Genomic DNA, 72,089 nt, shown 5'->3' on the forward strand with positions numbered 1-72,089 from the left:
TTCTTGTTAATCTAACGGCACTGTCCAATGTACAGTAGCTATTACAGTGAAGGAATACCATGCTATTGTTTGAGGAGAGTGCACAGTTATGAACTTGAAAGTTATTAATAAACCGATTTGGCACATTTGGGCAGTCTTTGAACAAAAATTCATTGAATCAGTCTAAGACTTTGCACATACACTGCTGCCATCTAGTGGTCAAAATCTCAATGGCGCTTGGGCTGGAATAATACATTAGGGCCTCTCTCTTGCATTTCAAAGATGATGGTACAAAAAAAATACAAAAAAACGGATGATTTTTTTCTTTGTATTTTCTTTAACCAGATCTAATGTGTTATATTATCCTACATTCATTTCACATTTCCACAGCCTTCAAAGAATATGCATATCGTTGCTTCAATGCCTGAGCTACAGGCAGTTAGATTTGGGTATGTCATTTTAGGCGAAAATTGAGAAAAAGGATCCTTAGCGTGGGCTGGCTGGTCATGTTTCGGAGGACGCATGACTCAACCTTCGCCTCCCGAGCCCGTTGGGGAGTTGCAGCGATGAGACAAGATCGAAATTGGGGAGAAAAAGAGGGTAAAAAATTATTATGGTAAGAAAATAAGTTTCAATATTTTTCTGATTGATTTACAATATTATATAACAAGCATTTCGCCACACCAGCAACAACATCTGCTAAACATATGTATGTGACCAATACAATTTTATTTGATTTAAAATATATAAATACCAAATGATCAAATAAGTGTCTACAGAATTTGTCCAAATGTAACTTGTCTTTAATATACTTTTACTGTGTCTCTCTGGTTTAGTTTATTATTTACTTTTCTGTTACGTGTGATATTTGTATATAGTTTTGTACCATGTTCCTGTAATGCAATAAAACATAATAATACAAACAAATATTTGAAATCCAAAAGTTGTAATGGAAGGGTGGGGCTTGGGGCTGTGTCGTATGGGTCTTTGACTGAGAAAGACACAGTGGAGAGCCAACCAGTAATAGCACAGCCTCCTTCATTATCGACGCATTGTGCCGACAACATCAAAGAACCATTCCAGACTCTGAAGTCAGGAGGACTTCGAGAGTTAGGTGTTAACCGTACTCATATGCCAGTGTCTTTCTTTAAAATGTATATAAATTGGTTCGTGATTAAACAGATACATTAAGTTATTCTTATCACACCAACAGCATGTTATGGGCGGGGTCATGTCCCGCTGGGCGGTGCCCTCGCGCTGGACTTGTGCATGTTGACCACGCCCCTTCTGCATTTCGGAGAAGATGGCGTCGCAAGTACAGAGAGGAGTGCCTCTAAGTGCGGTAAGCATATTATGATATTTTACAGTATCTGTAATCTGTTGGAATTTGTATCTAGACGTAAATTGCTGTGCAGTAAACTTAGAAGTATGGTGATAGTCTTGTTGGTTCAATCGCATAATGTAATGTGTGTTTTGGAGCTAGCTAACGTTAGCTAGCTAGCCAATATCCTTTGGGAATGTTGATTGCCGTTAGCGCGTGCGATATTGATAACCCCCAGTCCCCATGCAAAATGGAACATCTTTTGACCAGCGGAGCTGGATATTTATATCTTGTCGTTTGCTAGATAAATACAGAACTATTTCTGAACTTGGAGAAAATAGATACTTTGTAGAGGCGTTTCTCCTCATCTAATGTCATGCGGTGTTGTTGTGGTGACGTGCAATATTTTTCAGTGTCACACACGGAGTAGCCCAATGGCGCTCATCCACTATTGTCAAAAACGAGTTGCGTCGAGAGATTCGGAAATCCGGGAGATTGAATTGTGTTCAAATCAAAGCGCCAGATTGCCTAACGGGCGTGTTTTCACGGCGTTGTAAAGCAGATGGCAACCACCACGAAACAGCGTATGCGAACGTGAGTAGATTACGTTGAAAACAACGGTCGGCCATCTTGGACGCTGTCTCCAGTTCATAGCTATAATATATACCCCAGTGATTCCACTCCTCGGTCACAGTATGGTTGCTGTTGCTGCATCCAATTATCCTATGCCATTCAAATGGGGAAATAGTGTATATTTTCATCCTTGCACAGGTCAGAAGTGCGAGATGTATAGCTTAACTTCACCACCATATAGCCAAGAATGACCACATTGACCCGGACATGCATCTTATCTAATTTAAGACGATCCTTTAAGACTATCCTCTCCATGTGCCCTGGGCTGTGCTTGGGGGAGCTTCTGAATCTACAGGCGTGTGTGTTTGACAGGAGGAGGAGGAGGGGGGGGGGGGGTATTAAGATGGAGAGAGGTTTGTGTGTGAAGAAGATGGAGAGAGGTTTGTGTGTGAAGAAGATGGAGAGAGGTTTGTGTGTGAAGAAGATGGAGAGAGGTTTGTGTGAGATGAGTAAAGGCAGTGAGTATTGGGTGTGCTTTTCACACTTTAAACTCACATGATGTGGGGATGGACACATGTATGTTAGTCAGTCAGGACATCAAGGGTTGTCAGTCATTTGAGAATGGAGTAGCCCTAACATAATGCTTCCTGAAGGAGGTGGTAATATACAACATTTTATCCATTTAATGTCATCAACATAGGCTAACTCTACTCCTCCCTTAACAGCTCTGTCCCAAGTTCCTCCACACAAACTCCACCAGCCACACCTGGCCCTTCAGCGCGATCGCTGAATTAATAGGTGAGTCATCATTAGTCCTACTGTCCAGTCGCCAAGTTACCTGTGTCACCTGTCATAATTGTCCAATCGTTGTGTCCAACTGTGAGTCGTTAAATCATTACTATCCAATCACTGAGCATCATGGTGTTAAAATGGCTACTCTGTGGCAATGTTCTGCGCTCATTTTGTGACCTATTTTATCCTGCTGAGTGTCTCATTTTTGGATGGGATTCTTTTCCCATAACCACAGTGTTAATGGACGAGTCTTCTTTTTCCCCTTGGGGTAGACCTATAAATCAAATTGTATTGGTCACATACACATTTAGCAGATGTTATTGCGGGTGTAGCGAATTGCTTGTGTTTCTAGCTACAACAGTTCAGTAACTAACAAGTAATATCTAACAATTTCACAACAATATACACAAATCTAAAGTAAAGGAATGAAGAAAATATACAAATATTTGGACGAGCATTGTCAGAGCAGCATGGACTAAGAGACAGTAGAATAGAATTCAATAGAATACAGTATATACATATGAGATGAGTAATGCAAAATATGTAAACATTATTAAAGTGGCCAGTGAATCCAAGTCTACGTATATAGGGCAGCAGCCTCTAAGGTGCTTGTGGTGGCTATTTAACAGTCCGATGGCCTTGAGATAGAAGCTGTTTTTCAGTCTCTGTCCCAGCTTTGGTGCACCTGTACTGACCTCTCCTTCTGGATAATAGTGGGTTGAACAGGCAGTGGCTCGGGTGGTTGTTGTCCTTGATTATCTTTTTGGCCTTCCTGTGACATCGGGTGCTGTAGGTGCCCTGGGGGGCAGGTAGTTTGCCCCCGGTGATGCATTGGGCAGACTTCACCACCCTCTGGAGAGCCCTGCGGTTGTGCGCGGTGCAGTTGCTGTACCAGGCGGTGATACAGCTGGATAGGATGCTCTCAATTGTGCATCTGTAGAAGTTGGTGCCAAGCCAGATTTCTTCAGCCTCCTGCGTTTGAAGATGCGCTGTTGCACCTTTTTTACCACACTGTCTGTGTGGGTGGATCATTTCAGTTTGTCTGTGATGTGTACACCGAAGAACTTGAAGCTTTCCACCTTCTCCATTGCAGTCCTGTTGATGTGGATAGGGTGGTGCTCCCTCCTGCTGTTTCCTGAAGTCCACGATCAGCTTATTTTGTTGACGTTGAGTGAGAGGGTATTTTCCTGGCACCACACTCCCAGGGCCCTCACCCTCCTCCCCGTAGGCAGTCTCATCATTGTTGGTAATTAAGGCCTACTACTGTTGTCAACTGCAAACTTGATGATTGAGTTGGAGGTGTGCGTGGCCACGCAGTCATGGGTGAACAGGGAGTACATGAGGGGGCTGAGCACGCACCCTTGTGGGGACCCAGTTGCACAGGGCAGGGTTCAGACCCAGGGCCCGAGCTTAATGATGAGCTTGGCGGGTACTATGGTGTTGAATGCTGAGCTATAGCATTCTTACATCCTCTTGTCCAGATGGGATAGGGCAGTGTGCAGTGCGATGGCGATTGCATCATCTGTGGATCTATTGGGGCGGTAAGCAAATTGAAGTGGGTCTAGGGTAGAGGTCGACAGATTATGATTTTTCAACGCCGATACCGATTATTGGAGGACCAAAAAAGCCGATACCGATTTAATCGGCCGATTTCAAATAAATGTATTTGTAATAATGACAATTACTACAACTGAATGAACACTTATTCTAACTTAATATAATACATCAATAAAATCAATTTAGCCTCAAATAAATAATGAAACATGTTCAATTTGGTTTAAATAATGCAAAAACAAAGTGTTGGAGAAGAAAGTAAAAGTGCAATATGTGCCATGTAAGAAAGCTAACGTTTAGTTCCTTGCTCAGAACATGAGAACATATGAAAGCTGGTGGTTCCTTTTAACATGTATTCAATATTCCCAGTTAAGAAGTTTTAGGTTGTAGTTATTATAGGAATTATAGGACTATTTCCCTCTATACCATTTGTAATTCATTAACCTTTGACTATTGGATGTTCTTATAGGCACTTTAGTATTGCCAGTGTAACAGTATAGCTTCCGTCCCTCTCCTCGCTCCTCCCTGGGCTCGAACCAGGAAAACAACGACAACAGCCACCCTCAAAGCAGCGTTACCCATGCAGAGCAAGGGGAACAACCACTCCAAGTCTCAGAGAGAGTGACGTTTGAAACGCTATTAGCGTGCACTCTGCTAGCCATTTCGCTTTGGTTACACCAGCCTCATCTCGGGAGTTGATAGGCTTGAAGTCATAAACAGCGCAATGCTTGACGCACAACGAAGAGCTGCTGGCAAAACGCACAAAAGTGCTGTTTGAATGGATGCTTATGAGCCTGCTGCTGCCTACCACCACTCAGTCAGATGCTTGTATGCTCAGTCAGATTATATGCAATGCAGGACACGCTAGATAAACTAGTAATATCATCAACCATGTGTAGTTAACTAGTGTTTATGATTGATTGATTGTTTTTTTACAAGATAAGTTTAATGCTAGCTAGCAATTTACCCTGACTTACTGCATTTGCGTAACAGGCAGTCAGTCTCCTTGTGGAGTGCAACGAGAGGCAGGTGATTCTAGCGTTGGACTAGTTAACTGTAATGTTGCAAGATTGGATCCCCCGAGCTGACATGGTGAAAATCGGTCGATTTCCGATTGTTATGAAAACTTGAAATCTGCCCTAATTAATCTGTCATTCCAATTAATCGTTTGACCTCTAGTCTAGGGTGTAAGGTTAACGTGTAAGGTTCAGTTACCATTGTTCCTGTACCCAAAAAAGCGATGGTGGATATCTTAAAGCATGTGGGGACAGCAGATTGGGATAGGGAGAGATTGAATATGTCTGATAACACTCTGGCCAGCTTGTCTGCGCATGCACTGAGGACGCGGCTAGAGATACTGTCTGGTGCCGGCTGGGTGCAAGACGTCGGTGTCCGCGACATGGCTAGTTTTCCCTTTGTAGTCCGATGATTGTCTGTAGACCCTGCCACATACGTCTCGTGTCTGAGCTGTTGAATTGCGACTCCACTTGTCTCTGTACTGACATTTTACATGTTTGTTTGCATTACAGAGGGAATAACTACACTGTTTGTATTCGGCCATATTCCCAGTCGCCTTGCCATTTTTAAATGCGGTGGTTTGCTCTTTCATTTTTGCGCAAATGCTGCCATCTATCCACGGTTTTGGGTAGGTTTTAATAGTTACTATGGGCACAACATTTCCTATTCATTTCCTGTTAAACTCCGTCACCGTATCCATGTATTCGTTAATATTATTCTCACAGGTTACCCAGAAATAGATTTAAAGTGATAGTCCTATAGACGGACCCACAGCGGTCCTGTCCCTGGGGATGTCTGTTTTCCAGAGTAGGGTTGCAACGGGAGGGAATATTCTCAGTAACTTTTAAAATGTACCGGTAATTACCCGTGACTTTGGAAACATTATGGAATTTTCATAACATGGAATGTAGCTTTTTGATGTATGCTACATGAAACCTATGCTGTATGACTACACACTGAAGAGCTAAAGATCTCTGAACCAGTGAGTGGGAATATAATATAATTGATGTTCAGTGAGTATCACTCTCAATTCAAATCACACTACGGAATATGCCGTTTTCTTTCCCCTGCCATGTCCTCCCCTCCTATACTCACTCTGCCTCTACCTTTCTACTACCGTTCTCCAGACTACTATAAAAAGTTATTGCTCTTGGCTGCTATGGCACAAAAACTACTCAAGATGGACAGAGAATGCTAAAGCTCTCTGAACCCTACAATGAGTGGGAATATAACCTAATGGAAGCTCAGACTATCATTCTAAATCCGTGTAATCCCCTGTCTCGCCCCTCCTCTCTACCTTTCTCCCTTCTCCACTTTTCAAGTTGGCAGCCATAGATGTTGCATATAAGAACATTTTACCCATGCTGAGAAATAAGCCCTCTGCTAGGCTGCTCTGTCACACAAACTACCCGAGAGAGAGCGTCAGAAAAAGAGGGAATGCCAACACTCCGTAATGCCTCTGATACCCTAGACTGTTTGGGAATATAACTTAATGGGTGTTCAAGGTCCCCTTCCCTCCTCGGCTCGCCTTCCTCACTTCTCTTTGCATCTCATTGATTTGCTTTCGAATGACGTCATTGTGATTAGACCTTTTATATTTTCTGAACCATATTACCATAGTTTCTGACAATTAGCCTACAGTAGTGTGTCTGGATAAGGCTTTTTATCCTTCGGGCTAGGCCTGTAGCCTATCCCACAGCAGTCCTGTCCCTGGGGTGGTCTTTTTCCACACGCACTTTCAGCCTCCGTGATGATTAATCCCTTTGCCTTATCACTGGGCTCCAGGGTAACGTTTTAACCTGGTGGTACTGGTGCCACAAACTTTTACAGTTGATAGTACCAGCCCATGATTTGGTCGCACCATCCAAATAAATTCATCACGCAATATAAATAATAGGAGTGATCATCTTGTGAAGGGATTGTAAGTTCAATCATATTGCTTTATTTAGAAGTGTGTGGTAGACTACTGGGATCGTTTTCAATAAACACGTTACATCTAACATGTCTAAGCAGGAATGCCTGATACAAGATATTTTGACATGCAATCTAATCCAGTGATTATCATGCATTTTTTTTACTGTCAAAATGGGGCTACAGAATTTTCTGTTTTTTGGGTTCAATAGAGATGATTTTTCCGTTATCTTTATGCACTAATATTACATAAAGATATGGGCGTAATTCAATTGGTGCTCATTCACCACCTGAGGAAGTGGAAACTGTAAACACATTAGCTAGATTGCTAACTCTAAATGTAACACCTACTGCTAGTAGCCATGTTAATCAAACAGTACATTTTAATGTGCTAAAAACACTTTTGTAATAGGTCTACTACCTACTCATCTCCAATGAGGCCTAGTGCACTCGCCATGGCATATGCACATTTCACATGCTCCACATTCAGAATATCTTGATTGTATAACTGTGTGCTTTGAGCTCAACATTGAGAGCTGAGAAATACAAATAATACCTACAGAAAGATGAGAAAACAAATTGTACCTATACCCGTGTCCCTCTCTTTAACATGGACAACAGTAGTTGCTTCCAAGGTTGTTTTTTCTCTGCAGTTACATTTTGAAATGTTATACAATCAGAATGCATTTCTCAGGGCACACGGGGCGAGGCTTGCTCATTACAGCAGGTGGCCCCAGCGAAAAAGGCACAGCAGGAGGGCAGACCATTTCGTTAAAGGAGTCATGAGTATAATTGCAGTTTACTGTTTAACCAAGTCAATGTTTTATCTGGCCCAAAAATAGGACATGTTGATTGAGGTGACCAGGTAGAATGTGTAACCAATTAAAAATGTAACTCGCACAGATAGTTATAGGGTCAACTAAATGGTTGCCTTCTGGAGCCCTGCTTATCAGGCAGTGAGCCGTTTCTCAGGCAGGTCTCTGTTGCTGCAGTGCAGTCTGCCAGCCTGCAGTTTGTCTGCCAACCCAGTTTAGTATTCAGCCTGTCACCAGATACTGTCTCAGATGTCCATCACAGTTCTGTGCATGTCTCTGATACAGTTTCCTCCTATCACCATCAATCTCTCCTTCTCTTATCTCCATCTTTCTCTGTTGCAGTATCTCACATTCTTGATTTCCTTCAATACCCCTCACTTTTGCTAACCAATCCCACTCTTTCTCTCTCTTTGTACCTGGAGCAACAAAGGCGTAGGATATAGCAATATCTCTCATCAGCCTAGTGTTTCCCATCTACACACACTGCCAACCCCACCCCGCCAGTATGGCTTTGGAGAGGCCTTTGGATTCAAGCTTACTCTAGACAATAATGGAGAGCAGAGGAGCTAGACAATAGAAGATAGTAGTACAAAGATGGCGGTAGGGATGAACATTTTGAAAAGGAGATGGATAGAGGGAGGGAGTGATTTTGAAGGTAGTTGATGGGAGAGGGAGACCAGACCACATGTTTGTGTTAGTCTAATGTTCCAGTAGTGTTTTGAGGATGTTGCATCTACGGCAGAGGCTGGGGTTGCATCCTCTGTGACAGCTGTCAAAGCCAGCCTGTTCTAATGGTCCACGTTGCACAAGCAACAAAGGAAGACATATTATATCTATCACACTTTACATTACACAGCTTTAATGTTATATTGGGTGTCTAAAACCCTGATGATGTGTGGTAGTTTTCCACAGCATTAGCAACACAGATGGCAATGTGATTTGGCTTGTACTCCTATGCTGGTTTGGCGTGGATGTGTTGGCATTGGACAAATGGCTTGGGTGGTCTACTATAGTGGCAAACACTATGCAAGAGATTCGTTATTTGTAAAGTAACAGTGGAAAAATCAATATTTGTGGGAAAATGTAATTTCTGATTTATTCTGTTCATATTTCTCTATGCTTACAAATCCTTTATTTCCATGTCTTTTCCCCAGATAATGCCTATGATCCAGATGTCAATGCCAAGCAGTTCTGGATTGATAAGACCCAGTTCAAAGGCCAAGACTGCCTCATCTTCATGGACAATGGAAATGGGCTGGACTATGAAAAGATGCACAAGATGCTCAGGTACGGACAGTTCTCTGAACCATTACCACTACTTTAGCAGGGTGAATCAGGTTAGATAAAAGCCGGGACAAAAGTCCTGCAGAGAACACCCCCTTCGGGACCATCACGTGACATCCTGATGACACTGGTGAATGTCCTGAAAACGTCCTGACTCGGTCCTCCGTGACTTCCAGGGAATTTACAGAAGTCCTCCCAGAGAACATTCCCATGGGACCATCATGTAATGTCTTGACAACTGGAAAAACAAATGTTCAGAAAACGTCCTAAGGGACGTCCCCGGAACAAACCAGGGACAAGTAAAAAACAAATGAATGTCTGCTGTGCTATAAGAATGCAAGTTTCTGATTGATGTACATAGAAAACCACCATGTTTCTCTATCCTTCTCCCTCCTCAGCTTCGGTTACAGTGACAAGACCGTTATAAACGGCCAGCACCCGATTGGTCTCTACGGTAACGGTTTCAAGTCGGGGTCCATGCGTCTGGGACGAGACGCCATCGTGTTCTCCAAGTCTCTAGATGGAGACACCATGCATGTAGGCATGCTCTCACAGAGCTACCTGGCACAGATTAAAGCAGAGCAGATCATCGTACCCATTGTCTCCTTCCAACGCGTTGCACACAACCAGTATATCCTTCTATAGAGAGACTACACATACGCACTGCACATACACACACGTCATAGTGCTTAAACTGTCATCACCTTCAAACAGTTTGGACAGGTGGGACGGTGATCTATAGATGTACTTGTACACTGTGTCATTTTATAGTCTGTCGGTTGTATTGTCCCTGTGTGTGTTGTCCTTGACTTCTGCACTCCGTGTGAATGAGAAGCACAAGGCCAGTCTGCAGGACATCCTGTATTACTCTCTTTTTAAGACGGAGAACGAGCTGCTCACAGAGCTCAAAGCCATCAACTCCACCTGCTCCATGGGCTCTTCAGGAACACGCATCATCATCTGGAGCCTGCGCAGGTCAGACACACACACACCTGGGTATTCCTCTCTTACACAGTCCGTATAAGGACATTTTCCCCTCTTTCTTTCTCCCTCAACTATTGAGTTTCACTACGTGGAATTTACGTTCAAATGTTACTTCTCCTTTGGAACTGCCACTCTCTCGGCCATCAGATTTCTCCCTTGGTGGAATTGTAGGTTTCACTTTAGTTTTCTCCTTGAACATAATCAAAACCTAAAATTCCACCATTAGGGGTCGGCACAGAGGCCCTTTTTGAAGTATGGAGCATGTAAAACGGTTGAGTAGGAGTCTATACAGTAAGTGTTTATTTTTGTCCACAGGACATTAACAGGACAGACAGAATTTGATTTCACAACATCCAGTTACGACATCAGAATCCCGTTGGATGTGTTGGAGAGCACCAGTGAGCAATACAGGCGGTCGGAGCTGCTCACAAAACCAGAGAGTTACTACTCGCTACGTGTGAGTATTAGTATATTGACATTCCATACAGCATTTCTCACGACAGAGCGTAGCTTTAGCTAGATGTTTCCAAACTTGGTTTTGCCTAGCACTACACAGCTGATTTTAAAATAATCGAAGCTTGATGATCAGTTGATTATTTGAATCAGCTGTGTAAAGCTTGGGCAAAAACCAACATTTTTTTGTAAACACTGGACATGTGCATTATCATTTGTATGTGTGAAATTTTATTTTTCTAGTGTATTTTGATTGTTTATTGTATTCTCTCAATGTGCTGTTTGTGTGCTCAGGCATACTGCAGTATTCTGTACCTGAAGCCGCGTATGCAGATCGTCATTCGAGGGCAGAAAGTGAAGACTGAGCTCATCTCCAAGAGCCTGGCGTACATCGCTAAGGACTATTACAAGCCCAACTTTGTGGTATCCTACCCCACGCAGGAGCCTCCATGGATGGCTTTACTGTGTGTGTCCGTGTTTGTGTTTTCCTGTGCGTTCGTGTTGTCACATCCTCGAGACACTCATTTTGTTTTCTTTTGGGGGCAAAATAGAAATAGGAAAATATGGGTACTCTACATACAAGAAATACCATCAGCCACTGCCATAGACACAATACTTTTATAAGCTTGCGATAATAATCACTTACCTATGTTTAACTAATATTAGTTGAATACATTCCATAGCTAGATGTTCATGTTCAACACAGTGATGCAATATGGTCTTTTTCACAAAGGGAAGAGGATATGTCATCTTCTCTCCTTCCTGTTTGAGGCCTTAAGTCCTGTACCAGAACAGACGTATTCCCATCACGTTTGGGTACAACACCAAGAGCAAAGACCAATACGGCATCATGATGTACCACAAGAACCGCCTTATAAAACCTTATGAGCGAGTGGGCGTTCAACTCAAGGTAAAATGGTGTTTTTGTATGTTTGGGTGTGTGGATTGTGCATAAGAAAAATTGCCATCCATTGTGGTAATCGGATGCCTCGTCCTCCATCACTGACTCATAACCACCTCTACCCCCTTCAGGCCAACATCCAAGGTCTCGGGGTCATTGGGGTTATCGAGTGTAACTTTCTGGAGCCCACCCACAACAAGCAAGATTTTGACAATACCGACAAATACAGGTAAGGACTCTTACCGCATATAGTTGAAGAAGAGAGTTCTCCCTTCAAGAACACTTCCACATACTTTAAAGATGGTGTACTTTTAATAATTTAGCTGGATAAAGTGGCACTACGTGAACTGTCATAGTTTATTTCTTATTTTCTTTGTGCAGGAAAACCATCAACAACTTAGGGGTTAAGCTGGAGGACTACTGGAAAGAGATCCGCTTTAAAAGAGACAAAGAAGATCCTAACAGCACCGTACCAGTGGAAGACACCATGTAAGTAAAACACTCCTCCATCTTCCTTTCTCCTTTCCTCTGTGTCTCCATCCCTCCTCTAACTTGTTCCTCTGCGTACCTCTACCCCCATAGGAAGCGCCCGGACCAGAACTGGGTGCAATGTGACACCTGCCTGCGCTGGAGGAAGCTGCCAGATGGGATTGATTGCAGACTGCTTCCAGAGAAGTGGTTCTGCCACATGAATCCCGACCCCCAATTCAGGTGTGTCCCGAACCCACCTAGATTAAATGAACATGTTTATAAAGTGTTGTAACATGTTGTGTGACCTGCCCCCCCCCTGCCTTTGGGCCCCCTCGGTCTTTGTTTGTGCGCATGTCTACTTGCCTACCGGAGTGTATGTATTTGTGTGTGTACCTGTGTGTGTTGACGTTGCCGCGGCAGTATATGGGCATTTATTATCGCCTGCCTTTCCAGGAGCTGCATGGTAGAGGAAGAGCCTGAAGACTCCGATGATGACCAACCTTCATACCAGAAAACCTACAAGCAACAGTGAGAACCCAACCATCTACCATATACTTAAGCAATAAGGCACGAGGGGGAGTGGTATATGGCCAATATACCACGGCTAAGGGCTGTTCTTATGTATGATGCAATGCGGCGTGCTTGGATGCAGCCCATAGCTGCTAAGGGTGCCTTATTGCTATTTTAAACTGGTTACCGTGGTAATTAGAGCAGTTTAAAAAGAAATAAAACGTTTTGTCTTACCCGTGGTATACGTTCTGATATACCACGGCTGTCAGCCAATCAGCATTCAGGGCTCGAACCAACCAGTTTATAATGAACAATTAATGCTGCATCTAAAGATATTTTCAATGCATAACTGTATATCTAGGCTATTTGCAGATAATTGACCTTAAGGCTGAAACATGCATCATTATTTTGTCTATGCATGGAGTGAGAAACCAACATTAGGCCTTCCGCAAAATGCGGTTAGATTGACAACAGTGCTTTGTGTGAGTTGTTGATGAAAGCAAAATAATGGCAACATATTTCCCATGCTGGTTCGTGGCACAAGTTGCTTGTGTTTTCATTATGCTGCGAGTTTTCCCACCACAGTAACGTTTGGTAGTTGCCAGGCCATTTATTCTAGTTCAAAACATTTTAATTCTACCAAATGTTTTGCTGGACGCAGGTGATATCAAGTCTGTAGGTAGGCAGCCGCCTCTCTGTGCTAGTGGTGGCTGTTTAACAATCTGATGGCCTTGAGATAGAAGCTGTTTTTCAGTCTCTGTCCCAGCTTTGATGCACCTGTGCTGACCTCGCCTTCGGGATGGTAGCGGGGGGAACAGGCAGTGGCTCCGGTGGTTATTGTTCTTGATGATCTTTTTGGCCTTTCTGTTACATTGGGTGTTGTAGGTGTCTTGGAGGGCAGGTAGTTTGCACCCGGTTATGCGTTGTGCAGACCGCACCACCTTCTGGAGAGCCCTGCGGTTGTGGGCGGTGCAGTTGCTGTACCAGACGATGATACAGCCCGACAGGATGCTCTCAATTGTGCACCTGTAAAAGTTAGTGCGTTTTTTTTTGGTGACAAGCCACATTTTTTCGGCCTCCTGAGGTTGAAGAGGCGCTGCTGCGCCTTCTTCACCACAATGTTTGTGTGGGTGGACCATTTCAGTTTGTCTGTGAAATGTACACAGAGGAACTTAAAACTTTCCACCTTCTCCACTACTGTCCCGTCTGTGGATACGGGGGTGCTCCCTCTGCTGTTTACTGAAGTCCACGATAATCTCTTGTTTTGCTGACATTTAGTGACAAGTTATTTTCCTGACACCCCCCTCCGACCGCCCTTACCTCAATGTAGGCTGTCTCGTCGTTATTGGTAATCAAGCCTACCATTGTAGTGTCGTCTACAAACTGTATGATTGAGTTGGATCTGTGCCTGGCCACGCAGTCATGGGTGAACAGGGAGTACAGGTGGGAGCTGAGAACGCACCCTTGTGAGGCTCCAGTGTTGAGGATCAGCAGAGTGGAGTTGTTGGGCCGTCCCCCGTCAGGAGGTCAAGGACCCAATTGCACAGGGCGGGGTACTATGGTGTTGAATACTGAGCTATAGTCAATGAACATAGGTATTCCTCTTGTCCGGATGGGATAGGGCAGTGTGATGGTGATTGCATCGTCTGTGGACCTATTGGGGCAGTAAGCAAATTGGAGTGGATCTCGGGTAACAGTTCGGAGGGAGGTGATATGATCCTTGACTAGTCTCTCAAAGTACTTCATGATGACAGAAGTGAGTGCTACAGGGTGATAGTCATTTAGTTCAGTTACAGTGCCTTGCGAAAGTATTCGGCCCCCTTGAACTTTGAGACCTTTTGCCACATTTCAGGTTTCAAACATAAACATATAAAACTGTATTTTTTTGTGAAGAATCAACAACAAGTGGGACACAATCATGAAGTGGAACGACATTTATTGGATATTTCAAACTTTTTTAACAAATCAAAAACTGAAAAATTGGGCGTGCAAAATTATTCAGCCCCTTTACTTTCAGTGCAGCAAACTCTCTCCAGAATTTCAGTGAGGATCTCTGAATCATCCAATGTTGACCTAAATGACTAATGATGATAAATACAATCCATCTGTGTGTAATCAAGTCTCCGTATAAATGCGCCTGCACTGTGATAGTCTCAGAGGTCCGTTAAAAGCGCAGAGAGCATCATGAAGAACAAGGAACACACCAGGCAGGTCCGAGATACTGTTGTGAAGAAGTTTAAAGCCGGATTTGGATACAAAAATATTTCCCAAGCTTTAAACATCCCAAGGAGCACTGTGCAAGCGATAATATTGAAATGGAAGGAGTATCAGACCACTGCAAATCTACCAAGACCTGGCCGTCCCTCTAAACCTTCAGCTCATACAAGGAGAAGACTGATCAGAGATGCAGCCAATCACTCTGGATGAACTGCAGATATCTACAGCTGAGGTGGGAGACTCTGTCCATAGGACAACAATCAGTCGTATATTGCACAAATCTGGCCTTTATGGAAGAGTGGCAAGAAGAAAGCCATTTCTTAAAGATATCCATAAAAAGTGTGGGAGACACACCAAACATGTGGAAGAAGGTGCTCTGGTCAGATGAAACCAAAATTGAACTTTATGGCAACAATGCAAAACGTTATGTTTAGCGTAAAAGCAACACAGCTGAACACACCATCCCCACTGTCAAACATGGTGGTGGCAGCATCATGGTTTGGGCCTGCTTTTCTTCAGCAGGGACAGGGAAGATGGTTCAAATTGATGGGAAGATAGATGGAGCCAAATACAGGACCATTCTGGAAGAAAACCTGATGGAGTCTGCAAAAGACCTGAGACTGGGACGGAGATTTGTCTTCCAACAAGACAATGATCCAAAACATAAAGCAAAATCTACAATGGAATGGTTCAAAAATAAACATATCCAGGTGTTAGAATGGCCAAGTCAAAGTCCAGACCTGAATCCAATCGAGAATCTGTGGAAAGAACTGAAAACTGCTGTTCACAAATGCTCTCCATCCAACCTCACTGAGCTCGAGCTGTTTTGCAAGGAGGAATGGGAAAAAATTTCAGTCTCTCGATGTACAAAACTGATAGCGACATACCCCAAGCGACTTACAGCTGTAATCGCAGCAAAAGGTGGCGCTACAAAGTATTAACTTAAGGGGGCTGAATAATTTTGCACGCGCAATTTTTCGGTTTTTGATTTGTTAAAAAAGTTTGAAATATCCAATAAATGTCGTTCCACTTCATCATTGTGTCCCACTTGTTGTTGATTCTTCACAAACAAATACAGTTTTATATCTTTATGTTTGAAGCCTGAAATGTGGCAAAAGGTCGCAAAGTTCAAGGGGGCCGAATACTTTACATTAGCTTTCTTGGGAACAGGGATTGAATATGTCCATAAATACGCCAGTCACCTGGTCTGCGCATGCTCTGAGGACGCGGCTAGGGATGCCGTCTGGGCTGGCAGCCTTGCGAGGGTTAACACTTTTAAATGTTTTACTCACGTCTGCCACGGAGAAGGAGAGCCCCCAGTCTTTGGTAGCGGGCTGCGTCGGTGGCACTGTGTTGTTCTCAAAGCGCACTAAATAAGTTGTTTAATTTGTTTGGAAGCGAGACGTCGATGTCCAGGACGGGGCTGGTTTTCTTTTTGTAGTCCGTGATTGTCTGTAGACCCTGCCACATACGTCTCGTGTTTGAGCCGTTGAATTGCGACTCCACTTTGTCTCTATACAGACGCTTTGCTTGTTTGATTGCCTTACAGAGGGAATAACTACACTGTTTTTATTCAGCCATGTTTCCAATCGCCTTGCCATGATTAAATGCGGTGGTATGTGCTTTCAGTTTTGCGCGAATCAAATCAAATGTATTTATATAGCCCTTCGTACATCAGCTGATATCTCAAAGTGCTGTACAGAAACCCAGCCTAAAACCCCAAACAGCAAGCAATGCAGGTGTAGAAGCACGGTGGCTAGGAAAAACTCCCTACAAAGGCCAAAACGTAGGAAGAAACCTAGAGAGGAACCAGGCTATGTGGGGTGGCCAGTCCTCTTCTGGCTGTGCCGGGTGGAGATTATAACAGAACATGGCCAAGATGTTCAAATGTTCATAAATGACCAGCATGGTCGAATAATAATAAGGCAGAACAGTTGAAACTGGAGCAGCAGCACGGCCAGGTGGACTGGGGACAGCAAGGAGTCATCATGTCAGGTAGTCCTGGGGCATGGTCCTAGGGCTCAGGTCCTCCGAGAGAGAGAAAGAAAGAGAGAAGGAGAGAATTAGAGAACGCACACTTAGATTCACACAGGACACCGATTAGGACAGAAGAACTCCAGATATAACAAACTGACCCTAGCCCCCCGACACATAAACTACTGCAGCATAAATACTGGAGGCTGAGACAGGAGGGGTCAGGAGACTGCCGCCATCCATCCACGGTTTTAGGTTTTAATAGTCACAGTGGGTAGAACATCTCCAATACACTTCCTTATAAACTCACTCACCGAGTCAGCGTATACATCAATGTTATTGTCTGAGGCTACCCGGAACATATCCCAGTCCACGAGATCGAAGCATTCTTGAAGCGTGGAATCCGATTGGTCAGACCAGCGTTGGATAGACCTAAGCACGGGCGCTTCCTGTTTTAGTTTCTGTCTATAGGAGGGGAGCAACAAGATGGAGTCATGGTCGGATTTTCCGAAAGGAGGGCGGGAGAGGGCCTTGTATGCATCGCGGAAGTTAGGGTAGCAATGGTCGAGCGTGTTATTCACTCGTGTACTGCAATTGATATGTTGATTTGAATTTAGGTAGCCTTGTTCTCAAATTAGCTTTGTTAAAATCCCCAGCTACAATAGATGCAGCCTCGGGAGATATGGTTTCCAGTTTGCATAAAGTCCAGTGAAGTTCCTTGATGGTCGTCTTAGTATCCGCTTGAGGGGGGATATACACGGCTGTGACGATATCCTAGGAGAGTTCTCTTGGGAGATAATACGGTTGGCATTTGCTTGTGATAATTTTTAGGTCAGGTGAACAAAAGGACTTGAGTTCCTGTGTGTTACAATTACACCATGAGACATTAGTCATGAAACATACACCTCCGCCCTTCTTCTTACCGGAGAGATGTTTATTCCTGTCGGTGCGATGCACTGAAAATCCCGTTGGCTGTGTAGACTCCGACAGCATGTCCCCAGCTAGCCATGTTTCCGTGAAACAGAGTATGTTACAATCCCAGATATCTTTTTGGAAAGCAACTCTTGCCTTGATTTGGTCTACTAGGGACTGGACGTTAGCGAGTAATATACTCTGGGTGGTGTAGCCTCACTAGAAACCTGCTCTGGCACCCTCTCCTCCAGCGGCGTTGTTTTGGGTCGGCCTCTGGAATTGGCGTATACCGGTGACATTATTTGGTAACTGGTTAGATGCCGTTATGTATTTCAAAACTTAGCTGTAACTAGGGGTTGAAAGCAACTGGCTGACGCACACAGTGCTAATTAGCAGGCTGGTAGGGCTAACAACCATACAAGCTGATTTGTAACAAGAAATTACATTTAAACCAGTAGTCATGAGTGCAAACGATTTGGTTTAATTTCCGACATTAATTTGACATTCTAAGGAATTCTGATTTGGTTTTATGTAATACTTTCCATTTTTCAAGTTGAGGTAACTTTGCGTTGGGACTTTTGATGTGTATACTAATGCAAATCCATATGTTACATGTGGTTATGTTTATACTACCTACCCTTTAAACAGTGAATGAGCAGTGGCAAATTCAAATACTTCCCATTCAAGCCTATGGAGATTTTTTAATAACAATTCAAATGCTTATAGTTCAAAAAGTATATATGGTATCGAAATTCTGAATGCAAGAAATCTAAGTTAGGTAATTCTGCACGTGTGAACATTGGTTTGGAGTTGATAGCTTAAACAGTAAAAGGAGATTTTTTTAGCATTCAAGCCTATGGGCCTTTTTGGCATTAAAAAGCATTGAGAGCTCATTTAAATGTTGTTGTAGTACAAAAAGTATAAATGCTATCAAAAAAATGTCTCAAGCAATATAAGTTGGGGCAGCCTGTAGGTTTTAGAAGTTTGTTTCGTATTCATAACTTAAATCGCTTAAGCTCTAGAGTGGATGGAAGAAATATAATTAGAACTAGATGGTAACTTTACATGAAGTAAAGTTGTGGGGCTTGCTTTCTCTTTTAAAAGTATGTTTGTGGTAGTGGAAGAAGTAAAAAAAACTGATCTACTATTAGAAGCAACGCAGTTACATATAGTCAGTTACATTTAGTAAGTTACATTTAGTAATATAATTGGTCCGGTTACTTTGATAAACTACTATATCAACCTGATTTAATTATGATTGTGGGGCAGTTAGATCACAAAAATGTCTGTCTGTAAAGAGTGTGCTGAGAGTCAAATCAAATCGAATTTATTTGTCACATACACATGGTTAGCAGATGTTAATGCGAGTGTAGCGAAATGCTTGTGCTTCTAGTTCCGACAATGCAGTAATAACCAACGAGTAATCTAACCTAACAATTCCACAACTACTACCTTATACACACAAGTGTTTAGGGATAAAGAATATGTACATAAAGATATATGAATGAGTGATGGTACAGAACGGCATAGGCAAGATGCAGTAGATGGTATTGAGTACAGTACATACATATGAGATGAGTAATGTAGGGTATGTAAACAAAGTGGCTAGTGATACTTGTATTACATAAAGATGCAGTAGATGATATAGAGTACAGTATATACATATACATATGAGATGAGTAATGTAGGGTACGTAAACATTCTATTAAGTAGCATTGTTTAAAGTGGCTGGTGATATATTTTTACATCAATTTCCACTAAAGTGGCTGGAGTTGAGTCAGTGTGTTGGTAGCAGCCACTCAATGTTAGTGGTGGCTGTTTAACAGTCTGATGGCCTTGAGATAGAAGCTGTTTTTCAGTCTCTCGGTCGCTGCTTTGATGCACCTGTACTGACTTCGCCTTCTGGATGATAGCGGGAAGCAAGTTCAGGGAGTGGGTGTTTAAATAAATGAAACAAACATGTAATTCTAACAACGCACCGACATGAAAACATAAAGTCAATGACACCAGAGGAAAGAACCAAGGGGAGTGACAGATATAGGGAAGATAATCAAGGGGGTGAAGGAGTCCATCCAGGTAAGTGTCATGAGGCGCAGGAGCACGAGACGATTGTTACAGGTGTGCGAGATAATCAGCAGCCTGATGACCTAGAGGCCAGAGAGCGAGTACATGTGACAGTATCCCCTCCAACGCGTAGCTCCAGCTGCAGGACGCTGTCAAAGGGGACAAACCCGGGGTTCAGGAGCGGACCGGCACCCCTGCTGATGTGCAAGAACCTGTCACGCCAGCTGAGGCGCGGGAACCTGTCACGCCAGCTGAGGCGCGGGAACCTGTCACGCCAGCTGAGGCGCGGGAACCTGTCACGCCAGCTGGGGCGCGGGAACCTGTGTAAAATGTCAAATTTTATCACAACGGTTTGGACAACAGCAGGATTTTCTTGGAAGTTCTCTGGGCTGAATGGGGATCAGTGGGAAGAGGGACCCACTGACAGGATAAGGGCACCCATTCCCTCATAGCTCCTCTACCCCCAGGGGATACACAAGTTGAGTCACTAGTTCAATTTCAATCTACTTTGAGTTATAAACAAAACAAATTGCTAAAATTTGCAGGAAATGTTCATGACATGACTTTGTCTGATTTACGTAATCGGACAGGGACACAGAAGATTGTGTGACTTTTCCTTCAGACCTGTTAGGAAAGAAAAGTCTGTGTCAAATACTGTATGTTCAAATACTATACTTTGAGAGTTTTCTCTAGCCTGCCTGGAGTGTCAGATGGCCAGGGTTTGCAATTTTGGGACTATTCTATTGGCCTATTAAGCCAGGCAAGCTCAATCAAGCAAAAATAAAGTGTGTGTGTGGATACATGTAGTGATTCGCACCTGTATCCCGAAGCCCTGGGCTAATGCAACCAGTGCTACATTCTATCTAGAGCCCTGCATGGGCATGACTTTTTAGCGCAAGCCCTACCCAGGCCTGATTGCCTAACCCGAAATTAGAAATACAGTAACTTCCTTTGTTTAGTATCTATAGCTGATCGTCTCTGTCTGTCCCTAGCTCCCAGCGCTGCCCCATGCACTGTGAGTATCCGTAGTAACTGCTCCGTTTGGGCTGCTCAATGATGACACAAGAAAGCTGTAAGCTGACGTTAGCTAGCTACTTTTTGTCACTTTAAACAGCTGTAACTTTTAATTAAAATGTCAGTTTGTAAAAGTTCAGAGAAAGTAGTTGATGCTGTTACTCAAACAATTGTCTTTTTTGATTGGTAACAGATCAATCTGTTCTGTTTCCAGATTTGAATAGCAGATAAGTAGACCAAGAAGTCATGCCCTCTAACTTTTTGGAAAAAAAATTAAAATTTCAGTTTATATATCTTTGGCACGGTTAGTAAAACCACTATATTGATTGATCGGTAGAATATATTGTTCCGATTTCAGATTTGAAAAGCAGAGAAGTAGCTAATTTGTGTCAATTTGCATTTACAGTGAATGGAATGTTAAGTGGTGTCACACTGGGACCTTTTAGAATGGTGAGGAAATCCCATGAAAGTGGATGGAGGACAAAAATAAGGACAAAAATCTTAACAATTTAAAAAGTATAAAATATGTCAAAAAGTTGTAAGAGGAGTAGCATGCAAAAGAATAAGAAGTATGTCGAAGATTTAAAGTGGGGGACACATTTTTTGCCAACTGCTTCAGCAATTACACCTGACTGTTGACTTGGCAGATTAATGTGCAAGTTCTCACTTCATTTTGCAACACAGTAGGCAAGGAGTTGACGTTGTACAGTCAGGTCCATTATCGGCACTCTTGATAAAGATGAACAAACAATTATGTATACAATAAATCAAAATACTGTGCTATATTGTTTTATTATTTTATATACATTGCTTAGAGAAAGAGATTTGTTTAACAAGTAATGTTTTGTTCTAAAAAAGACAAGTTCAAAAGTATTTGTACTCTTAATTCTTAATTCAGTCTACTTTTGTAAATTCATCTCAGTTTAAGGAACTGTATTGTGGCCTTTCGTGGCTTCCTGTTTCACTGGGGTATAAACATTAGGTAACATGCATGTAAATTCCCTGTCATCCATCACAATGGGAAAATGAATAGAACTCACAAACGAAAAGAGACATGGTTGTTGACCTGAATCTGGCAATGGCAAAAAAAATACATACTACCTATTAGGGCAACAATTTAGAAGTTTAAAACCGTTGGAAGAGTGGTAAACTTGCCTAGTATTGGACGCATAGTGTATCTTGTCCCCATGCACAGTGAGGAAGATGGTTCAGGAGGCAAATAAAAGGGCCAAAGTAGGAGAATTACAAAACTTTGTCGCATTACCGGGTCACCACATCTCCAAATCTACAATTAGACGCCACCTCCATTCCAATAGGCTCTTTGGAATGGTTGCACGAAAAAGCCTTTATTGAGAGCAACAAACAAATGTACATGCCTAGAGTTAGATAAACAGCATTGCCCCTTGGATTGGAACCGGTGCTATGGTCAGATGACAGAGCTCTTTGGGCATGCACACCAGTCAGTGGTGGGTTTGGCAACAAAATAAGGATGCATGTGCAGAAAATAACCTCATACCTACTGTAAAATATGGTGGTGGATCTTGACTAAAATGTAAATGTTATGGTGCTATTTTGCTTCCACTGGTCCTGGGGCACTTGTTAAGGTCAACAGCATCATGAACTTTACCAAATACCAGGACATTTTAGCCAAAAACCTGGTTGCCTCCCCTTGGAGGCTGAAACTTGGAGGCCGCAAGTGCAACTTCCAGCAAGACAATATCCCCAAGCACACATCAAAATCGAGAAATTGTTAATTGAAGACTGATTTTGTCTCCTGACTTGAACCCCACTGAAAACCTTTTGCTCATCTTTATCAAGGGTGCCAATCATTTCGAACCTGATAAGCGATTCCATAGAATGTGTATGATGTCAGCAGGGGAGATTAATGCAATTATGGCTTTTCATTTTCAATCAAATTAAACTGTGCTCTATTTCACAGTGAAAGGAACACCAAAATGCAGCAGGAGTGGAAACGACAACAGGTTAGCTTTTTCTGTGTGTGTCTGTCTGCCTGTCTATGTATGTGTCACACCCTGGTTCATGCCTACACATGATTTGTTCTACCTTATATTTTGTGTACCCTGCCCAAACTACCCTGTTGTGTGTGTCCTAATGCCCGGCTCTGGTGTGTGTGTGTGTCAGTATGAAGATGAGCAGAAGAAGGCAGAGCGGATGCGGATCGCAGCGCTGGCTCGGCAGAACGAAGCTCTGAGGCGCCAACAGGAGGACCTGAAACTGCAGCTTATAAAGACATCGGTGGGTCTAGATATGTCATATAGCAGCACCTAGTACAGAGGCGAGGAGGACTAGCTAGTTGAATAAAAACAGCCAATACAGTCTTCCTATTCATATCCTTCCTTTCCTCTGTCATTTGTAGAGCTTCAGGACAGCTGTACAGATGTCTCCAGCTTCTGCTCCCCCTACAGTCAGAGTTAATGTGAAGGCACCACTGAGCACTAGGGCTACCACAGCATCACCACTCAGTGCTAGGCCCAGATCATCTCCTCTCAGGATCTCTCCCCTCACTCAATCAGGTACGTCTACTGTGAACTGTGTATGTTATGTTGATGGGGATGTTTTTGATAATGTAAGTGTTGATATAAATGTATCTCTCTCTTCATAGGGACCAGCCCTTCCTCCAACCACATGCCCATCATCTCTAGCGTGTGCTCTCTTTCAACCCCTCCAGCCCCTTCAACACCTTCAAGGTAGGGCCACTGTTTGAGTGGTAGTCTCTCTTCTCTTGTATGCTCTCTCTCGTTCTCTGTCTCTCTCCCGTAGTGTTTGTACTACATATCCTTGCCACAAGGGAGAGAGAAATTCTGTCAATAATCATTGTTATTTGTTTAATGGTGCATAATAAGCCCCCATATCCTTTGTAGAATGAAGAGAACATTGGCCATGACCTCTGAAAGGGACACCAAAAGACCCAGGGTGAACGGTTTCCACCAAAACACCTCTATGGGATCCGCATCAACGGCAGCAGAGACGAATGTGTCATCCCCATCAGTCATCATCCCGATTGACGATGACGATGATGAGATCACGGATGACGATGACATTGTTATCTTGGAGACCAACAGCACCCCTATTCCAAAGAAGGCAACCTTTGACATGGCCAAGGTAAAGTCAGAGAGTAGGGCTGTGGAAACACCTTCTGGCACTGGCAACGTTAGGACCAATGGCATAGGAACAAGCTCCGTGGAAACGGGAACCGCAGCGACCAACCTCTCCCCTCTACCACCTTCCTCAGAGCAGATGAGCATCACCACCCAGACAGACATACGGGGCGAAGTGAAGGATGAAGAGGAGGAGCGAAAGAAAAAGGAGGAAGTGGAAAAGGAGAAGGAGAGAATAGAGAACTGGACAAAAGTGAAGAACAAAGAAGAGGACAACAAGAAGAAGAAGGAGGAAAGAGATAGGAAGAGAACAGAACCAGGCCCATCCTCTGCAGGCCCATCCTCTGCAGGCCCATCCTCTGCAGGCCCCTCCACACCAGGCCCCTCCACACCAGGCCCCTCCACACCAAACCCCTCCACACCAGGCCCCTCCACACCAGGCCCCTCCTCTGCAGGCCCCTCCTCTGCAGCCCCATCCACACCAGGCCCATCCACACCAGGCCCATCCTCTGCAGGCCCATCCTCTGCAGGCCCATCCTCTGCAGGCCCATTCTCTGCTGGCCCATCTGTCCCAGACCCATCAGACCTTCCTCGGATTGACTTCCGTAACCTGTCAGAGGCACAGGAGCAGCAAGATCAGCTGCTGGAGCTCATGCAGGCTGCAGCCCATGAGAGGGACCAGTTTAAGGAACAGGTCCACAAGCTGACCTGCCAGCTCCATGACCTGGAGGGCAGCATGCAGGAGCATTCCCGGGCCGCTGTGAAGAGAGAGCAATGCCACCTGGCCTGTCAGACTGGAGCAGGGGATGGAGAACGAGAGCCGGCAGAAGGGAGTAAGGTCAGTGACCAGCTGGCTGTACAGGTAGACACTCTGCTCCAGGACCTCAGCAATGCCAACTGTGAACGTGACATGCTACGCTCCCAGGTGAGTGGCCATTTTATCCCCCCTACCTTTATAAGTATGCTGTTGATATTTTACCATACTGTGAAAAAGGCTAGTTTGATGGAAACCTGATGTACCAGGTGTGTGGAGGATGAAGAGGTGGTGATGGGGCAATGCATCATACTGTGTGTAAGTGAACATGAATCAGTTTGTCTATCTGATGTGATTTCTTATCTTCCTCCGCATAATCATCTGCCGTCCATTCCCTTTTGTGTCCCTATCTACTCTCCCACCCCCAGATGGAGGCTATGAAAGAGGAGAAGGGCAACCTCTTGTCCCAGTGTGAGACGCTGCAGCTGGACGTGGTGGAGCTGAGGAGGGAGAAACAAGAGTGGGAGAGAGAGAAACAGGAGAGAGAAGCATCTCAGGCTGCAGCTGCCCAGACAGAGAGGGGAGACGTAGCGGCCACTAGTGCTGCTAATGGCTCGACCTCGGAGGCACCCCAGACGTGAGGATAAGATTTTCACTTCTGTTTTCTTCAGTATTCCTGTATGGTCATCAGATCACCAGTGCGTTCAGAAAGTATTCATACCCCTAAACTTATTCCACCATTTGTTGTGTTACAGCCTGAATTCAAAATGGATTATTTTTTTTTCTTTCTCACCCACAGAATACCCTAACATGTTTTTAGACATTTTTGCACAATTATTATCTCCCGTAGTGTTTGTACTACATATCCTTGCCACAAGGGAGAGAGAAATACAGAAATTTACATATTATTCACACCCAAGTCAATGCATATTAGAATCATCTTTGGCAGTGATTACAGTTGAGTCTTTCTGGTTAAGTTTCTAAGAGCTTTGCACACATCTAAGAGCTTTGCACACCTGGATTGTACAATATTTGCAAATTATTGTTTTAAAAAAATCTTCAAACTCTGTCAAGTTGGTTGCTGATCATTACTAGACAGTCTTTGTAAGTCTTGCCATATATTTTCAAGCCGCTTTAAGTTTATTGTCCTGCTGAAAGGTTCATTTGTCTCCCATTGTCTGTTAGAATGCAGACTGAACCAGATTTTTCTCTAGGATTTTGCCTGTGCTTAGCTCTATTCCGTTTTATCCTAAAATACTCTTTAGTTCTTGCCAAGGACAAGCATACCCATAACATGATGCAGCCACCACCATGCCTGGAAATATGAAGTGTGGTACTCAGTGATGTTTGTGTTGGATTTGCCCTAATCATAGCATTTTATTTTCAGGACAGAAACGGCCTTATTTGCGAACAGGATTCATGTTTTGGAATATTTTTTGTTCTGTACAGGCTTTCATCTCTTCACTCTGTCATTTAGGTTAGTATTGTGGAGTAACAATGTTGTTGAACCATCCTCAATTTTCTCCTATCACAGCCATTAAACTGTTTTAATGTCACCATTGGCCTCATGGTGAAATCCCTGAGCATTTTCCTTCCTCTCCGGCAACTGAGTGTATTGATACACCATCCAAAGTGTAATAACTTCACCATGCTTAAAGGGATATTCAATGTCTGCTTTTTAAAAAATGTATTTATACCCATCTACCAATAGGTTCCCTTCTTTGCGAGGCATTGGAAAACCTGGTCTTTGTGGTTGAATCTGTGTTTGAAATTCACTGCTCAACTGAGGGATCTTACATATTATCTGTGGGGTACAGAGATGAGGTAGTCATTAAAAAAAACTATTACCTGACTTGTTAAGCACATTTTTACTCCAGAACGTATATAGGCCTACCATAACAAAGGGGATTAATACTTATTAACTCAAGACATTTCAACTTTTCATTTTTTATTCATTTGTAAAAACATCATTCCACTTTGACATAATGGGGTATTGTGTTTAGGCCAGTGACAGTCTCAATTTAATCCATTTTAAATTCAGGCTGTAACACAACAAATTGTGGAAAAAGTCAAGGGGTGTGAATAGTTTCTGAAGGCACTGTACATGAACACCCTTTTTCTCTTTGTCTGTCTGTCTCTCAGGCTGAGGGAGCTTCGGAGGAGCATTGGTCGTCTCCTTGTCACGTTTGTCCCAGCGTTGGACCTTGAACAAGTCAACTACGACTGTCCAGTCATCGATGAGATCCTCCATCAGGTTCTTACTGATGTGGAGACGTTGGGGCCTGCGTAAGGGCCTGGGGCGGGATATGGATGGAGGGGTTGTCCTCCATCTAACTCTGTGAGGAGAGGCAGACCTGGAGATGGTCACAGAGACTTCCTGCCTCTCCTTTTACCTCGGCGTTTTTACACTTTTTAAATGTATTTTCTATGGATTTTTTACAAGTGAAAGAGGGAATGAACTGAAAAGTATTTATTTGTATTGCTGTACAAACACTTTTATATTGTTCCATGACCATGGTGGTACTTAATGATGCAACAAAAACAGTAAGCTATTTTGCACTGAAACTTTGGGGTTACTGAGTTCAACCTCTCCTTCTCACAAACACTTACTACTCCAATGTGGATGGAGGCTCTAGAATCATGTCAGTGTTCCGGGAAGATGTTTTTCTCTTCGATTACAGGTGACCACAGTGAACTTTCCTGGAATGATGTCAGGAACAGAGGAGTTTTCACTTGATGAGTTAAGGGACATAGTCTCCACCATGATCTGCTCTGTGGCTTGGTAGAAGGACTCCCTTCTCTCCCAAAACAGACATAGCCATCAGTTCTACATCGTTCCTAGATCAAGACAGATTAAGTTCAGTATTCAATGTTGCATTCACTCTTATGTGCTCATGTTCATTTATATGCTAAGAAATAATGAAGACTTTTTCACCCAAATCTTGAGTTAACATATATTTTTATTTTGTGTTGTATGTTTTATAACTAGGAGTACGATATCCATAACCTCTCCCCTCACTCTTGTCACACGTTTGTCTTATCAGAGTACTATCAATCCCTCTCTGTTCTTTTGAGCTGAGACTGATGTTTCTCTTGAAATAACAGGGTTTTTGCACTCCAGAGGATTTCAAACTTATTCCTAACTCTGGGACGCTAACAAAATTGTAAATTGTTAATTAAAAGTTAAGGTCCAAATGCGGGAGATTGTAATGCAAGAGATGGGGGATGAGTCCAGAGAGGTGCAGTGCATTCAGACCCCTTGACTTTTTCCACGTTTTGTTACGTTACAGCCTTATTCTAAAATGGATTAAATAGTCCCCCCCCCCCCCCTCATCGAGCTACACACAATAATGACAAAACAAAAACAGTTTGACAATTTTGCTAATTTATAAAAAATAAAACCTGATATGACATTTACATAAGTATTCAGACCCTTTGGCAGTGATTACAGCCTCGAGTCTTAGGTATTTTACGTTACAAGCTTGGCACACCTGCATTTGGGGAGTTTCTCCCGTTCTTCTCTGCAGATCCTCTCAAGCTCTGTCAGGTTGGATGAGCAGCGTTGCTGCACAGCTATTTTCAGGTCTCCAGAGATGTTCGATTGGGTTTAAGTCTGGGCTCTGGCTGGGCCACTCAAGGACATTCAGAAACTTGTCCCAAAGCCACTCCTATTTTGTTTTGGCTGTGTGCTTAGCATCATTGTCCTGTTTGAAGGTGAATCTTCACCCCAGTCTGAGGTCCTGAGTGCTCTGGAGCAGGTTTTCATCTGTACTTTGCTCTGTTCATCTTTCCCTCGATCCTGTCTAGTCTCCCAGTCTCTGCCGCTGAAAAACATCCCCACATCATGATGCTGCCACCAACATGCTTCACCGTAGGGATGGTGCCAGGTTTCCTCCAGACGTGACGCTTACCATTCAAGCCAAGGAGTTCAATCTTGGTTTCATCAGACCAGATAATCTTGTTTCTCATGGACTTTAGGTGCCTTTTGGCAAACTCCAAGTGGGCTGTCAATGTACTGAGGAGTGGCTTCCATCTGGCCACTTTACCATAAAGGCCTGATTGGTGAAGTGCTGCAGAGATGGTTGTCTTTCTGGAAGGTTCTCCCATCTCAACAGAGTAACTCTAGAGCTCTGTCAGTGACCATCGGGTTCTTGGTCACCTCCCTGATAAAGGCCTTTCTCCCCCAATTGCTCAGTTTGGCTGGGCGGCCAGCTTGAGGAAGAGTCGTGGTGGACCCTAACTTCTTCCATTTAAGAATGGAGGAGGCCACTGTGTTCTTGGGGCCCTTCAATGCTGCAGAAATTTTTGGTACCCTTCCCCAGGTTTGTGCCTCGACACAATCCATTCTAATTAGCTCTACGGACTATTCCCTCGACCTCGCGGCTTGGTTTTTTCTCTGACAGGCACTGTCAACTGTGGAACCTTATAGACAGGTGTGTGCCTTTCCAAATCATGTCCAATCAAATGAATTTACCCCCAGGTGGACTCCCAAGTTGTTGAAACATCAAGGATGATCAATGGAAACCGGATGCCCCTGAGCTCAATTTCAAGTCTCATTGCGAAAGAGTCTGAATACTTATGTAAATAAGGTATTTTTATTTTTAATAAATGAGCAAAAATGTCAACCTGTTTTTGCTTTGTCGATATGGGGTATTGTGTGTAGATTGCTGAGGAAAAATACTTATTTAATCCATTTTAGAATAAGGATGTAATGTAAAGAAAAATGTGGAAAACGTCAAGTGGTCTGAATACTTTCTGAAAGCACTGTATTTCAAAGCAGGATCAAAATGATAGCCAGCTCAAACCACTCCAAACTTTCTAGTTCATGAAGAAAGATTGACTCATTGAGGTCGTGCAACTGACTCAATATCTTCAATGATCCATATTTAACTGAACCTTTTTATTAATTAACTGGAAAATCAGCAGCTATATCTGGAATGTTTATCAAAGTTAACTGGTTAATTTATTGATTTGTGATTCATCCCTCAATTGGGATTAGAGAGTGGGAATGTGCTTTGTTTTCTCGACACGAGGGAATTTTGGTTGTCCTTTTAGCAATGCAACTGTCCCGGATGTATTATTTCTTTTAAAAATATATTTATTTTTTTCACTGTTCTAACTGTTGACTTTTTTTTCAATGTATAGCCTCTACAAAAGATACATTACCAACATTGCTTCTAAAAGTATGCAATGAAAAAAAGAGACCTTGAAATCCCAATAACATTTACTGACTAACGAATCCTCTGTCACTTTCACAATTCCATACACGATCAGCAATAATTTACTGGGTTGGGAAGGCATCAAAACTGAAACGTTATTCATTCGGTGTCATTAGAAGAGCACCTAGCTTCAAAGCGAAAGTATATTTGCTGAATGGTTGGGCAATATAGCAAACTTAAATTTTAACCTGAAATTACATTACATCAAACACTTACAATGGCTTGCATGTCATATGTTATTCTGGAATGCAGATTTACAGATTTTAAATTACCCAGACACAATTGGGTGCCACAGTATGAGTCATAAAACCCGGAAATGGTTCTAATTGTTTTTTCACCATACATTTTTCCACCTGCAATTTTTAGACCTACTGTATAAGGTCTGTGTTTTGTGTAGGTTTACCTTGGCTTGACGTTTTGATAACTTGTCCTAGAGAGATGTGCGCAGTTAACTGGAATCAATCATTTGCATTGTGAATTTAAGAGTAAATTGAGGCAAATATAATTATAAAACTCACCTTGTCCTAGAGAATTACACAGCTATCAAAACGTCATGCCAATATAAGCCTACAACATATACACAATTAACTTGAATATTTTGAAAAATTCACAATGTGAAAAATAAAAGGCGGCAAAAACGCGTCCGCTATGGCGTCTTTTTGTAGGCACTAACCACGGTGGTTCGTTGAATGAAGCCTTTGGAAAAATGTATGGAGTTTTTCGATTAACGCTGAAATTAAGGTCTGGTAAGCACAGGCGTAGGAGATCTTATACGTTTTGTTCTATGATATAAACTAATATCACTTTAAGCATTTATGTAATTTACATTGCATAAAGGCTTCATATTTCATAAGGGTCAGGTTATCTCATAGAACAAAACATAAGATTTCATGAGTCTGTTAATAACCTCGGACCCTATTTTCGGCGTGTATTCCAAAAATCCTATTTCGACATCCATTTTGCCTATAGGAATGGCTGAAAGAACCAGAGCTAAATAATTTCCTGTTTTTATTACTACAAGCTGGCAAGCTCCTGACACCAAGTCATAAACCTCGCCCATTTAGTTTTAAACCTAACCCTGAATTTAAATTCAGAGCAAAAAGCATTTTTTTTGTGTGTGTACCAATTTGGACTTTCTCGCTGTGGAATCTGTGGCTATATAGAAACTCGTGGAACCCCTTGGACTACTCTGGTATTACCCGCCCCTTCCCTTCTCAGCCTATCACTGCTGACTTCTCTACCGGAAGTTTTTTCCGAACTCTACGCGGGAAACCAATGTTTTCTCTCTGCTGTCCGCTTGTAGATTTGACTCCGCGCGGGACGCAGCAGAAAAGTTAATCAGTGGAAAAAAACTGGTAGGCAGAGATACATGCATATTTATGGATTTGTTCTGGATGCATATTTGAATAATCCAATATTTGATATAACATAATTGTTCATGTGTCTTCGCAAGTTGTTTTACTTCAACACACAGCAATCGAATTAAACTAGTTTAGCCATGGCTGAACTAAGCAAACCAGTAGCTACCAAGCTAACTCTTAAAAAAAAATGAATGTAACTTTGAGAGCACTTGGAAGTGGTTAATGGCCCAACTTTCTCCACTGCCTTCCCAGTATGTATTGCAAGTGACTATCGGTGTCAACAACAGCTGCTGTTTGTTTAGTTGCTGTAGTTAGCTAACTAACTGTTTACGTTACTAGCTGTCTCTAGTCTAGCTGACATCGCATTTTCAGTTAGTTAACGTTACTCTCTTTGCCTGTATTTAGTAGCAAGATGAAGGTGATAACATGTGAGATTGCGTGGCACAACAAAGAACCTGTCTACAGTCTGGACTTCCAGCACAACTCAGAGGGCCGCATACACAGGCTGGCCACAGCAGGAGTGGACACCACTGTCAGGGTGAGCAACAGTTAGCTACCTACTGACGTTATCTGTTTAAAACAACCGCTCCATTGTTGTTTAGTCATTCATTCTCTGGGGTTGTTTCAAGTATCCCACCTGGAATTGAGACCAGTCTTTATTGTTCTCTCACTCTCATATGCACACACCGTGAACACTTTGTATGCATTAGCAGATTGTCACACACACACACACACACACACACACAGAGAGCTTGGTAAAGGAAACTGTAATAATGTATTGTATGGTGATATACTATTAAGAGAGATAATGACCTAATGAGTGTAGTGGGTCTGTGTGATGCTGTAACGTGTGAGGTCACTTCCTGTGGTTAGTTGTGGCGTGTGGAGATGGGGCCCGATGGGAAAGCAGTGGTGGACTTCCTGTCCAACCTTGCACGGCACACCAAGGCTGTCAACGTGGTGCGCTTCTGCCCCAACAGTGAGCTGCTCGCTTCTGGAGGAGATGGTGGGTCACGATGTAGCAAACGTGTATATATCAACTATAGCATAATTGACAAATATTATAATTTATATAATATATAAAGATGTGGTTAGATACAGTATATTGACACCCTTGCATGATTCACTATTCTCAAATAAGTTGACAAAACATTTGTTTATATGTGTATTTGTTTTATTTCCACTGCACAGGACCAAGATCAACAATATATCAACTGAAATTGAGATTGTTCACAATTATTCAAAATAATTTGGTTAGAGGCAATTATTCTCATTTATGTGTAATTCATCTAATCTGTGATACTTTGCAGGTGCTTACAGGGTAAACATTGCCATTCAACCAGTTTTAAAAAGAAAAAAACTAAACAATCTTCTCCAATGTTAAAGTGCAAGGGTGCCAATAAATGATTTATATACGGTATACACTAGATAACTGATCGAGGGTGCTGTGTTGAAGCCACCATGCCTCCATCTTGGTACTCACCCACCATTGTAAAAAATATATATATATTTTGGAAGCTATAGAAATGCATTTATTAATGTCTGCATTTGTCTTTGCCACATTCATTCTATTACAGACACCTTAATGCATACTTTTAAATTATATTATGTGAGCTAAACATAAAGGAAATTGTTTTATATATTTTTCAAGTATAATTTTTTGGACATTATTAATGTTACTGTCCCCACTACACCTAAATAATATTCAAATCCATGTCATTTTGTCCTTGCAACATTTAATTGAAATACTGTAGAATTCTATTTATTCCTGTGGAGGACTGCTCCTACTGAGGAGTCCCAATATGGCTAACCGGTGACTTCAAAGCCTCTCAATGGCCAATACATAGCATCAGCAACCCAGGGTTTATATTCATTATTGGTGCCAGTATATTTGACTGCATCTGAATGACAAATGTTTTGCCATAAAGATATTTTTATATATATATATATATATATATATATATATGGAACTAGGATGATCAGTGTCTCCAATTGTAACCCATTGATGCCAACACTGAAGAAAAATACGCTATTTGCATATCAGTCATTTAGCGGACACTTATCCAGAGCATAATTTTTTTTGTACTTTACTATGTTCAAGTCATAGCTAGGCAGAATCTCTAACCGAACACTTGGCCCCTAAGCCCTTTATCGATTGGCCACTTACTGATGTGTTCGATAGTGATTACTCAGGTAGGCAAGTGTTTTGGTCAAAATGAGCATTGAGACGATGCACGCTCGACATCCAAATGTCACTTATCAATATTCTAAATCTATTCGCGAGCTGTCTTGGGCAGACACAGACGCACACACCGATAGACATTGAGAAAACAAAATGTATCTGCTCCTGCCCAAAATATGTGCGACTAAATCCATCGCTGGTGACTTCATCAGCCAATTTAGCTGGTTGTAGACTGCTTTGATAACAAATATTCCGTGTGTGTGTTAATGACTGTGTGTTGATGACTCTGTGTAACAGATTCAGCCATCCTGCTGTGGAAGCTGAATGACAATAAGGAGCCTGAGCAGGCCTCGTCGTTCCAGGAGGAGGAGGATAGTCAGCTCAACAAGGAGAGCTGGAGCGTGGTCAAGACCCTGCGGTGATACCCTTTAATCACTCCCCTTATCTACAATACATTGTCCCTTCCCTGTGTATTACTTCATAATCACATTTGTGACTGTTTGTGTGTGCACTGTTTAAATGGTGTTGTGTTTTGTAGGGGACATATTGAGGATGTGTATGATATCAGCTGGACCCGGGATGGGAACTTCATGGTCTCTGGTTCTGTGGACAACACTGCCATTATGTGGGATGTAACAAAGGGTAAGATGTGTGTGTGAGATTACATATAGCTTGTGTGTCTAAATATGTCTATTCAGTTACATTTGCGGCCAAATACTGTATATTGGCACCCTTGGACTTTAATTCTCTAGGTCTTCTAAAATATTCAAATTGAAGAAAAACATTTGGTCACCTCACCTTATTGGCTTTTCAACATTGCGGAATTAATAGTATTTTGTAAACTTTTTAAACTATTTTAATTTAGAAAATAAAGACATGGCATGGACAAAATTATTGCCACCTTGGAGCTAAATACATTTGTTTCTGTAATGTTGAAAATCCAATAAGGTGTTGGTGGCCAAAAGTTGTTCTTTTTTATTTCAACTTATTTTTAGAAAAAAAAGGTGAATTATTTAATAAATCTGCAAGGGTGCCACACACAACTGTATACGTGTGTGTGTGTGTGTTGTTCAGTAAGGGATAATACCCCAACACGATCATTACTATGGGACAGTTGGAGATCGAGATCAAATTTGAGTATTGAGACAATGTTGCACATGTCAGAGAGACAGACAGCAAGGTTTATACCAATCTCTGCTGTTGAAAACTAAGTGTTAATCTTAAAGAAATGTGAGATAATGTCTAGTTGCTTTTTATAGTGGAGATCAAGTTTATAACTTCCCTGTTTGGGCTGATGAGAGTGAATTGCTCACTCAAATGGAACAGAGTAAATAGGCATTTTAACATCATAGATTTAGCCGGTGGTAACTTGTGTAATAGACACCGTCTGGAATGCGATTTTAACCAATCAGCATTCAGTATTAGATAGAAGCTGTTTTTCAGTCTCTCGGTCCCAGCTTTCAGGCTGAGGCTCGGGTGGTTGATGTCCTTGATCTTTTTATACCTGGATACAGCCCTTAGCCGTGGTATATTGGCCATATATGACAAACTCCCGAGGTGCCTTATTGCTATTATAAACTGGTTACCAATGTAATTAGAGCAGTAAAATAAATGTTTTGTCATACCAGTGGTATACGGTCTGATATACTATGGCTGCCAGCCAATCAACATTCAGGGCTCAAACCACCCAGTTTATAATTAGTTATAACACCGGTAATAAGTGTTGTATTTCTCAGGTCAGAAGCTGTGCATCTTTAACGACCATAAGAGCTATGTGCAGGGAGTGACCTGGGACCCGCTGGGCCAGTATGTGGCCACACTCAGCTGTGACAGGTAGGAACACACCCAGCCTCTGGTCCCCTGTAAGACATTTTGTCTCCTTTTATCAGTGATCAGTGGGACTAACATGATACATAAACAAAGAATCAACATGGACTTGTAGATCTGAACCTTATTAAACAGTGTTATATGATTGATGATCTGTCTCTCCCCCCCCCCCCCTCCCTCAGGGTGATGCGTGTGTACAGTACTCAGAGCAGGAGGAAAGTCTACAGTGTCAGTAAGATGAGCTCTGGATCAGCTGCGGAGGGAGAGGTCAGTATGAGCTGAGTGGACAAATGTTCTCCCATAGATGGGTTAGCTGACAACGTAAAGAAAACAATGTGCACACTTCAATGGGGTAGAAGTCTGTTTTGATTCTGCATAGCCAGAAAGCTGCCAACTATGACAATAAGCTACCATTGGGGAATTGTAAGTTACTTGTTTCAGCTAGTTTTGTCTTTTTCTTGATACCATGTCTTGTTTTGAGGTGTTTTGACAGGAGACGAACTATAGCTTAGATGATGTCAACACTAAGCCAACGCTGTCTGTTTTGACCCATATGTGTCAGTTTTGTTGCTAAACAGCTATCTATACACACACACATACTTTACACTCACACTAAACACAATCATGCACACACCAAACACTCTTTAATGTGATGGTGTTTGTCTGTTTATTTGTGTGCAGGTGAAACAGTACCGAATGTTCCATGACGACAGCATGAGGTCTTTCTTCAGACGCCTCACCTTCACACCGGACGGCTCCTTCCTGCTCGCCCCAGGTAAACGCACTCACACAGAAACAGCTAAGCCTTGTTCACATTGGTAGTTTGAAGTGATTCAAATACCATTTTTTTGAATCTGTTTTATTTCCTGCAGTCTGAACAGCCAAAAAGCAAATGGATTCAGATGTCTCAAGCCACATTTTAAACCACCTTCGTAGGTGGTTTGAAGTCCGATACAAAACGGATTCTTTCCCATGCAACCTGTCTGAATGTTCAAATCTGATTTATTTAGACAGTTATTTGGCGTATCTTGTTGGTTGCTAGCTACTCTGTTGACAGTTTGACAAGAACATGTGCTAGCTAACTGGTTTGTTAATTATTTACAAACAAATGAGTGAATGTGCTAGCAAGGTAAACAGTTACCTAACTAGTTGACTGCTGTAGCTAGACATAAAGGACTAGTTTTGAAAGTTGGATCATTTTATCCTTTAAAGGTGTTCTTACACAATGATTTTGAGTTTGAGAAACATCCATGGCAGGTATTGTCACCGTAGCTTGTTACATAACTTCTGAGTGATGGGAAGCACGAGCACCACCACCGCACACACCTGTCGTTATTATGACAACTAGCATAGCCATGTCAGCAAATGACTGCTGTCTGAACACACACACACATGGAAAATAAAACTGATTTGAGCGTGGAGGCCTGCATTGTGAACAAGGTTTTATTCTGTACATCCATCTGGTGATTTGAAACAGGAAGTAATTGTGTCCTGTGCTGCTGTCATATCCTGTGATGGTGTAGAGGTCATGGGTGACATCCTGTTTAACCCATCTCTTTTCTCCCTCTCTGTGTCCCCCTCTCCTCTCTGTCTGTTTGTGTCTGTCTCTCTGTAGCAGGGTGTGTGGAGGCGGGGGAGAACATAACCAACACCACCTACGTCTTCTCCAGGAAGAGCTTCAAGAGGTAACTGCTGCCAATGAATAGCCCTTTGTGGACAATAAAGATGAATTGAACTGAGACTGTCCAGGTCTGGAGTTAGCTGCTGTCTCTGGGTCTGTTGCTCTAGGTCAGTATTTCCCAACTCCAATCCTCCAGTACCCCCAGCAACACACATTTTGTTGGATAGCTTGATGATTAGTTGACAAGTAGAATCAGGCATGCTTGTCCAGGGACTGGAGTTGGGAACCGCTGCTCTACTGTATGTCTTAGAGCTGGATATGGACAAAGATCCATATTGCGGTAAATTGCCTGAATTGATGAGAGAACGAAAGGTTTATAACACTAATGTGCACCATTTTTTTAAATAATTGATTCTTAAACTACTACTACTACTAGTTTGATGGTTGTACCCATTAATTGTCCCATTAACAATCACCCATATTAGCAAACTTTTTTAAATTTAGAACTTTTCTCTAATATAGGCTATCGTAATGAACGATATCGGCCAAATACCTGCAATAAGTGATCAGTGTGGATAATTTTCAGTTTATCATCCCAGCTTTAATAAGTCTTGCTCTCTTAGTGTGTAGCTGTATCAGAGTAAGGGTGAAACTGGATGCATCTACCTTTCTGTATTCCAGGCCCATAGCTCACCTGCCCTGCCCTGCTAAAGCCACCCTGGCTGTACGCTGTTGCCCTGTCTACTTTGAGCTGAGGACCAAGAAGGGAGAGGGTAAAGACACAGCTCTTCTACTGATTATTACTCATGTATATATTTAATTTATTCAGCAAACTCTTATTACCCAAGATATAAAAGGATAGCTAACTCTCTCTCTGCTCCCCAGATGGCAGTGCCCAGCCCCTGCCCAACACGTTTGGCTTGCCCTACAGACTGGTGTTTGCTGTGGCCTCTGAGGATTCCATCTTCCTCTATGACACTCAGCAGACCCTACCTTTCGGCTACGTCTCCAACATCCACTACCACACACTCAGCGACCTCACCTGGTAGTCCACACAAAACATGCAACATAATACAGAATGACACAATACAGAACATCATCATTAGACAAGAACAGCTCAAGGACAGAACTACATACATTTATTTTAAAAGGCACACGTAGCCTACATATCAATGCATACACACAAACTATCTAGGTCAGATAGGGAAGAGGTGTGGTGCCCGTGAGGTGTTGCTTTACCTGTTTTTTAAAACCAGGTTTTCTGTTTATTTGAACAATATGAGATGGGAGGAAGTTCCATCCAATAAGGGCTCTATATAATACTGTACGCTTTCTTTAATTTGTTCTGGATTTGGGGACTGTGAAAGACCCCTGGTGGCATGTCTGGTGGGGTAAGTGTGTGTGTCAGAGCTGTGTGTAAGTTGACTCAAAATAATTTGGGATTTTCAACACATTGATGTTTCTTATAAAAATCCGTGATGCAGTCAGTCTCTCTTCAACTCTAAGCCAAGAGAGATTGGCATGCATAGCATTTATATCAGCCCTCTGATTACAATTAAGAGCAAAACATTCCGCTCTGTTTTTGATGAGCTTGAGGTAGAAGATGCCTTAAGCACAGATCTAGGATCCGATGACCCCACTACTCCCAATCCTAAAATGCACTGAAAAATATCTGATCCTGTGTCAGTGTTTAGGGGTAACCTCTAAGTACTGTTTAATTAGTTGTTGTTGTGTGGCATTGTTCCGGTCTGTGGTGTTTTCACCCAGTCTCTTTAGTGATGTCATATCCTTTTGTAGGTCTCGGGATGGTTCCTTCCTGGCGGTGTCGTCTACAGATGGCTACTGCTCCTTCCTGTCCTTCTCCCCTGGCGAGCTGGGCACGCCCCTCAAGGAGCCCCCTGTCCTGGAGGTCGTCACCCCTGGCAACGGGCTCGAAAAGAAGGGCAAGAAGGTTGCAACGGCCCGCACGGTGTCCCCCGTCCCCAAAACAACAGAGAGCACCGCCCCTATTCACCCCACCCCTAAAGAGGCCCCCAGCACCCCCATCTCCTCCCTCACCTCCCCTGGCACCCCCCTGACCCCTGGGGGAGAGGAGAAGAAGAACCCTGGTAGGGCCAAGACCCAGCCCCGTAGGATCACCCTCAACACCCTGGAGGGGTGGGGCAAGCCCAGCACCCCCAAAGCGGCTGCTGCTAGTGCCCCCAAAACCACCACCACGGCCAGCACCAGCACACCCTCCACCCCTCAGCAGCCTCGCCTCACCCTCTCTACCCCCAACACCCCCCTCGCCCCCTCTATTGCCCAGCCCTGCCTCACGCCAAAAGCCCAATGCAGCAGCGGTAAAACCCTGGGCCCCAGCACCCCTAAAGCTAGCACCACCCCTAAAGGGCCTGCCCCCAGGTAAGAGCACAAATACAAGATTGTGTGTCTGTGTTTTTGCCTGTCTCTGTTTATATGCTTGCCTGTGAGTCAGAGTTGGTGCGTGTATTCCGTGAGAGTGAGTGTCTGCATGTGTGAGTAGCTTTTGCACGCTGATGTATCTTGATCCTGGTTGAATCACCACTACATAAAGGGATAGATGAAACCCTTCTCACTGTAATGTCTGCCCCTGGTCCATAAGCTCAGAACTATCCTGCTCTCACTGTTCCTACGGGAACTACTTTATTGAGGAAAGATGTACTTATTTTGATGTGGTTGTCCCACCTAGCTGTCTTAAGATGAATGCACTAACTAAGTTGTCCTGGATAAGAGCATCTGCTAAATGACTAAAATGTAAATGTAATGCTGCTTGATGCTATAGCCTAGATGCTAAAACGAGGTAGCCGGACTGCTTCGCTCTCTCTCGCAAGACTACGGTATGTAAATGTATGCAAACTCTCATTCAAATGGCCTGTGGTGAGTGGAGCCAGACAGCCTGACTGGTGCCTACATACAGCTACTACATAACTGCCACATCACTGGATGGAAAGGAGCAGTTAGACTGGGAGAGGCTGGTGGGAGATGGGAGCACCAGCCAGGCAGCATGCCTAGTGTAGGAAAGGACATTGAGCCATTTCCCCACTAATGTTTCCATTTATTGCAAATGGTTGTGAATTATTTTGTAAACTTAGATTTTCAGATGTTGCAGATGATTTGTCATTTGTTGTGTGACAAAATGATGAGCGTGCTTGTGGCATGTTTGGTCATTAGCTACTGTCTGTCAGAACAAACCCTGTCTGGTATTCAGGGTTTGTTGGACCTCCCCACTGTTAATCAAGTACTGATTATCCTGAGAAGCTGCCGGCAGATAATAGATGGGCTGTGTGTGGGGGACATTATCAGTCTATATGAACACAGATTGAATGGGCAGAAGTGAAGTTATATTTGTTATTATTTGCAGGTCTAAATTAGGTGTAAGTGTTTCTTATGTAGGCCTACACTGATAGAATAGTAGCTGTATGTTGAGTTCTGCTGTTGTCTTAGGACTAATTCCTCAGCCACCTACTCAAGAGTCGGGTAGAATCCCCTTCTAAGTGACTGTTCTCTCTCTCTCTACTTTTTGTTTTCAGACGGATATCTCTGACTCCTGTCATCTCCAGATCTCCAGCTGCCTTCAGCACACCCTCCTCCACAGAGAAAGCCAAACATGGTCAGTATATCCTGCAACAACTTATGACGCGATTGGCCAAGCACTTTACAACAAGACCAGCGATTGGCTATGGGCAGTTATCATTACTGGTCTTTGTAACGGGGTCTGCCTCTGAGAGCCCAACTAATGAAACATCAACAACATTTGAGTATACTAAATTATGTGAAGTCTTATTCCTAAGAACTGTTTTTTTTTATCCAGTCCAGTGTTCTGCCTATGATTGATGCATCTCTTTTGGTTCAACTTATTTCCCCAGAACGGCCCTCTCCTCCCACTGACCCTGTGTGCCAGCCCCCAGAGTCCAAGCGGACCAAAACCAACACCCTGGCAGGCAAGACAGGGGTGGCTCCAGCCTCAGGGTCAACACCCAAACCCTAAGGACCCCACGTTACTAAGAACCCTGAAGCACGAGTACAGAGCAGCACAGAGAGTGGTGTCAACATGCAACTCACATATTATCCTCCTACACTCACACACACACTTTTGGAGTTTAGCCTACTGAACTGCATAGACTGGTGTTGTCAGCTAAAACACAAGTTCACAGAGCGAAGACTGGCATTTTCCTTCTAACATTATTATGTATGTTTTTGTAACCTCACGTTCTCAATCTGTAGCTCTTTTTGGTGGATAACCAGGTTATTGTGAAATTTAAATAAAGGTAAGATAAACCACCTCCGTCTAAAAGAAGCCTAGATCACGTATGAAACTCAATGGTCATTGACTTTTAGTCAGAATTATTGTCTGTATAAGTATTATATTAGTACACTATATATACAGTGCCTTTTGGAAAGTATTCAGACCACTTGACTTGTTACACATTTTCTTATGCGACAGCCTTATTCTAAAATGTATTACATAAAACATTTTCCTCAGCAATCTACACACAATACCCCATAATGACAAAGTGAAAACATGTTTTTAGACATTTTTGCAAAGTTATTAAAAACCTTTTCTACATAAGTATTCAGACTCTTTGCTATGAGACTCAAATCAGCTCAGGGGCATCCTGTTTTCATTGATCATCCTTGAGCTGTTTCTACATCTCAATTGCAGTCTGTGGTCAATTCAATTGATTGGACATGATTTGGAAAGGCACACGCATGTCGATAAGGTCCCACAGTTGACAGTGCATGTCAGAGAAAACACCAAGCCATGAGGTCGAAGGAATTATCCGTAGAGCTATGAGAATGGATTGTGTCGAGGCACAAATCTGGAGAAGGGTACCAAAACATTCTGCAGCACTGAAGGTCCCTCATTCTTAAATGGAATAAGTTTGAAACCACCAAGACTCTTTCTATAGCTGGCTGCCTGGCCAAACTGAGCAATTGAGGGAGAAGGGCCTTTGTCAGGGAGGTGACCAAGAACCCAATGGTCACTGACTGAGCTCCAGAGTTTATCTGGAGATGGGAGAACCTTCCAGGACAACCATCTCTGCAGCACTCCACCAATCAGGCCTTTATGGTAGAGTGGCCAGACGGAAGCCACTCAGTAAAATGCACATGACAGCCCACTCTGAGTTTGCCAAAAGGCATCTAAAGAACTCTCAGACCATGAGAAACAAGATTCTCTGGTCTGATGAAACCAATAACTCTTTGGCCTGAAAACTAAGAGTCACGTCTGGAGGAAACCTGGCACCATCCCTACGGTGAAGCATGGTGGTAACGTCATGCTGTGGGGATGTTTTTCAGCAGCAGGGACTGGGAGACTTGTCAGGATTGAGGCAAAGATGAACGGAGCAAAGTACAGAGAGATCCTTGATGAAAACCTGCTCCTGAGCACTCAGGACCTCAGACTGGGGTGAAGGTTCACTTTCCAACAACCCTAAGCACACAGCCAAGACAACGTAGGAGAGGCTTCGGGATAAGTCTCAATGTCCTTGAGTGGCCCAGCCAGAGCCCGGACTTGAACCCGATCGAACATCTCTGAAGAGACCTGAAAATAGCCATGCAGCAACGCTCCACATCCAACCTGACAGAGTGTGAGAGGATCTGCAGAGAAGAATGGGTGAAACTCTCCAAATACAGGTGTGCCAACTTGTAGCATCACACACACGACGACTCGAGGCTGTAATCACTGCCAAAGGTGCTTCAACAAAGTACTGAGTAAAGGATCTGAAAACTTATGTAAATGTAATATTTCAGTTTTTTATTTTATAAATTAGCAAACATTTCTGAAACAGTTTTTGCTTTGTTATTATGGGCTATTGTGTGTAGATTGAGGGGGGGGGGGAACAATTTAAGCAATTTTAGAATAAGGCTGTAACTTAACAAAATGTTGAAGTCAAGGGGTCTGAATACTTTCCGAAGGCACTGTACAAAAGTATGTCAAATGCCTTCTGCTATTTCAGCCACACCCATTTGCTGATAGGTGTATAAAATCAGGCACACAGCCATGCAAATTCCACAGACAAACTTTAGCAGTAGAATTGTCTTACTGAAGAACTCAGTGACTGTCAAAGTGGCACTGTCATAGAATGCCACCTTTCCAATAAGTCAGTTTGTCAAATTTCTGCCCTGCTAGAGCTGCCCCGGTCAACTGTAAGTGCTGTTATTGTGAAGTGGAAACGTCTAGGAGCAACAACTGTTTAGCCACGAAGTGGTAGGCTACAAAAGCTAACAGAATGGGAGTGGTGAAGAGCTTAAAAATCGCCTGCCTCTGGAAGCAATGTCAGCACAAGAACTGTTCGTTGGGAGCTTCATGAAATGGGTTTCCATGGCCAACCAGCAGCACCCAAGCCTAAGATCACCATGCGCAATGGAGTGGTGTAAAGTTCGCCACCATTGGACTCTGGAGCAGTGGAAACGCGTTCTCGGGAGTGATGAATCACGCTTCACCATCTGGCAGTCCGACAGACAAATCTGGGTTTGGTAGATGCCAGTAGAACGCTACCTGCCCGAATGCATAGTGCCATCTGTAAAGTTTGGTGGTGGTGGAATAATGGTCTGGGGCTGTTTTTCATGGTTCGGACTAGGCCCCTTAGTTCCAGTGAAGGGAAATGTTGACGCTACAGCATACAATGACATTCTAGACGATGCTGTTGCAACAGTTTGGAGAAGGCCCTTTCATGTTTCAGCATGACAACGCCCCTTGTGCACATCAAGAGACATACAGAAATGTTTTGTTGAGATTGGTGTCAAATTTTTTTTTTGGGGGGGGGGGTACTTTTAACCACCTTTTTCTCCCCAATTTTGTGATATCCAATTGGTAGTTTTAGTCTTGTCCCATTGCTGCAACTCCCGTATGGAGAGGCGAAGGTCGAGAGCCATGCGTCCTCCGAAACACGACCCTGCCAAGCCGCACTGCTTCTTGACACACTGCTCGCTCAACCCAGAAGCAAGCAGCAGCAATGTGTCAGAAGGAAACACCGTCCAACTGGCTACCATCAGCATGCATGCGCCCGGCCCGCCACAGGAGTCGCTAAAGCGCGATGGGACAAGGACATCCCAGCCAGCCAAACCCTCCCCTAACCCGGACAACGCTTGGCCAATTGTGTGCCGTCTCATTGTGCCTGCACAGAGCCCTGACCTCAACCCCATCAAACACTTTTGGATGAATTGGAACGCCGAATGTGAGCCTGGCGTAATCGCCCAACATCAGTGCTCTTGTGGCTGAATGGAAGCAAGTCCCTGCAGCAATGTTCCAACATCTTAGTGGAAAGCCTTCCCAGAAGAGAGAAGGCTGTTATAGCAGCAAAGTGGGGACCAACTCTATGTTAATGCCCATGATTTTGGAATGAGATATTTGACAAGCAGGTGTCCAAATACTTTTGGTCATGTAGTGTATGTTTTTATATATGAATGTCTGTATAATGCTGTGGATTTTGGTAACATTTCAATTCAATGTTTGTCTAAAAAAAATAAAACATTGGCTGCGTCTTTCTAAAAACATTCCCATGAAAAGCAGTCTACTACTACTACCACCACCTGCGGTTAGGGACCCATCATACTACCACCACCACCTGTTGTTAGGGACCCATCATACTACTACCACCACCTGTTGTTAGGGACCCATCATACTACTACCACCACCTGTTGTTAGGGACCCATCATACTACCACCACCACCTGTTGTTAGGGACCCATCATACTACTACCACCACCTGTTGTTAGGGACCCATCATACTACTACCACCACCACCAGTTGTTAGGGACCCATCATACTACTACCACCACCACCTGTTGTTAGGGACCCATCATACTACTACCACCACCTGTTGTTAGGGACCCATCATACTACTACCACCACCTGTTGTTAGGGACCCATCATACTACTACCACCACCACCTGTTGTTAGGGACCCATCATACTACCACCACCACCTGTTGTTAGGGACCCATCATACTACTACCACCACCTGTTGTTAGGGACCCATCATACTACTACCACCACCACCTGTTGTTAGGGACCCATCATACTACTACCACCACCTGTTGTTAGGGACCCATCATACTACTACCACCACCTGTTGTTAGGGACCCATCATACTACTACCACCACCACCTGTTAGGGACCCATCATAGTACTACCACCACCTGTTGTTAGGGACCCATCATACTACTACTACCACCACCTGTGGTTAGGGACCCATCATACTACCACCACCACCTGTTGTTAGGGACCCATCATACTACTACCACCACCTGTTGTTAGGGACCCATCATACTACTACCACCACCACCTGTTGTTAGGGACCCATCATACTACTACCACCACCTGCGGTTAGGGACCCATCATACTACTACCACCACCACCTGTTGTTAGGGACCCATCATACTACTACTACCACCACCTGTGGTTAGGGACCCATCATACTACTACCACCACCACCTGTGGTTAGGGACCCATCATACTACCACCACCACCTGTGGTTAGGGACCCATCATACTACTACCACCACCTGCGGTTAGGGACCCATCATACTACTACCACCACCTGTGGTTAGGGACCCATCATACTACTACCACCACCTGTGGTTAGGGACCCATCATACTACTACCACCACCACCTGCGGTTAGGGACCCATCATACTACTACCACCACCACCTGTTGTTAGGGACCCATCATACTACCACCACCACCTGTTGTTAAGGACCCATCATACTACTACTACCACCACCTGTTGTTAGGGACCCATCATACTACTACCACCACCTGTGGTTAGGGACCCATCATACTACTACCACCACCTGTGGTTAGGGACCCATCATACTACTACCACCACCACCTGTTGTTAGGGACCCATCATACTACCACCACCACCTGTTGTTAGGGACCCATCATACTACTACCACCACCACCTGTTGTTAGGGACCCATCATACTGCTACCACCACCACCTGTTGTTAGGGACCCATCATACTACCACCACCACCTGTTGTTAGGGACCCATCATACCACCACCACCGGTTAGGGACCCATCATACTACTACTGCTACCACGGTAAGGGACCCATCATACTACTACTGCTACCACGGTATAACTATAACTACTAAGCCCAGGGGTTAGGGACCCATCATCATTTTTATTTATTTTTTTACCTTTTTTTAACTTGGCAATTCAGTTATGAACAAATTCTTATTTTCAATGACAGCCTAGGAACAGTGGGTTAACTGCCTTTTTCAGGGACTGAACGACAGATTTTGAACTTGTCAGCCCGGGGATTTGATCTTGCAACCTTTCGGTTACTAGTCCAACGCTCTAACCACTATGCTACCTGCCGCCCCATCATACTACTCCCCAAGGTTAGGCACCCATCATACTACCACTTCTTGGGGTTAGGGACCCATTATACTACTACTCCCAGCGGTAAGGGACACATCATACTACTGCCAGCGTTAAACAACTATGAACTTTCATTGGATGCTGTTTTTAAATTCAAGCACACAAGCTAGGCATGAACATGAGTCTTTACATGGAGAAAGCAGGTCTCAACTGCTTTGAGACAAAGTAACCATCCTTTGGAGACGAGACTGTCCAGATATACAGATTGAGTGGAATGGCTCTAGCATGACACCATAATTGACTTCCTGTAATTTATACATGTTGTTCTACAAATTAAAAGAAGAAAGTGGAGTTTGATTGGACACACCCTAAGAAAACCGGCCACCAATACCAATCGGCGGTCCTTGAAAAGGAACCAACAGGAGGAAAAGAAAGAGAGGTTGACCCAGAAACACTTGGAGGTGATACTTCAGGCAGAGGAAAAGCCTGCCACCTAGAAAAGCCTGCCACCTAGAAAAGCCTGCCACCTAGAAAAGCCTGCAACCTAGAAAAGCCTGCCTCCTAGAAAAGCCTGCCACCTAGAAAAACCTGCCTCCTAGAAAAGCCTGCCACCTAGAAAAACCTGCCTCCTAGAAAAGCCTGCCACCTAAAAAAACCTGCCACCCAGAAAAACCTGCCACCCAGAAAAACCTGCCTCCTAGAAAAACTATTCACAAACCTTCATGAACAAGCACAAGACAGGGAATATTTACTAAGATTAAATGTCAGGAATTGTGAAAAACTGAGTTTAAATGGTGTACAGTGGGGCAAAAAAGTATTTAGTCAGCCACCAATTGTGCAAGTTCTCCCACTTAAAAAGATGAGAGAGGCCTGTAATTTTCATCATAGGTACACTTCAACTATGATAGACAAAATGAGAAAAAAAATCCAGAAAATCACATTGTAGGATTTTTTATGAATTTATTTGCAAATTATGGTCGAAAATAAGTATTTCTCTCAATACTTTGTTATATACCCTTTGTTGGCAATGACAGATGTCAAACGTTTTCTGTAAGTCTTCACAAGGTTTTCACACACTGTTGCTGGTATTTTGGCCCATTCTTCCATGCAGATCTCCTCTAGAGCAGTGATGTTTTGGGGCTGTTGCTGGGCAACATGGACTTTCAACTCCCTCCAAAGATTTTCTATGGGGTTGAGATCTGGAGACTGGCTAGGCCACTTCAGGACCTTGAAATGCTTCTTACGAAGCCACTCCTTCGTTGCCCGGGCGGTGTGTTTGGGATCATTGTCATGCTGAAAGACCCAGCCACGTTTCATCTTCAATGCCCTTGCTGATGGAAGGAGGTTTTCACTCAAAATCTCACGATACATGGCCCCAGTCATTCTTTCCTTTACACGGATCAGTCGACCTGGTCCCTTCGCAGAAAAACAGCCCCAAAGCATGATGTTTCCACTCCCATGCTTCACAGTAGGTATGGTGTTCTTTGGATGCAACTCAGCATTCTTTGTCCTCCAAACATGACGAGTTGAGTTTTTACTAAAAAGTTATATTTTGGTTTCATCTGACTATATGACATTCTCCCAATCTTCTTCTGGATCATCCAAATGCTCTCTAGCAAACTTCAGACGGGCCTGGACATGTACTGGCTTAAGCAGGGGACACATCTGGCACTGCAGGATTTGAGTCCTTGGGGGCGTAGTGTGTTACTGATGGTAGGCTTTTTTACTTTGGTCCCAACTCTCTGCAGGTCATTCACTAGGTCCCCCCGTGTGGTTCTGGGATTTTTGCTCACCGTTCTTGTGATCATTTTGACCCCACGGGGTGAGATCTTGCGTGGAGCCCCAGATCAAGGGAGATTATCAGTGGTCTTGTATGTCTTCCATTTCCTAATAATTGCTCCCACAGTTAATTTCTTCAAACCAAGCTGCTTACCTATTGCAGATTCAGTCTTCCCAGCCTGGTGCAGGTCTACAATTTTGTTTCTGGTGTCCTTTAACAGCTCTTTGGTCTTAGCCATAGTGGAGTTTGGAGTGTGACTGTTTGAGGTTGTGGACATGTGTCTTTTATACCGATAACAAGTTCAAACAGGTGCCATTAATACAGGTGACGAGTGGAGGACAGAGGAGCCTGTTAAAGAAGAAGTTACAGGTCTGTGAGAGCCAGAAATCTTGCTTGTTTGTAGGTGACCAAATACTTATTTTCCACCATAATTTGCAAATAAATTCATTAAAAATCCTACAATGTGATTTTCTGGATTTTTTTTCTCATTTTGTCTGTCATAGTTGAAGTGTACCTATGATGGAAATTACAGGCCTCTCTCATCTTTTTAAGTGGGAGAACTTGCACAATTGGTGGCTGACTAAATACTTTTTTGCCACACTTTATGTAAACTTCCGACTTCAACTGTATATGTGAGGGGACAATTTACAAATCTGAATAGCAATAATAAGGCAGAAAGGTGCGAAGGCACTGCCCCTTGCAGCATCATAACACTAGACCGGTGTCCAGTGGGAAATTAAGAGCCGTAAGAGCCTTAATTACCACTAGAACAGATTCCATCGTCTTTCCAACCACAGTTGAATGTACACAAGTACAGTTAGGGCATAATCTGACAGAGCAGTGATGTATACTTTGTCTCCATCACTTTATTGCATGCTGCATGTCATGCCTTGGATGAAGATGATGATGTTGATTATGTTTATACAGTCAGGTGCAGGGTTGAGGGCTTGGGTGGTTCACTCTGGCCTTACATCAAACAGTCAGTATGGATAATGACTTACCTAAACTACATACAACTGGAAGCATGTTACTCATTTGATTGTAAAGCCCATCATCCTTATAACAAAGGGACTGCTCTGCATTCAATAATATAACATTAAACCAATTACTGCCACTCCTGCCATTCCAGTTTGGGGGCACATATCCAGCCTACAACACGTTATGCATTTACATGAAAAAACTTAGATGACAACATTGTGGGTGCATTTCTAAACATGTTTATATTTATAGCATGTTGCAGAAGAATGCCTGGACGTTTTGTCCTCTGATCGCATTTCTCGGTCTGAATGCAAAAGAAGATGAATCTAAGAATTTGCCTATGAATATGAATTCCCTACAGAGGCATTGGTTGATATAAGAGAAGTAGCGGAATTGATTATTGTATCAATTCTATTTCTCAGTAATCAATTTGACGGTGGGCACTAAGTGAGGCAATACTGACGTCAACAACCTATCTTGATGCATGAAAAACACTCCCTGACTGGCAGTTCGAATGGCCAATCGCATTGTCTATGGTCGGGGCTCTTTAAAGTGTCTACTAATAGGCATTGACTAAAGGAGGGTGAAGATCCTGTGAGGGTTAGAAGGAAGTTAGGTTGTCATGTAGTAACCAACAGAAGGTTATGAGTAAAAAAAATAAAAAAGGATTATTTGATCATCTGACTTGTTTTGCGTAAAGGGAAGAGATATGGAATGAGTCGGATAGCACATACGGTTGTCTTGTGTTGATTTTAGAGACATTATTTTGACATTTTTAATATTTGTGGTGATCGGCGAAACACCTCGATTCAGGAATTGGTCGTCCAACTCGCGATGCTGGACAGATCGCTGCATCATCATGTTGCTTCCGAGTTAGCGAAACAAATCACAAGTTACACCAGGGGAATAGTGAGTCGTCGTCATTTAGCTACCCGACAATTGCAATTGTGAACAGAAAAGGATGGATACATCTGTTGATTTGGCTTGTTGGCACTTCGATGATACATTGTCGCGCCCAGTGATGTGAAATAAGAAGATAAATAGCTGGTGACATTGTATCACTTGTTTATGCCTGGGGTTGATGCGATATTTCTCATTTGTTATTGGGTGGGCGCGATTGTAATTAGCCAACATCTTCATTATGGGCATTTGGGATAATGAAGAATCAAAATGCATTTTCTTTCAAATAAACTTTGCCACTGAAATATAGTCTATTCAGACCGACATTATAAAAATCTGGAATATAGTATTTACTTTTTTATTGGCTCCATCATCATCAAATAATATATTGGATTTATCAAGGAAGTGCACGTTTAGTCTCTGTTGGATTACCCCGGTTTGTGTAGGATATCCACTTTGACTCTGGATGAGACTGCTCTGTTCGGGTTATGATCATGACCCAGGAATGTATGGATGATCGCCAAAGAGATGCTGACTTCATGGAAATATGCTAGTGACATTTCTCCTATTCAAACAAATCAGCTACATAGTTATTGTGCTGCAGACTGTTATTGGATACTTTTTTGATTATAGTGGCTAAGCGTGCCACATTGTCTCAGTAAATGTTTTTAACCACGATGGAATGCAACATACATAGATTCTCCAAATAGGTTGCCAGTATGTTAATTTGAAAGTTTCATAGGATGAAATAGACCTATGTTTTCCTGGCCCGTCTTTAATCTTTTTTTACTGTCCACTGCTGTCACCGCATCCACGTGGAGTTGACACTTGACAACTTTTGGGTCGAGGAAACTTGCAACCGTGACGCACAGACGGCTCCCTCTGCCGTAATCCCCAGAACGGTGCAAGGGGACATAGCTTTTGTTTTTGCTTTCGGACGGCGGAGAGGAAGAGGGATAGACACAATAAGGAAAAAGTAGTTTACAGCAGATACAAAAAAGAAGTCCGGCTAAAATGGCCGGCGAATGCAACTATAAAACACAATACGAGAATGATGACACATTTTGTCCATCCAAATTACCCGACCGAGTGCGGATGCTCGCGGGGGAGCCCGACGCCGCCCGTGCTCCGACGGGGCGTAAATCCTTGGGTTGCTCGCCAAACTTCGAATTGATTGACGGAATGCTGTACCGTAAGAAGTTGGAGAGAGGCTTCATCCATTACCGGGAGGTGCTTGACGAGGACCGACGGTTCGGGGCAATCGCCACATTCCACCGGCGACGGCCAGGCACGCGCCACCACTCCCTGGAGGACACGTACAGATCTGTGGCCGAGAACTACTGGTGGGAGGGTGAGTGTGGACTCGTGGGATGGTTCGTTATTATCGATCTTTGGTGGCATTGATACACAGGACAATGATAAAAACCACTTGGGATGTTCCCCAAACTGGCCTATAGACCAAAATATGTCAGTATAATGTTATTGTGAGGCTTGGTATAGGCTGTAATTTAAACACATCTAACGCTCTCTCTCTATTGTGGCTGACTTCCCCTATGTTGCTTCTCTATAATCTAGTGTAAACAATGCATTTCTCTATTCTCATCACAAGTGCAGGCTTTAGACAGAGGTGTTATTATAATGGCCATTTGTCATTTACATTTTGAGTCATTTAGCAGATGCTCTTATCCAGGGCGATTTTCAGGCGCAATTAGGAGTAAGTGCCTTGCTCAAGGCCATGTCAACAGATTTTTCCCCAACTATTCTGCTTGGAGATTCAAATCAGTGACCTTTTGGTTACTGGCCCAACACTCTTAACCCCAAAGCTACTTTTAGTCAGAAAGATAATGTTGAACTACATTGAAGAATGACTGGTCTTGTTTTGCTGTTCAAAAACATTAGGACCCTTTTGGTGGTCAAACACTGCTTGTGTAATATGGTTTGTTTGGGGAATAAAATATTGGATATGATGATCATTGAAATAACATACATTATTGATTCATCCTCAGGGATGTATTTTCAGATCCGAGACTTTGTCCTGGGATGTTCAGAGTGCCTTGAGCAGAGGAACAAGAGACTTGAGGTAAGAGATGGAATAGTAGAACATCAGGTGATCATCAGTAGAGTATGTGAGCGGAGCTGTAGCGGAGCCTGCTCAATTTGACTAGAGCGTGGAGCGAGATTCCCAAAGGCTGGAGCGTCGCTGTTACAATTTCGCTCCAGTAGCGCTCACTTCATGAGCTCAGGGCATGCCTGGCCCAGCATGCATTTGTAATCTACTTGTGTGCTGCTTTAGCTACTGTCGTGGAGTTGGCTAAATATTTTCATAAAGAGACTGATAAAACGCACAGGTGCCAAATCAAGGTAACAAAGGTGAGAACCAAGAGCAATTTTTCTATTTAATTCTAAGTAAGTCACAGCCTATATGAGCAATTTACAGACTATAATGATTTAATACAATGTTGTTTAAATGCTGAGCGCTTTATGTAGCTACCAGCCTAGTGTCTCACTCATAAATGCTTCACAAGGTATTTCATTGTAGGCTATAGCATTGAAATAATATAGCCTAAATAATTAATTTACGTTCCTTCTTAGGCTCCCTGTCTGACTCCTGACCTATTTAGAGTGTTTATATGCTGTTTAATATGAAATGTAGCCTATTTGAAATTATGAGCGCTTCTTACATTCACCTTTTCATGTTCATTCAAATCATTTTCATTGAAATCATATGGTTTGGTTTCAATACCAAATGGTAGGTCCAGGTAGTCACAGAAATAGATGGGTGTTGGTTACATTGTGATTTGAATGAATGGAGTGAATTCGGAGCGGCATTTCTTTTTCCTGTGAGCGAGGAGCGGTTGGAAAGGATGTGGAGTGCTGGAGCGATGGGCGGAATTTCCGACTGCTCAACTCCACTCACATTCTCTGGACAGCACTGATACTGAATTGTGATGTTCTCTCACTCACATGTTCAATCATTTCATACTTCTGTCTCTCACGTTCTCTTTTCTTCAATCGCGTTCTCACAATTATTGGTGTCTCTTCTCCTCCTCTCGCTCATGCTAACTCTCTCCAACAGAAGGGTGTGGGCGAGAGCCATCTCTCTCAGACAATGATGTCACACAGCCGTGACGTGTTGAATAAGCTGAGGAGCCAGCGGGAGGCTGGACTGTTCTGTGACATCACTCTGAGGACAGACGGACGCTCTTACTCTGCCCACAAGGCAGTGCTGGTGGCAGTGAGCGAGTACTTCCAGGAAGTATTCACTGAGATGGACTCCGCCCCTAGCGCCAGGTCTGACATCGATCTCACAGGTATGAAACGGTCACACACACACGCCTCTCTGAACGGGGTTGTTTCTTTATCCATCTGTTTCTTTATCTTCTATCTGCTCTGCTCTCTCATTTTGAAAATGCTCATGTTGTTTTGGTATGGACATGACGACTACTCCTCTGAAATGAACTCCACACCAACTCCACATCGGCTAGGGCTGATGTTTGTGCCTATATTTATTCTCTCTTAATTGAATCTATCTTTCTCGCTCTCTCTCTTTCTTTCCCGCTCTCTTTCTCACTCTCTCAGATAAAAATTCAATCTCTCAACTTTTTAGCTTTCACTTCCTGTTTAATCACCTCCCTCTCGCTGCCCTGTAGGTTTCAGTGAGTCTAGCCTGGTGTCTCTGCTGGACTTTTCCTACTCCTCTACTCTGTGTGTGTCTGAGGAGGACCTGTCAGAGGTCAGCACTATGGCCCGTCATCTGGGCATGTGGCCTGCCGTGGAGGCCTGCACGGCCCTCCAGAGGGAGCAGGCGGACCACACCTCCCGCTACCCCAACACGGAGCACTCTGCCCTGGGCTTCCCATCGCAGTGCCCTGGGTCTCCCATGGAGCTCCGCCACCACCAGAAGGACAGGAAGAAGGGATTGGCTGGAGAGGGCAGGGAGAGGGTGGCTGGGGGAAGAGTGGTGAGGGGTTTGGGTGATGGCTTCAGACTGATTCTGGATCAGTCCGATGAGTCGGGGGAGGAGAGCCCCACCAGACGGTCGCCCCGTCGCCCCCTCAGACCCAGCGCCCACCCTCCAGGGCGGAACGGACTCCCCCTCAGCCCCATGCACAGGATGAAGCTCATGGACTTCAAATCCCCCTCCTGTAAAATAACCTCTTCCCCCCGAAAAAATGTCCCCTCCAACCCCCGCTCCCGAAATGTCCCCTCTTCCTCCTTGCCCCACACGTGTACCCGTCTCCTCCGCTCCACTCCCGGGGCCGCCAAGGAGGTCCAGAGTATGCTGCCCAGGACAGAGAGCCCTCCTCAGGGCCGAAAGCCACCCCCAGTCCCCTGTCCTGCCTCCACCTCCTCCAGACAGAGGACTTGCTCTGAGGCCAACATAGTGAGGGTGGAGGAGGAAGATGAGAAAGATAATTTCAGAGCGCTGGAGAAGTACCGGCTGATGAGCGTGCTCGGGTTACAGAGGACGTCCCTCCTCCCCAGACCGGAGGATCTGATTGGCTGGAGGCAGAAGAAACGGCTCCGGAAGCTGAAAGTCAATAATTATTCGCTGACTAAGCGGCGGAAACCCCGCCTCCAGGGGTTGGGGGGGCTGCCGTTCGGGGGGCTGCCCCTGTCCCTCCCTCTCTGCACCCCTGCCAATGCCCACTTCTTGAACAGGATCATAAAGAAGGAGCCTGTGTATCCAATCAGCATGGAGGACAGGAGACTGAAGAGATCCAGACAGCCCCGTCCTTTTCCACCCAGCGACAGGAGCATGCGCAGTAAAGTGGCATTACCGGACCTGCTGCAGCCCGTGTCCAGGCCGGCCTACGGCGGCAGGCATCTCAGGCGTTCTGTCAGGGGTGAAGAAGTCAGCCATCCCCCTCCGCACCTCCCGCCCCGCTCTGGGAATGCCAGAGTTCCAAATCCCAAGAGGAACATCTCTGCTCTCAGGATCAAACCGGAACATGCCGACTACGCCATCTCAGCCCTGCAACTCCCCTCACATGGCCAACACCCAAACACACACATCCCCCCTCCCAGGGCCCACCCCAGGAACAAGGGTACCATGGAGACTGTCAGGGTGCTCCGCTACAACAGCGGGCGTCTGTTGGCCAAAGCCAAGCCGGAGCGGAGTGGCATGAAAGAGACTGGGAGAGCCCAGCATAAGTCCAGAGAGAAGAGTATGAGGACAGGTTGCAACCAGGGAGCAAGGGGGGTCACGGAGAGAGGGCCTGGAGCTCTGAGCAGAAGGAAAAACAGTAGCATCCTCAGCCCTGACAATGTCCCTCCTCCCCTCCATAGCCATCCTCTGTACAGGGTCATCAAGGAGGAACCAGCAGACCCTCTACCCATGGTGGGGCCTTTCCCCGAGTCGCCCTCCCCAGAGCTGGGTAAGAGGCAGATCAAGCCCCCTGTCAAGCTTCTAGATCCAGGCTTCCTCTTCAGCTTCTGCCGGCCGCCCGGAGGGCCCATGGTGGGGGTGAAGAGGGAGGAGGAGAGTGTGGATATCTGCCTAACACGATCTGTCTCGAGGGGGGAGAGGTTAGGTCCCGGGGGGGGCCCGGACAGGGTCCTGAGGGCCAGAGGAGTTCCCCCCACTTTGCCCATGGTGAAAAAGAAGCGAGAGGAGAAGAGTGTGAACCAAAGTCAAACCAAGAGGCAGGGGCCACCAAGGGCTGTCAACATTCACCAACACAACACCAACCAACACCTGGTTAGAGCCAAAGGGTCAAAGGGTGCACACACAGCACGGGACAAACCAAAGGTACACACCAGGGATGCATAGTATAACTGTTCTTGCACATTCTCTCCTATTATTTGGGACGAGTTTCAAGTGGGCTGCTGCTGTTCTCAGTCCTCATCTTATTTCTGTCAACTTCACTAACAAGAAAACACAAGGTACTGTAGAAGAAAGAAATATCATAGGTCTACTGAAGGACTCACCTGGCCAATTCTCTGAAATCAGTTCAGATCAAGGGAAGGAGGCAAGGAAATGAAGCCAGTTTGAAACTATTGATATGCAGCCATGCTTTCCTCCACAGTTCTCCTGAGGATTTTAGGAGAGGAGTGGTAGAGGGGAGGTCAGGGGTGGGTGGAGTTAACAGTTATCTTTTCATAACACCATTTATCAGACTGAGGATTCAGTCAGGGGTCAATTGGCTGAACCAATCCTGGTCTGAGGGGAAAGGGGGTCTAATCATCAGTCACACTGTTGGTTTTCTTTGGTAACTAACGGGAGCATTGCTTTCACACTGTTAAAAATGTTGACACTACTTTAATGCTCTCTTAGATTACGTTGGGAAATGTCGGATCTGGGCTAAGGATACATGCTTCCTACTTTTGGAGACTAAATTGAGTTGGATAACATTCCGCCGACGCACACATATCTCATCAAGCTACAATATGTAATGACCATGTAACTGGGTGCTTGTACAGCAAAAAAGAGCACAAAGACATCTAAAGAAGTCCATGTGTGTTCTGTTGTAAAATGTATTTTAATGTTCATTTTTTAAAGTTTTGTTATCTAACAGAATGGACTCTTCTCCCTCTCTCTCCACAGAAGCAAGCTAAGCCCCTCCACCTGCCTAGCCGAGGCCCCGCCCTGTTGGACTCGATCTGCCGTGCGCGGCTCAAGCAACTGCGGAGTCCTCGCAGTCAGGCCCCCAAGGCCAAGTCATCCCACGTCTGCCTGCAGTGCCGGGCCTCCTACAAGGACTGTACCAGTCTCCTCATGCACCGCATCAGGCACATCGAGGGCAAGCACTGGCCCTGCCCTGTATGTACTGCAACTGGAAACCAAACTACTACTGTCTTTCTCCTACCCCTCCCTACCCCCCCCACCCCTTTCCCACCCCCCACCCATGCTTCTACCCCCACCCCTTCCCTAAACTCCTGCCCCTAGCCCCCTCATTCCTCACCTCTTTCCTATCTGCTGGTATTGAACCCCCCCCCCCCTCTCTCTGCCTGGCCTGTAACTATGAACTGATATGGTATTGAACACCCCCCCCCCCCCCCCCCCCCCTGCCTGGCCTGTAGCTATGAACTGATATGGTATTGAACACCCCCCCCCCCCCCCCCCCCCCCCCTGCCTGGCCTGTAGCTATGAACTGATATGGTATTGAACAACCCTCCTCCCCGCCTGACCTGTAACTATGAACAGATATGGTATTGAACACCCCCCCCCCCCCCCCTGCCTGGCCTGTAGCTATGAACTGATATGGTATTGAACACCCCCCTCTCTGTGTTTTGTAGCTGTGCAGTAAGACGTTCTTCAGGATGAGGAATGTGAAGAACCACATCCGGACCCATGACCAAAGGCTGTATAAGTGTCGCAGCTGTATTGCTGCATCCTGAGAGCTGACTGGGGAGGGAGAGAGGTGAGTGTCCCTCTTAAGGGCAAGACAAACCATAACAACCGTTGGTCATGCTCAGTACGCAGTGCTCAGTGCTCACCTGTTGGTGTCGACTCAACATGTAGAAAAGTTGGGAAATGAACACAAAATGGCAGCTGATGTTCTGAAGTCGGAGGTGACATGACGGCCACTCGCTGCTTTTAACTGTTCCACTGGGTGGTTGTTTTGTCCTTTAAGTGTACAGTATGTCAGCACTGCTCCTATCAGTGAAGTTTGCCTTTTATGATTGAATTCCTGTCCTTTGTGCGTTGTCGGACTAACTCTCCAGTTCCCTAACTGTCCTGTTTGTGTTTTTAGGGTTGAGGCTGTCTACATTGACTGCCGTGATGAAGAGAGTAGAGCACATTGTTGAACTGAAAGCTTGTACATGCAATGCGTCCATCACATCCAAGCACAAGGCTCCCAGGAAAGATGTAATTACTATGACGTTGATTATTGTTATTTAAATAACCAAACCTAAATTCTTGTTTGCGTTTTCAGTAGCTACAGGGGTTTCAACTTGAACTTTACACTCAGGGGGTGGGGCAACTGTGGCGTCACTGTATTTAAATGGTTGACGACGTCACAGTTTATGTAAATGAGAAATGTGTAGAATGGAAATGACAGAAATATATTATGACAATGATAATTATTACCACTATTGTTATTTCTATCATTATTTTTCTATGTATAGACTGAATCTTTGAGTGCACTTATACACAATATCACCAAAAGTATGTGGACACCCCTTCAAATTAGTGGATTTGGCTATTTCAGCCACACCCGTTGCTGACAGGTATATAAAATCGAGCACACAGCCATGCAATCTCAATAGACAAATATTGGCAGTAGAATGGCCTTACTGAAGAGCTCAGTGACTTTCAAATCAAATTTTATTGGTCACATACACATGGTTAGCAGATGTTATTGCAGGTGCAGTGAAATGCTTGTGCTTCTAGATCCGACAATGCAGCAATATCAACAGGTAATCTAACAGTAAAAAAACTAAATATTGCATAGTTTCGTAAGCGAGGTGACCCCCTCTGTCGGCGCCATCTTGTTAAACGTGGCACCGTCATAGGATGCCATCTTTCCAACAAGTCAGTTTCTGCCCTGCTAGAGCTGCCCCAGTCAACTGTAAGTGCAGTTATTGTGAAGTGGAAACGTCTAGGAGCAACAATGGCTCATCCGTGAAGTAGTAGGCCACACAAGCTCACAGAATGTGACCGCTGAAGCACGTAAAAATTGTATGTCCTCGGTTGCAAAACTCCGTACCAAGTTCCAAACTGCCTCTGGAAGCAACGGCAACACAAGAACTGTTCGTCAGGAGCTTCAAGAAATGGGTCTCCATGGCCGAGCAGCCGCACGCACACAAGCCTAAGATCACCATATGCAATGCCAAGTGTTGTCTGGAGTGGTGTAAGGTTTGCCGACATTGGACTCTGGAGCAGTGGAAACACGTTCTCTAGAGATTTTATTTTATTTAACTAGGCAAGTCAGTTAAGAAAATATTCTTATTTACAATGACGGCCTAGGAACAGTGAGTTAACTGCCTTGTTCAGGGGCAGAACGACAGATTTTTACCTTGTCAGTTCGGGGATTCGATCCAGCGACCTTTAGTTTACTGGCCCAGTGCTCTAACCACTAGGCTACCTGCTGCCCCGGATGGTGAGTCACTCTTCACCGACGGATCAATCTGGGTTTGGGGGATGCCAGGAGAACGCTTCCTGCCCGAATGCATAGTGCCAACTGTAAAGTTTGGTGGTGGAGGAATAATGGTCTGGTGCTATTTGTCATGGTTCGGACTAGGCCCCTTAGTTCCAGTGAAGGGAATGTTACTACTGCATACAATGACATTCCAGACGATTCTGTGCTTCCAACTTTGTGGCAACAGTTTGGGGAAGGCCCTTTCCTGTTTCAGCATGACAATGCCCCCTTGCACAAAGCGAGGTCCTTACAGAAATGGTTTATTGAGATTGGTGTGGGAAAACTGGCCTGCACAGAGACCTGACCTCAACCCCATCGAACACCTTTGGAATGAATTAGAACACTGACTGCAAGCCAGGCCTAATCGCCCAACATCAATGCCCGATCTCACTAATGCACTTGTGGCTGAATGGAAGCAAGTCTCCACAGCAATGTTCCAACATCTAGTGGAAAGCCTTCCCAGAAGAGTGAAGGCTGTTATAGCAGCAAAAGGAGGACCAACTCCATATTAATGCCCACGATTTTGGAATGAGATGTTCGACTAGCAGGTGTCCACATACTTTTGGTCATGTAGTGTACCATAGCTTTGTTGTAAACCTAAGATTCAGTACATTGATGTAACGGAGGGGTAGCCGGAGAGTAGACGAGGCCCAGATTTGAAAACTTGAAAGTTCACAGGGGTGGAGATGGAGAATCTTTTAAAAACGAGGAGGTATATTGGGTTTCTTCTACTGTCTTTGGTGTTTAGAGATGAGTTGACTGGTGTTTGTCTATGTATCGGTTCTCTAGTCTCACCTTCAGTTTGGGAAAGGGGGTTGGGAGGGGGGAATAGGCCCAATCACTAAAGGACCCCTACACCCTATGCACTTGTTGAGATCGGAGAGGATTTGATTGATAGAAGCAATATGGAGAAACTTCCCTGTAGCAGATAAAACGACAAGGTATTACCATATTGCTTACACCTGTCAAATCCACTCAGTTCTCCACAAGTGCATAGGGTCTAGGGATCTATTTGGGATTGGGCCCATGAGTTGGCTAGTTGGGGGTAAGGGTCTGTTTCCTCCCGTTGTCTTTTCCAATGCTGCCTATCTATCTATGAAAGGGAAAACTGTCAGGTCTAAATGTGAATCTCTAAAATGTGTAATCAACATTACTGTCTCAATACTGATTTTTTTTTTTTAACTAGGCTGTTTGGCCTTTTTTATATATATAAGAACCTCCTTCATACTCAATGCAATGCGTGCACATACTATGGAGACATTGAATATGTTCAGAATTTCATTTTAAAAGTCAGATAATTCAGACACTCTCCGTTTGGTTATCTATAAAAAGAATGATATGAAATAAATTGTTGCCTTTAAAATGTTTGCCTTTCTTGTTTGAAATTCTAATAGTTTTCACATATTTGATTCTCTCTTCTTTGTATTATCTTGGAACTATGCAGTCTAATTCTTGAGCAATGCATGTTTGATAAATGCATCAGCTTGGACATATTTATTCAAAACCTTAGGCATTCACTACGATAAACATAGTATTATGAGTGTTCTACTTATTTTAGGCACATCATCATGGTCTTACTGACCATACAGTATTTCCTCTGCTAATCCGAAGAGTTAGGAGGAGCGAAGAAAGGCTGGAATTCACCAGTGACGGTCGCTAATCCATTTACAGTGCCCACACAGCATATAGACAGCATCGGCTTCTCATTAAAACATAATGTCACAGACGTATTCAGAGACTGTATGTAACCATGACTCATGTAACACCAAGGACATTACCAAACAGTACTTAATATACCACAAGATGGCAGCCAATACTAGGTAGTGAGAATTGGCCGGTGGTGATGTGGGTACATCCTCAAAATGACTAAGGGCTCAGTTCATTCTGTATTGTTGAAACATTACAGGTTGCTCAATAGAAATGTAAAGGTCATTTCCGATTGAGCCGACATGTGCCGCGTTTGCCGTGAACGCAGTCTTTGCTAACCCATGTTAGCGGAGTCTGCATTCACGGTAAACACTCGCTAACCCGCGTTCGAGGAGACTGCAGTCATAGTAAACTCTGTTATATGTTGGTCCAATCGGGGATTGTCTTTAAATTTCAATCACGCTGTAATGCTGAACTTCCGCAATACGGATTGCAAAGAGCCGTAAATCAGTGGTGACTTTTTCAGCGGGGACCCCATTTTTTCCCCCGAGAATTTCTCCCGACCCTACCCCACCACACCCCAAATCTAATGACACAACCTTAAAATCAGTAGATGTCTATTTCTAAATCAACAAATAACCTTCAATCCATTGAATTTTCATTTCTTATCAAAATTAAAAGAAACCAATAAATAAAGTTTCTCAATAAAATATTTTTTTTCCAAATGATCTTTCTCAAAAACTTTCCGTGACCCTACTGCAGTTCACCCGACCCCGACTGCATCTTCTACAATCTTCTAAATGGCCTCTGTAGGTCTGAATGGTTTGCATAGTTGTATGTGTCAGTTATATGGTCGTAGCTAATAGACAACACACTTACACCAACCCAGTTCTTTAAGATCTAAAAGGGCCCCTTGTCGAAGGGCCATCAAGAAGTGTCTACAGCTAAGGAGTTTCTTCAGACTGGGTATCAGACAGTATCAGTAACATAGTCAGCCATCACTAAATGGATACGAGTGAGTAGTTTATGTGTGTTATGTAAACAGCATTGCATGTTTATGAACAAATTCACCACCATCATCGTGTTGCAACCATACCAGGGAAGGGACAGCATAGCGTGCAAAACTGTTTATAAAATTGTTAGTTCATTTGCTCTTGATAACAGCCCATCACACGCTACTATTGTCTATGGCACTATACTCTAAGTATACAAAATATGCTCCTTCCATGACATAGACTGACCAGGTGAATCCAGGTGAAAGCTATGATCCCTTATTGATGTCACCTGTTAAATCCACTTCAATCAGTATAGATGAAAGGGAGGAGGCAGGTTAAATAAGGATTTTTAAGCCTTGAAACAATTGAGACATGGATTGTGTATGTGTGCCATTCGGAGGGTGAATGGGCAAGACAAAATATTTAAGTGCCTTTGAACGGGGTATGGTAGGTGACAGGCACACTGGTTTGTGCCAAGAACTGCAACGCTGCTGGGTTTTCATGCTCAACAGTTTCCCGTGTGTATAAAGAATTGTCTACCACCCAAAGGACATCCAGCCAACAAATCTGTGAAAAGCATTTGTATTTGTATTTATTATGGAACCCCTTTAGTCCCATTAGCTCCTCCTGGGCCCAACAAAAATGAAGGCAGTAACATACATTATAATTAAAAAATGAACATTAAAATACAATTTACAACAGATTTCACAATACATTGTGTGTTTCCTCCATCCACTACTCTACTACTATACACTATCCAGGTGTACGTGTGTGTTTATTGTGTATGTTATGTGTTTGTATGTGTGTGTTTGTACCTGTGTGTGTGACTCTTCACAGTCCTCGCTGTTCCATAATATGTATTTTTATAGTTTAAAAAAAATCTGTTTTTACTGCTTGTATGACTTACTTGATGTGGAATAGAGTTCCATGTAGCCATGGCTCCAGTTGTGCAAAGTACTTAAGTAAAAAATACTTGAAAGTACAACTTAAGTAGTTTTTTAGGGTATCTGTACTTTACTATTTATATATTTGTTTTACTTTTACTTCCCTATATTCCTAAAAAAAATAATGTACTTTTTACTTCATACATTTTCCCTGACACCCAAAAGTAATTGTTAAATTCTGAATGCTTAGCAGGACAGGAAAATGGTCCAAGTCACACACTTATCAAGATAATATCTCTGGTCATCCCTACTGCCTCTGATCTGGCTCTTTCCTTTTACTTAAGCATGACAGTTGGGTACTTTTTACACCACTGCATGACTCTATGTTGTACTGTGCACCTCCCATAATCTGTTCTGAACTTGGGAACTGTGAATAGACCTCTGGTGGCATGTCTTGTGGGATATGCATGGCTGTTTGAGCTGTGTGCTATTAGTTTAAACAGACAGTTCAGTGCATTCAACATGTCAATACTTCTTACAAAAACAAGTAGTGATGAAGTTAATCTCTCCTCTACTTTGAGCCATGAGAGATTGACATGCATATTATTAATGTTAGCTCTACGTGTACATTTAAGGGCCAGCCATGCTTCCTTATTCTGGGCCAGTTGTAATACACGACTGGGCAGCTCTTTGTTAAGTGTAGCAGTGATTTCACTCGCTGTAGTAGCTGATGTGTATAGTGTGGAGTCATCCGCATCCGCACACATGGACACATTGGAGTCAACATGGGCCATCATTCTTGTGGAACAAAGGAGGTTGGTGGCACCTTAATTGGGGTGAACGGACTCGTTCTACTGACTAGAGCGGAATAAATGGAATGGTAACAAATACATCCAACACATGGTTTCCAGGTGGTTGATGCCATTCCACTTGCTCCATTCCAGCCATTATTATGAGCTGTCCTCCCCTCAGCAGCCTCCTGTGCTGTGGAACTCTTTCGACACCATATAGAGTCAATGCCCTGACGAATTGAGACTGTTGTGAGGACAAAAGGGGAGTGAAACTAAACATTAGGAACGTGTTCCTAATGTTTGATATATTTAGTGTATAGGGAATAGGGTACCATTTGGAACATAGTCATATGTGTTCCATCTCCTTAGAACTAGCGATCACCGATTTCACCAGTTTCACCAGTTTCACCAGTTTCACCAGAAATTCAAGTCACTCAATAGCCATGCCCCTGGGTTAAAATAAGCAGTGACTTGTGTTAAAACTAGTATAAAACTTTGAGAAGACGAACCAGCTGAAACTGTCGGAAGACGGTGAGGATGACGGTGGTCCCGAACAAAACAGGCTCCCAGAGGTGAAGGAGATCATTCAGATCTCGGGGGACCAGAGTGTGAGAAGATCATGAATGGGAACGGGGGAAGGAAAGGCGTATGTTGAGACGATTCCCCAAGGTGGAGTCTGGCGTTGACGACAACACCATTGCATGGTATATTTAACAGTTTGAAAGATCATTATATTTTTAGCTTCTCTGGTAACTTTCCACAACTGTGATGACTCTATGGCAGTACTGTACCGTGTAAAGCTCCTTTTATACAGTGCCTTGCGAAAGTATTCGGCCCCCTTGAACTTTGCGACCTTTTGCCACATTTCAGGCTTCAAACAAAGATATAAAACTGTCTTTTTTTGTGAAGAATCAACAACAAGTGGGACACAATCATGAAGTGGAACAACATTTATTGGATATTTCAAACTTTTTTAACAAATCAAAAACTGAAAAATTGGGCGTGCAAAATTATTCAGCCCCTTTACTTTCAGTGCAGCAAACTCTCTCCAGAAGTTCAGTGAGGATCTCTGAATGATCCAATGTTGACCTAAATGACTAATGATGATAAATACAATCCACCTGTGTGTAATCAAGTCTCCGTATAAATGCACCTGCACTGTGATAGTCTCAGAGGTCCGTTAAAAGCGCAGAGAGCATCATGAAGAACAAGGAACACACCAGGCAGGTCCGAGATACTGTTGTGAAGATGTGAAGAAGTTTAAAGCCGGATTTGGATACAAAAAGATTTCCCAAGCTTTAAACATCCCAAGGAGCACTGTGAAAGCGATAATATTGAAATGGAAGGAGTATCAGACCATTGCAAATCTACCAAGACCTGGCCGTCCCTCTAAACTTTCAGCTCATACAAGGAGAAGACTGATCAGAGATGCAGCCAAGAGGCCCATGATCACTCTGGATGAACTGCAGAGATCTACAGCTGAGGTGGGAGACTCTGTCCATAGGACAACAATCAGTCAGTCGTATATTGCACAAATCTGGCCTTTATGGAAGAGTGGAAAGAAGAAAGCCATTTCTTAAAGATATCCATAAAAAGTGTCGTTTAAAGTTTGCCACAAGCCACCTGGGAGACACACCAAACATGTGGAAGAAGGTGCTCTGGTCAGATGAAACCAAAATTGAACTTTTTGGCAACAATGCAAAACGTTATGTTTGGCGTAAAAGCAACACAGCTCATCACCCTGAACACACCATCCCCACTGTCAAACATGGTGGTGGCAGCATCATGGTTTGGGCCTGCTTTTCTTCAGCAGGGACAGGGAAGATGGTTAAAATTGATGGGAAGATGGATGGAGCCAAATACAGGACCATTCTGGAAGAAAACCTGATGGAGTCTGCAAAAGACCTGAGACTGGGACGGAGATTTGTCTTCCAACAAGACAATGATCCAAAACATAAAGCAAAATCTACAATGGAATGGTTCAAAAATAAACATATCCAGGTGTTAGAATGGCCAAGTCAAAGTCCAGACCTGAATCCAATCGAGAATCTGTGGAAAGAACTGAAAACGGCTGTTCACAAATGCTCTCCATCCAACCTCACTGAGCTCGAGCTGTTTTGCAAGGAAGAATGGGAAAAAATGTCAGTCTCTCGATGTGCAAAACTGATAGAGACATACCCCAAGCGACTTACAGCTGTAATCGCAGCAAAAGGTGGCGCTACAAAGTATTAACTTAAGGGGGCTGAATAATTTTGCACGCCCAATTTTTCAGTTTTTGATTTGTTAAAAAAGTTTGAAATATCCAATAAATGTCGTTCCACTTCATGATTGTGTCCCACTTGTTGTTGATTCTTCACAAAAAAATACAGTTTTATATCTTTATGTTTGAAGCCTGAAATGTGGCAAAAGGTCGCAAAGTTCAAGGGGGCCGAATACTTTCGCAAGGCACTGTATGTGTTGACTGTGTCATAACAAATGGCTACCGGTACATAACATCTTGTGTTAACAGAGATCCATATCAATATGCATATTGTTATGAAATGGGGGGGAATGTTTGTGTTAGGACATAGACAAATACATTAGCATGATACACTTCCACACTCCATCCCCAGGTGGTGTGGGAGGATTTTTCAGTCATCTGGTGAATCTCAGTAACTATACTGTTCTCTTTGAAGTAGAAAGAAAAATCGATATAAGTTTAAATATTAGACATGTGTTAACAGAATGAAGGCTGAGCCCATGTGAGTGTGCAAAGCTGGATCAACATTGAATTGACCATTGGACATGTAAAAAACAGAATGTAAGCAGAATCTGTGTGGATTAGGCAAGGTAAACCATCAAGACATTTCTGGTCTGGGCCATGTCTGATCTTGTGAAAGCTACTGGAGACGCACATGGGTTAATCATACATAGACAACATCGGTCTGAACTTGTGAAGACCTTTGGACAGGAACATTAGCTAGTCAGTGATAATCACACGTAGGAGCACTCCATCAACATAATCTTTCCTCCTATGTCAGAGCCAATAATTGAATGGAAACTAAGTAAGACAATATTTGTAAAGCAGACTGTATAAAAACCAAAGCACTAAGAATGAAGATTCAGTTCTTCCATGGAATTGCTCGGCTTTGTTACTCTCTGTAATAAAGTCTATTTGAATTCACAAGCTCCGGTATCTGAGAAGTATTTAAGTCAATATTTTCCACAACAGTGGCAGCACCAACCAGGTCAAGAGCATCGCTCAGGGAAATCGATCCCAATCAAAGGTGTTATTACGTGCTCCACTAAGGCAGTTATTTATCTTATAACTTGTCTTTGTGGTAAAAATTATGTGGGTAAAACAAAGCGCAAATTAAAAGTATGTATCTCAGAGCATCGTCGCACCATTAGGTATAAAAACTCGACTTTTTGGAAGCGAACCCCACGATTTTGTCTCTGTATTATATTGGCATCGAACATGTCACCCTCCTTAGGAGAGGGGGTGACCTTGAAAATGTATTGTTTAAACAAGAGACTGCCTGGATCTTTAACTTAAAGACCCTTGCTCCCTTCGGTCTCAACGTAGACTTAGATCTGAAGCCATTCTTGTGATTATTGTGACTTTTGCCATTGTCATTGTTTGTAAGCTTGTGTAGTCAAATTAATCTATGATCGTATGCTATCCATTTGTTTTTTTTGTATGCTGTTCTTTGTATGCCAGTTTAATATTTGAGAATTAACCAATGATATAAGGCCACTCCTGGCCATGATTACAGACACCTGTGTCTTTTGACACTATATAAAGAGTCACCCTGCAGTGTTTGTGATTATACCCTGATGAAGACAGCTTGCCCGTAGAAACCTTGGATATTACATTTTTGCATCTGAGCTCCTAGAGTGTGTGGCTCTCCTTTACTTTCAAGTTTTCTACTCCACTAGCCAGCACCTCGCCTACATAGGTGTGCGTGTTTCTTTTTCTTCAAGATCGACGCTCCGCCAGGAAGCCTTGATAAGCAAATCAGGTGCCGCCAACTAGGTTGATCGTCAGTCTGGCTCCCCGCTGGCAGAGCCGCGAGGCTGCTACTGTAGTTTGTGTGAGGGCCATTAGGCCTTTTGATTGGTTTTGAGTCTTTAGTTTGGGCATGCCTCTTTGTAGTTTTATTTTTGGTATGTATTTATTTTGGGTCACCATTTTGAATTAATACTAATCTGCTTGGACGACCATGGGATTCATGACTGTGCTGGATCTATGTTAAGGTGGCTGTCTCCTGAGTTCATGTACTTGACATACAACACAGTCTTCACATGCTGATTTCTCAGATACTTGCACATCTTAAATCAGCTTGCAGACCAGTTAACTAGGCCTAAGACCCCTTGGCATAAGGAGCGTAAGTTCCTCGGCGTACACATCACGGACACACTGAAATGGTCAACACACACAGACAGCGTTCTGAAGAAGGCGCAACAGCGCCTCTTCAACCTCAGGAGGCCGAAAAAAAGTTGATTGTCACCAAAAACCCTCACAAACTTTTTCAGATGCACAGTTGAGAGCATCTTGTCAGGCTGTATCACCATCTGGTACGGCAACTGCACCACCCACAACTGCAGGGCTCTTCAGAGGGTGGTGCGGTCTGCACAACGCATTACCAGGGTCAAGCTACCTGCCCTCCAGTACACCAACAGCACACGATGTCCCAGGAAGACCAAAAATGTCATCAAGGACAACAACCACTGCCTTTTCACTCCATTACCATCCAGAAGGCGAGGTCAGTACAGGTGCATCAAAGCAGGGACCGAGAGACTTAAAAACAGCTTCTATCTCAAGGCCATCAGACTGTTAAACAGCCATCACTAACACACAGAGGCTGCTGCCTACAGACATACTTGAAATCATTAGCCACTTTAATAAATGGATCACTTGTCAATTTAATAATGCCACTTTAATAATGTTTACATGTCTTGCATTTCTCATCTCATGTGTATACTGTGTTTTATACCATCTATTGCATCTTGCCTATGCCGCTCTGTCATTGCTCATCCATATATTTACATATTGTTATTCCATTCCTTTACTTAGATTTGTGTGTATTAGGTATATGTTGCGGAATTGTTAGATTAATTGTTAGATATTGCTGCACTGTCAGAACTAGAAGCACCAGCATTTCACTACACTCACAATAAATCTGCTAACCGTGTGTATGTGACCAATAACATCTGACTTGATTTGATGATAGTTTTGACTATTCTTCGTTCTGTGTCTTCGACTGTATCAACCTGCACTTGTTTTGGATGCATTGTCATGGAATAATTCGAATGTGACCAAAATCATTTTGATAGTCCACCAATTCATACATACTGTACACATGCTTACATCACCTTTATAGGAACCATAAAGACACTGAAGAAGAATAAGCGTAGGTATGGCTTTTTTTATTTTAGGGCTCTCCATGGCACTAAACACGAGGTTAGGGTTCGGCTTATAGGGTCAAACCTGTCCACGACAGGTGGCACAGAACACGGGGTTAGGGTTCGGCTTATAGGGTCAAACCTGTCCACGACAGGTGGCACAGAACACGGGGTTAGGGTTCGGCTTATAGGGTCAAACCTGTCCACGACAGGTGGCACAGAACAATAGGTTAGGGTTCGGCCTATGGGGTCGACACTGTCCACGACAGGTGGCACTAAACACTGGGTTAGGGTTCGACCTATGGGGTCGACACTGTCCACGACAGGTGGCACTAAACACTGGGTTAGGGTTCGGCTTATAGGGTCAAACCTGTCCACGACAGGTGGCACAGAACACGGGGTTAGGGTTCGGCTTATAGGGTCAAACCTGTCCACGACAGGTGGCACAGAACACGGGGTTAGGGTTCGGCTTATAGGGTCAAACCTGTCCACGACAGGTGGCACAGAACAATAGGTTAGGGTTCGGCCTATGGGGTCGACACTGTCCACGACAGGTGGCACTAAACACTGGGTTAGGGTTCGACCTATGGGGTCGACACTGTCCACGACAGGTGGCACTAAACACTGGGTTAGGGTTCGGCCTATGGGGTCGACACTGTCCACGACAGGTGGCACTAAACACTGGGTTAGGGTTCGGCCTATGGGGTCGACACTGTCCACGACAGGTGGCACAGAACAATAGGTTAGGGTTCGGCCTATGGGGTCGACACTGTCCACGACAGGTGGCACTAAACACGGGGTTAGGGTTCGGCTTATAGGGTCAAACCTGTCCACGACAGGTGGCACAGAACAATAGGTTAGGGTTCGGCCTATGGGGTCGACACTGTCCACGACAGGTGGCACTAAACACTGGGTTAGGGTTCGACCTATGGGGTCGACACTGTCCACGACAGGTGGCACTAAACACTGGGTTAGGGTTCGGCCTATGGGGTCGACACTGTCCACGACAGGTGGCACTAAACACTGGGTTAGGGTTCGGCCTATGGGGTCGACACTGTCCACGACAGGTGGCACTAAACACTGGGTTAGGGTTCGGCCTATGGGGTCGACACTGTCCACGACAGGTGGCACTAAACACTGGGTTAGGGTTCGGCCTATGGGGTCGACACTGTCCACGACAGGTGGCACTAAACACTGGGTTAGGGTTCGGCCTATGGGGTCGACACTGTCCACGACAGGTGGCACTAAACACTGGGTTAGGGTTCGGCCTATGGGGTCGACACTGTCCACGACAGGTGGCACAGAACAATAGGTTAGGGTTCGGCCTATGGGGTCGACAGTGTCCACGACAGGTGGCACAGAACAATAGGTTAGGGTTCGGCCTATGGGGTCGACACTGTCCACGACAGGTGGCACAGAACAATAGGTTAGGGTTCGGCCTATGGGGTCGACACTGTCCACGACAGGTGGCACAGAACAATAGGTTAGGGTTCGGCCTATGGGGTCGACACTGTCCACGACAGGTGGCACAGAACAATAAGTTAGGGTTCGGCCTATGGGGTCGACACTGTCCACGACAGGTGGCACAGAACAATAGGTTAGGGTTCGGCCTATGGGGTCGACACTGTCCACGACAGGTGGCACAGAACAATAGGTTAGGGTTCGGCCTATGGGGTCGACACTGTCCACGACAGGTGGCACAGAACAATAAGTTAGGGTTCGGCCTATGGGGTCGACACTGTCCACGACAGGTGGCACAGAACAATAGGTTAGGGTTCGGCCTATGGGGTCGACACTGTCCACGACAGGTGGCACAGAACAATAGGTTAGGGTTCGGCCTATGTGGTCGACACTGTCCACGACAGGTGGCACTAAACACTGGGTTAGGGTTCGACCTATGGGGTCGACACTGTCCACGACAGGTGGCACAGAACAATAAGTTAGGGTTCGGCCTATGGGGTCGACACTGTCCACGACAGGTGGCACTAAACACTGGGTTAGGGTTCGGCCTATGGGGTCGACACTGTCCACGACAGGTGGCACTAAACACTGGGTTAGGGTTCGGCCTATGGGGTCGACACTGTCCACGACAGGTGGCACTAAACACTGGGTTAGGGTTCGACCTATGGGGTCGACACTGTCCACGACAGGTGTCACTAAACACGGGGTTAGGGTTCGGCCTATGGGGTCGACACTGTCCACGACAGGTGGCACTAAACACTGGGTTAGGGTTCGACCTATGGGGTCGACACTGTCCACGACAGGTGGCACTAAACACTGGGTTAGGGTTCGACCTATGGGGTCGACACTGTCCACGACAGGTGGCACAGAACAATAGGTTAGGGTTCGACCTATGGGGTCGACACCGTCCACGACAGGTGGCACTAAACACTGGGTTAGGGTTCGGCCTATGGGGTCGACACTGTCCACGACAGGTGGCACTAAACACTGGGTTAGGGTTCGGCCTATGGGATCGACACTGTCCACGACAGGTGGCACAGAACAATAGGTTAGGGTTCGGCCTATGGGGTCGACACTGTCCACGACAGGTGGCACAGAACAATAGGTTAAGGTTCGACCTATGGGGTCGACACTGTCCACGACAGGTGGCACTAAACACTGGGTTAGGGTTCGGCCTATGGGGTCGACACTGTCCACGACAGGTGGCACAGAACAATAGGTTAGGGTTCGGCCTATGGGGTCGACACTGTCCACGACAGGTGGCACTAAACACTGGGTTAGGGTTCGACCTATGGGGTCGACACTGTCCACGACAGGTGGCACAGAACAATAGGTTAGGGTTCGGCCTATGGGGTCGACACTGTCCACGACAGGTGGCACTAAACACTGGGTTAGGGTTCGGCCTATGGGGTCGACACTGTCCACGACAGGTGGCACTAAACACTGGGTTAGGGTTCGACCTATGGGGTCGACACCGTCCACGACAGGTGGCACTAAACACTGGGTTAGGGTTCGGCCTATGGGGTCGACACTGTCCACGACAGGTGGCACTAAACACTGGGTTAGGGTTCGGCCTATGGGATCGACACTGTCCACGACAGGTGGCACAGAACAATAGGTTAGGGTTCGGCCTATGGGGTCGACACTGTCCACGACAGGTGGCACAGAACAATAGGTTAAGGTTCGACCTATGGGGTCGACACTGTCCACGACAGGTGGCACTAAACACTGGGTTAGGGTTCGGCCTATGGGGTCGACACTGTCCACGACAGGTGGCACAGAACAATAGGTTAGGGTTCGGCCTATGGGGTCGACACTGTCCACGACAGGTGGCACTAAACACTGGGTTAGGGTTCGGCCTATGGGGTCGACACTGTCCACGACAGGTGGCACTAAACACTGGGTTAGGGTTCGGCCTATGGGGTCGACACTGTCCACGACAGGTGGCACTAAACACTGGGTTAGGGTTCGGCCTATGGGGTCGACACTGTCCACGACAGGTGGCAC

At 44.2% G+C, this 72,089-nt stretch overlaps 3 protein-coding genes across 4 annotated transcripts; all 3 read left to right on the plus strand.

Moving 5' to 3' along the window:
- The first annotated feature begins 1,282 nt into the window (after positions 1–1,282).
- LOC139403355 (MORC family CW-type zinc finger 3a) lies at positions 1,283–29,734 on the plus strand. Its single transcript, XM_071146941.1, has 19 exons — positions 1,283–1,321; positions 2,599–2,671; positions 9,117–9,249; positions 9,645–9,877; positions 10,065–10,221; positions 10,546–10,687; positions 10,978–11,106; positions 11,474–11,593; positions 11,716–11,813; positions 11,966–12,073; positions 12,167–12,295; positions 12,509–12,583; positions 22,686–22,728; positions 22,889–23,002; positions 23,124–23,280; positions 23,370–23,454; positions 23,629–24,790; positions 25,048–25,256; positions 26,762–29,734. Exons 1-19 carry the CDS (start codon positions 1,283–1,285, stop codon positions 26,907–26,909), a joined length of 3,354 nt encoding a protein of 1,117 aa, XP_071003042.1. The 3' UTR covers positions 26,910–29,734.
- Positions 29,735–31,100: 1,366 nt separating this feature from the next.
- Positions 31,101–41,417, plus strand: LOC139406128 (chromatin assembly factor 1 subunit B-like). Of its 2 annotated transcripts, XM_071148606.1 has the most exons (14): positions 31,101–31,193; positions 31,605–31,737; positions 32,073–32,205; positions 33,679–33,799; positions 33,920–34,023; positions 35,118–35,214; positions 35,391–35,475; positions 35,890–35,983; positions 36,824–36,893; positions 37,511–37,602; positions 37,715–37,874; positions 38,627–39,229; positions 40,378–40,457; positions 40,714–41,417. In XM_071148606.1, the coding sequence occupies exons 2-14, from the start codon at positions 31,612–31,614 to the stop codon at positions 40,833–40,835; spliced, it is 1,887 nt and encodes a 628-aa protein (XP_071004707.1). In that variant the 5' UTR covers positions 31,101–31,193; positions 31,605–31,611; the 3' UTR covers positions 40,836–41,417. The 2 variants fall into 2 exon arrangements, with proteins under 2 accessions (XP_071004707.1, XP_071004708.1); XM_071148607.1 differs by lacking the exon at positions 31,101–31,193 and having other exon boundaries at positions 31,461–31,737.
- An 8,119-nt stretch (positions 41,418–49,536) lies between these two features.
- On the plus strand, positions 49,537–60,282 carry LOC139403371 (uncharacterized). The gene is made up of 7 exons (XM_071146943.1): positions 49,537–51,184; positions 51,840–51,913; positions 52,910–53,144; positions 53,484–55,585; positions 56,381–56,596; positions 57,073–57,197; positions 57,531–60,282. The coding sequence occupies exons 1-6, from the start codon at positions 50,848–50,850 to the stop codon at positions 57,172–57,174; spliced, it is 3,066 nt and encodes a 1,021-aa protein (XP_071003044.1). The 5' UTR covers positions 49,537–50,847; the 3' UTR covers positions 57,175–57,197; positions 57,531–60,282.
- Positions 60,283–72,089: the final 11,807 nt, after the last annotated feature.

This window comes from Oncorhynchus clarkii, chromosome 3 (genome assembly GCF_045791955.1).
Source record: "Oncorhynchus clarkii lewisi isolate Uvic-CL-2024 chromosome 3, UVic_Ocla_1.0, whole genome shotgun sequence".
NCBI classification, from domain to species: domain Eukaryota; kingdom Metazoa; phylum Chordata; class Actinopteri; order Salmoniformes; family Salmonidae; genus Oncorhynchus; species Oncorhynchus clarkii.

Bases quoted from the DNA above. Each gene is read 5' to 3' on its own strand.
- LOC139406128 (XM_071148606.1), top strand. From the start codon at position 31,612: ATGAAGGTGATAACATGTGAGATTGCGTGGCACAACAAAGAACCTGTC. The intron at 33,800-33,919 runs GTGATACCCTTT...TGTGTTTTGTAG, and splicing joins AGCGTGGTCAAGACCCTGCG to GGGACATATTGAGGATGTGT. The intron at 40,458-40,713 runs GTCAGTATATCC...TTATTTCCCCAG, and splicing joins CACAGAGAAAGCCAAACATG to AACGGCCCTCTCCTCCCACT.
- LOC139403355 (XM_071146941.1), top strand. From the start codon at position 1,283: ATGGCGTCGCAAGTACAGAGAGGAGTGCCTCTAAGTGCG. The intron at 9,878-10,064 runs ATATCCTTCTAT...TGACTTCTGCAC, and splicing joins ACGCGTTGCACACAACCAGT to TCCGTGTGAATGAGAAGCAC. The intron at 11,594-11,715 runs GTAAAATGGTGT...TACCCCCTTCAG, and splicing joins GAGTGGGCGTTCAACTCAAG to GCCAACATCCAAGGTCTCGG.
- LOC139403371 (XM_071146943.1), top strand. From the start codon at position 50,848: ATGGCCGGCGAATGCAACTATAAAACACAATACGAGAATGATGACACA. The intron at 51,914-52,909 runs GTAAGAGATGGA...TCTCTCCAACAG, and splicing joins AGAGGAACAAGAGACTTGAG to AAGGGTGTGGGCGAGAGCCA. The intron at 55,586-56,380 runs GTACACACCAGG...CTCTCTCCACAG, and splicing joins CAGCACGGGACAAACCAAAG to AAGCAAGCTAAGCCCCTCCA.